This window comes from Lissotriton helveticus, chromosome 2_1, assembly GCF_964261635.1.
Source record: "Lissotriton helveticus chromosome 2_1, aLisHel1.1, whole genome shotgun sequence".
NCBI lineage: Eukaryota > Metazoa > Chordata > Amphibia > Caudata > Salamandridae > Lissotriton > Lissotriton helveticus.
In genome coordinates this window covers 1,995,863,962-1,995,936,050 of record NC_136059.1, presented here as the reverse complement: position 1 = coordinate 1,995,936,050, position 72,089 = coordinate 1,995,863,962, and the positions used below count along the sequence as shown (strand labels likewise).

At 45.2% G+C, this 72,089-nt stretch overlaps 1 protein-coding gene across 1 annotated transcript; it reads right to left on the bottom strand.

Moving 5' to 3' along the window:
- Positions 1–22,887: 22,887 nt before the first annotated feature.
- On the bottom strand, positions 22,888–44,566 carry FGB (fibrinogen beta chain). Its single transcript, XM_078676959.1, has 10 exons — positions 44,423–44,566; positions 44,144–44,164; positions 43,586–43,600; positions 42,484–42,684; positions 40,116–40,299; positions 35,282–35,509; positions 27,639–27,752; positions 26,828–26,950; positions 23,963–24,248; positions 22,888–23,383 (listed from the first exon to the last, which is right to left on the bottom strand). The coding sequence occupies exons 1-10, from the start codon at positions 44,495–44,497 to the stop codon at positions 23,155–23,157; spliced, it is 1,476 nt and encodes a 491-aa protein (XP_078533085.1). The 5' UTR covers positions 44,498–44,566; the 3' UTR covers positions 22,888–23,154.
- Between the last annotated feature and the right edge of the window lie 27,523 nt (positions 44,567–72,089).

The window sequence follows — 72,089 nt, the reverse complement described above, 5'->3', positions numbered from 1 at the left end:
ACCTCCTCGACACCACAGCCCCTGACGTTGCCTTCCTCACGGAGACCTGGATGAACACCTCCTCAGCTCCCGACATCGCCATCGCTATCCCAGAGGGCTACAAGATCGTCCGGAGGGACCGAAACGCCAACCGGATGGGAGGAGGCATCGCCATCATCCACAGGAACACCATCCGTCTCACGACCAGCACCGACAACACCCTGACCAGCGCCGAACACCTGCATTTCCAGATCCACGCCAACCCGAACACCACCCTCAGAGGCACCCTGATCTACCGACCCCCTGGACCACGCACACAATTCAGCGAGGACATCGCCGACTTCGTCAGCCCGCATGCCCTCCCCTCCGCTGACTACATCCTCCTGGGAGACCTCAACTTCCATCTGGAGAACAACAACGACCGCAACACCAGCACCCTGCTCGACAACCTCGCCAACCTGGGACTCAAGCAACTGGTGTCCACCCCCACCCACCTCGCCGGACACACACTCGACGCCGTCTTCTCCTCCAGCACAGACATCGACTTCAGCCACGCCACAGAGCTTCAATGGACGGACCACAGCTGCGTCCACTTCACCTTCAAGAGAACGACGACCCACCACCACCAACAACAGGCCGCCCGCAGAAGCTGGAACACGATCACAGCAGACCAGCTCGCCACCTCCCTGAGCCAGCACCCTCCTGCCAGCTCAGCGAACCCCAGCCAGGCCGCCGACTACCTCACGAAGTGGATCAGCAACTGCGCGGACGAACTCGCCCCACTGAGGACCCCGCCCAGCAGACCCGGCAGCAAGAAGGCCCCTTGGTTCACCGACGAACTCAAGAGCTCCAAGAAGAACTGCCGAGCCCTCGAGAAAGTCTGGAGAAAGGATCCGACACCGGACAACAGGACCTCCTTCAAGCTTGCCACCCGGAAACACCACCAGCTGATCCGCGCCGCCAAGAAAACAGCATTCAAGGACAGGCTGGACAACAACGCACACAACAGCAAGGAACTCTTCAACATCGTGAAAGAGCTCTCCAACCCCAGCGCAGGAAACAACGACATCACCCCATCGCAAGACCTCTGCAACTCCCTCGCCTCATACTTCCACAACAAGATCGCGGACATACACAACAGCTTCAACAACCAACCAACGCACACCATGACCAAACAACCACCCCCCACCACCACCCTCCACGCCTGGACCCCGATCAGCACCGAAGACACCATCCGCACGATGAACTCCATCCACTCCGGATCGCCGACCGACCCCTGCCCTCACCACGTCTTCAACAAGGCCGACGCTGTCATCGCACCCCATCTGCGAGACATCATCAACACATCCTTCGACACCACCATCTTCCCTGAGAGCTGGAAACACGCCGAACTCAGCGCTCTACTCAAGAAACCAACAGCGGACCCCACCGACCTCAAGAACTACCGCCCCATCTCGCTCCTCCCGTTTCCAGCCAAAGTCATCGAGAAGACCGTCAACAAGCAGATGGCCGCCTTCCTCGAGACGAACGGATCCCTCGACCCCTCACAGTCCGGCTTCCGAGCCAACCACAGCACCGAGACCGCCCTCATCGCCGCCACCGATGACATCCGAGCCCTGATGGACAATGGAGAAACAGCGGCCCTCATCCTCCTAGACCTCTCCGCGGCATTCGACACGGTCTGCCACCGCACCCTAGTGCAGCGCCTCAGCAACGTCGGAATCCAGGACAAGGCGCTGGAATGGATCATCTCCTTCCTCGACGGAAGAACACAGAGAGTCCGCCTACCACCGTACAAGTCAGAGGCCTCCGAAGTCATCTGCGGCGTCCCTCAAGGATCATCTCTGAGCCCCACCCTCTTCAACGTCTACATGAGCCCCCTCGCGGCCATCGTACGCAAACACAACCTCAGCATAATCTCCTACGCCGACGACACCCAGCTGATCCTCTCCCTGACCAACGACCCCGCCGCCGCCAGAGCCAACCTGCACGAAGGGATGAAGGAGGTAGCCGAGTGGATGACGACCAGCCGCCTGAAACTGAACTCGGACAAGACGGAGGTCCTCATCCTGGGCTCTTCACCCTCCGCCTGGGACGACTCCTGGTGGCCTCCCGCCCTGGGCACCGCACCCAAACCGACAGACCATGCACGCAACCTGGGCTTCATCCTGGACTCCTCCCTCTCCATGACCAGGCAAGTCAACAACGTCTCCTCGGCGTGCTTCAACACCCTACGCATGCTACGGAAGATCTTCTGGTGGATCCCCACCGAGACCAGGAGGACCGTCACCCAGGCCCTCGTCACCAGCCGACTGGACTACGGCAACGCCCTCTACGCCGGTACCACCGCCAAGCTCCAGAAGAGACTCCAGCGGATCCAGAACGCCTCAGCCAGACTCATCCTCGACATCCCACGAACCAGTCACATCTCCGGACATCTCAGAGACCTTCACTGGCTCCCCGTCAGCAAAAGAATCACCTTCCGCCTCCTCACCCACGCACACAAAGCCCTACACGACCAAGGCCCGAGCTACCTCAACAGCCGAGTCAACTTCTACGCTCCCAAACGCCACCTTCGATCAGCCAACCACGCCCTCGCCGCCGTCCCCCGCATCCGAAGAGCGACTACAGGAGGAAGGTCCTTCTCCTACCTGGCTGCCAAGACCTGGAACTCCCTCCCGACCGACCTGCGCCTGACCCAAGACCACCTCTCCTTCAGGAGGAAGCTGAAGACCTGGCTGTTCGAGCAGTAGCGGCACCCCCCCCCCCCCAGCGCCTTAAGACCCTACGGGTATGTAGCGCGCTTTACAAGTGTCATTGATTGATTGATTGATAGTTGGCCCCTAAGGACCCTTAGGAGTGAAGGTGACTTCATCCCCCAACCAAGAGCGTGAAAGGAGGCTCATTTGCAGAGTAGTGGAGAAAGGGGACGGGCCTCTGGTGAGTTGCCGGCTTCTTTTATTTTTTGTTATTTTAGGAAGGGGGCTTGTATGGCCCCCTTCCCTTTCCCCTTTTGGGCCGCAGGGACCCTATCCCCAGGGGCTTCACCTGTTAAATTTTTTTTTAGTTAAAATAAAATGGCTGGTATATGCCCTGTGAACCCCACCCCCTGGGGCTGGGTCTTTGTCTATATTTAGTAATGGGTAGGGGGCCATGCTGCCCCCCTCCCCAGGCTGATTTCAGCCCCGTTGACCTCGTCCCCTGGGGCCTGGACATTTTTTATTTTGGGGGTTCTAAAAGGAGGGGGGCCAAGGGCATGGCCATCTCCTTTGGGACTGTAAAGGAGCCTGAATCCCCCACGGTACCGGTCTGCTCCCACCTCCTGCGGGAGCCTGAATTGCTTTTAACCCCCTGGGAGATGCTTAGATGCAGCTCCCTGGGGGGGGGGGTAAAAAGCAAAGTGCTCTACTTTAACCAATTGAGAGCAAAATGCTCTCATCTGTTCAAAGTAGACCACTTGTTTGCTATGGAATGGCGGGAGCAGTGCTCTCCCCATTCCATAGAAAACTGCAATGTCCTGGGGGTAGGCACTCCGGGGCATTGCTGGAGCTGGCCCTGGGGGTGGTGGTTCCCAGGGTAATTTTCGGTTCCAGGAGGGGGGCCTCCCACCAACAGTATTTAAGCCCCTGAGAAGTGGTGCCCCCCATGGCTGCGTGGGGGGCTGGTGCCGCCCCACACGTTATTTTAAAAATAGCCCCGGGGAGGTGGCGGTCCCCGGGCTCCGTGGGGGGCTAGAGACCCCTCACACATCTTTCTAAATATAGCCCCGGGAGGTGGCAGTCCCGGAGGCTGCGGGAGGTGCAGCCACGTAGCCCCCACACATTCAATGTATAAGCCCAGGTGAGATGGCGGTCCCTAGGTCATGCGAGGCCCTACGCAGGCCCCTGCATCTCTTTTTAAATTGCCCCTGGGACCTGGCCCACCCGGGGGCCTACAGGAAACGAAGCGTGGGAGACCGCGCTTTGTTTTTTTTATTTTCGACAAGATTTGCGGATCCACTGCGACTCCCACCAAACTCTTTTTTAAAAATGTTTTTTTTAACCCTGGGGGACCCCCTGAGCTTTCCTAAAGGGTCAGGGTGTTTCTACCTTGACCCCTTTCCTTGTTATTTCTGTTTTTCTAACCTTTTGTTTCGTGACTCTGTCGGCTTTTCGCTAAGTCCTAGCTATGCCTGTCTGGTAAATGGGCTGGTGTGAGCAGAAATTGGCTTGGCAACCAGAAAATGATACATTTGTAAACAAAATGATCATGTGGCTAAGGTTCATTGATGACCTTTATATTATCTGGGATGGTTCAGAGGAGGATTTTAGTGAGTATTTTAATATCTTAAACACCACACCAGAAAATTTCAAATTTACTTACAACATCAGCCAAACAAGAGTGACATTTCTGGATACTGAAATCTACGTACAAGACAACAAACTATACACAACTTTACATTGGAATAAAAAGGCAACAAATGCGACCTTACACGCAGAGAGCTTCCATCTGAAGACTTTAATTCAAAACATTCTATATGGCGAGTTCTTAAGGATTCGAAGAATTTGGGCGGAAAGGATGAATGGTACAAACATAGTAAAATAACAGCACAAATATTTAAATGAAGAGAATACCCTGATGGTTCGATAAAAAGAGGATGGGAAAGGTCAAATCGAAAAGTATGAGAAGAAATCCTAAAAGCAAAAGTTCCGGTGACTAGTGAAGATCCTGAAACAATCTGGTTGATCACCACATATTCGTGGGAATCTAAAACGATTAAGGGAACCCTAAAGAAGAATTGGAAAACACTCCAACTGGATCCAACCACAGCTCGAATAATGTGAAAACATCCCAATGTGACGTTTAGAAGACCAAAGAACTTAAAAGATCGATGAGTTCACAGTCATTTTCATAAGAAGAACCGTAAACCAACTCAGTGGCTTAACACAAAGGGCTTTGTAAAATGCTACAATTGCAAAGTGTGTCAAATTGCGAAAAATACAAAGGAAATCAAACTGGCGAATAATAAAATCTGGAAAATTCAAGAACTAATCACATGTAAAAGTCAATACATAGTATACATAATTGAATGTCCTTGCGCTCTCAAATATGTTGGAAGCACCATCTGCTATTTTTAAAAAACATATAACATATGGAGTCACATCAAGGTGGAGATTGGAAATTACTAAAATTATTTGCAATTGAAAGTGTAGACCGCCATGAGCGAGGCGGAGACAGGGAAAGGAGACTGAGACAAAGAGATTTGGATTTGCGGACCTTTACACCGTATGGGTTGAATCAGAGTTTAGAATTATATGTACATTTGTAAAAATGATGGAACTAGTTTTTGCTTCGAAATTATATAATTTTCTTAACTTAACTCACATCACTGCACATTAATTATCAAGCCCTGTCAAACAACTGTATAGAAATGAATGAACAGGATGATAAGTATTTTAAAGGTTTTGGATATAGGATGAGAGTTAACACTAGAAAAGCATACGCAAATACGTTAAACACTCGATTGGATATTTTTTTAAGCTCAATCAATAATAATAAGAAAAGGGCTTTTTGGCATTACTAAATTATTTCGACATAACCCACTGGAGGGTTAGAGTAGGATGTTGATGATTATTATTAGTCAAACTCTCAACTAACTCACCGAAGGGTATTATTTTGAAACATTGAGTAATCCTGAATCGCTATTATCAGGTGTAAATGAGCTAGAATGTTTAACAGTGACATCATAACCTTATACATGAAATAAGTTATAATGTGGAATATTGAGATAACGGCTTGATTAGAACATAATGTTTGTCTCACAATATCACTTTAATCACTTTAGTTAGCTGGAGTTTGCTTTATGAAACTACATCTCCCAGGATGCCAAGCGATGCTAGACAGGAAATGACCACTAAGTGTGTAATGAACAACAAGGTATTTAATTGGTCAAAATGCATAGCTGGTGTTACCGTGAACATATATACATACATATAAACATATTTGATACATACATGTGGAATTAAAATAGTAAGTCTATACTTACCTATTTGAACTTTTTTCTTGCTCATTTGCTTTTTCCACTTCCAAGCCATTCATCTGCTGTTAGGAGTAAATTAAACCTGGAGTCTGGTCTGGAGCTGCTTCTAGAAGCAGCAGGCATTACCTCTACTCAAGAAAGACCATTAAATTGTTATCCAGAAAAATTAATTTTGACAGTGCCAGAGTACTATTGTTTTGTGTTTCTCATATGGCCCATTGACATTTCCCCTATTTTAGCCTACTCAGGCATGTTTTCACACATTACTAAATACTAAAATAGCTTACCTTTGTGCCACATTATATTTTCACACGAAATCAGCGCATGGTTTTGTATTTTATGATTTTCCTGGGATATAGTTTGAACAATCTAGGCACTGTAAAACAACATTGCCCCTTGTTATTCTCTTTGGTCAGACATTAACACCAAGACATAATAAAGGAATGCAGCTGCTGTTTTTGAATACACATGTCTTATCATATATCTGAGGACAGGGGTTCTGAATAAATCCCACACTGAGCGAAGGTCCTGAAGCAAGAGTGCTGCGTCAGCTCAGATGTAGAACATCCACCTATGTGTGCTAAGGTACGGGTCCCCCACTAATCCCAGACATTTTTAATACATAATCATTTTACTTCAGTAAAAAGGGGGGGTTAGGCTAATATGTCTTATAACATGACAGTGCTTTTTATGGTATATGGTTTGTTAACCATGCTAATTATATTTTTGATATGTTCTTGTTTTCTGATTGTGCCGCAAATACTGAATGTATAGTTTAAATAAATATTATAAACTATCTTTGTGTCTCTTGTTTATCTTATTGTGGACAAGTACGAGTGATAGAGTGAAAGGGTGTGTCCTTTTATCGTGTTCTCTCAGAGGATCGAGAATGTTGTGTTCCGGGGTGCCAAATCGCTTGTTTCTCTGGAAAGGTTGATAGGGCAAGTGGGTCACTATAGCTAGTCGTACTCAGGAACATAGATACTGAGGTGGTATGGTGACTCAGTCCCTAAATGCTTGTGTTCTATGGTCCCAAGCATAGTTCTGTTCCTGAGCAGAATCCCTGCAACACTATGGGGCTGATTACTACGAGGGGAAAGGAATGTGTAAGAGACAGACTTGTATATTGGGCGTGTTTGCTGTAGCTGATGATGAAGATAGGTTGAGGAAGATTATTGAGGTTTGTAGGGAAGGTGTGCTCTGTGACTGTGTCTGGGAAGACAGAGGGGTAACCCTGAGAGCTATTAGCCTGCTCTGTTAGAAGGAAGGGCCAATAACTAGAAGCCACCTCTAATGGGTAGGGAGGAATACTAAGAAACAGCTCCCGCTAACTTGTTGTTCAGTGTATAGGTTTATCTGTTGTTGTCTGAGGACCTTTCCAGGGCTTAACATGGCAAAATAAGCTATACTCTTATTATGTCACCTGTAGGTTAAATATGCAAAAAGTCTACTGATCAGATGACCTAGTTCCAGATTGGAACAGTAGCCCTATTAGTCAGATAACAAGTGCTCAAAAAGAGCCCAACCCCAAGTGCGTAGAAAAACAGGGTCCAATGGAATTCCCTAAACCTAAATGGTGAGGGGTGCTCAATGGGAACCTAAACCTTAGTGGTCAGGTAATCAGGACCCAATGGAAATCCCTAGCTGTAACTGTTAATTGATGTGCCCAATTACAGTCCAAAACAATTGGTCAGGGGATCAAGGTCCAATGGCCCAGTCAATCAACTAATCGGTGTCTTGTAATGCATGACTACTCACCCATAAGGGTCTCCAGGTGCTGAGGTGGGGGTCAGTGGCATAGCAAGGTCAGGTGGTACCCGGTGCGGAAACTTTCTTGTCACCCCTGGCTTGACGAAATGGCAAAAATATGTGTTTAAAACACATATTTTTACCTTTTTGTCACACCCCTCCCCCCCTTAGTGATGGCACTTGTCACCCTCGGCTTGAAAAAATGGCAAAAATATGTGTTTAAACACATATTTTTGCCATTTTGTCACCCCCTCAGTGATGACACCCGGGGCGGCCTGCACCCACCGCACCCACCCACCATTCCTCTGAAGTAATAGTTTCCTTCAAAGTCATTTACGTAGCTTTTTAACATTATACAAATTAGGGGTACTTCATCTGGAGGAGGAGTCTTACAGACTTAAACTTGTACCTTCCATGAATAATCAAAGAGAAGCCCAATTGCAGTCACAAGCAGTCTGCTGCTGTGAATGTATGCTTGGGATGCCATATGCAATCAAATGTGTAGAAGAGGCTGAAGTTGTCCAATAAACAGTATCCATTAAAGCAGTATCTACTAAAGTATGTGCCATTCTGTGAATCTGTTATCATGGGGACTTGGAGGACCACTCCAGGGACGTCTGAGAAGCCCAGTGTTTCCGGGCCCAGCATTGTTGAGTCTGAAAATACATAGGACATGGTAGTCCATGGCCTGGTAACACCAGAACAAAACCTGTATGTTGACCTGTGGGGATTTCGAGCAGCTGCAGAACCCGGTCCATGCCTGCCCTACCATGGCACAACAAGCAAATGCTTTCCTCAGATCTCCCTCGCCTCCTCTGTCTCCGCTCTTCCCGCTTCACTGGCAACTTGGGCCAAAAGTAAGACCTTGCACCCATTTGTCACCTCTTGCTAGCAAATCCATTCCCTGAAAAGGGCAAAACCACATGAGTTTCGACTTAGTATTTCCAGGTGAACGTTATTCCCTAATTTGATGAAATACCTTGTAATCACAGAGCCTATGTGTGTGTATTTTATCATTATTATGTTTGATGTGCTTGTTAAATGTTGAAAAATGCCTATAGATTACCACAGGTTTCTTGCTAATTAATGCTTATGGAAACTAGGCACTGAGGAAGAGAGCAAACCACCATATTAAATTATTTAAAAATATCTCTTGAACAGTTCTGTATTTTTAAACTGCAGACATGAGCATTTAGCAATAAAAATAGGTGTGAAGCTCAAATTTGGTCATATTTTCAATATATTTTCCAGCTGTTATCCAGTCATCTGGCTGATTTACCTATAATTGTTGTTTTTTCCTATCATTTTTAACATATCTATGAAGAATAAGTCGATGGGTAGCAGTGGTAGATACCTCCAGTGGACAGTATGAAAGATCTCCAGTAGTGTAAAATGCGAAGAAAAGACAATAGTGTAATAAACACAGTCAGCAAAGAGGCTGGAATATGGATTAGTGGTATTGCATGCATTGACAATTGTTAGAACTGGGGGTCTCTAGTTGGCAGGGGTAGGTACCACTGTCCAAATAGGGACCCTTGCTTCTAGTCAGGGTAAGGAGGAAACTCTCTGAGATAACCCCTGCTCACCCTCTAGGTAGCTTGGCACGAGCAGTCAAGGCTAATCAAAGGCAAGGTGTAAAGTATTTGTACCCAAACTCACAGTAACACAGTGAAAACACCACAAACTGACTCCACAACAATTTAGAAAAATAAAGGTATTTAATCTAAACTACACAAGACCAAAACTTCAAAAATCCAACATACACAGTTCAAGAATATGGTTGCAAAAGAGTTCTTAAGGTTGCGATAAAATAATCCACAGTTGCGTGAAAAGTTCACAGTTGTGTCAGGTTTAGCCAACAGTACCTTTAGTTGCGACAAAGTTTCAAGAGCAGAAGCTGGTGCGGTGGAAAACAAGCAATGCGTTGCTTCGGAGATCTTGGGGAGGCGTTTGCGACAGCCCCGCTGCAGCAGCGGGTGTGTTGAGACAAATCCGGTCTGAATAGGGAGGAAGGCCACTTGTATGGATTCCGGTGCGTAGGTTCCGTAGGAAGTTTGTTCACGCAAAGGCACGATGCAACGATCTCGTAGGGGCTGCGGCGATCTCCGGGGCGACGATGTGCAATCCAGCGGCGATCTCTCTCTGCAGCACCTCGATGTGATGGCTCTGCGACGATGTTCACAGCGACGTGATGCGGTCCTCAAGCAAGCGGTGCGGCGATCTCACCCAGCGATGACACGCTCTGTGACGATACTCGCAGCGATGGCGATCTTCCCGCAAGTGAAGGATGCGACGTCTTTGGCAGCAGACCTCCGTAGCGGCGGGAATTTACTCGCACTGTCGGGGATGCACTCGGCAGCGAGCAATGCGATAACTTTTCTGTAGCAAAGTCTTTAAAGCTTGGTTTCCAGCTTCCCAACACAGGTACCACTTCCAGAGGCACCACACATGGGCCACGCACTCCAGGAAGGACTGAACTCTCTCAGTAGAGCTCAGGGGAAGCTGGGGGTGAAGTCCTTTTGTTCCTGGGACTTCAAAACAGGGAGCCAGCTCTTCTCAGGCCCTTGGAGATTCCTTCAAGCAAGGGGACACAGCACAAAGCAAAGTCCTTCCCCTCTCCTTGGCAGCAAAGGAACAGCAGGGCAATCCAGCATAGCAACAGCAGGACAATCTTCCTTCTTCAGTTTCAGCTTTCTCCTTGACAGAAGTTCCTTCTTGATTCCAGGATGATCTAATTTTCTGTAGTCAGGGGTCCTGTACCTGTACCCCTAAAAGTCTTTGTTCCCTTTGTGCAGGAGGGCTCTGAGCCCGGTCTGAACCAGTTCTGGGTGTTCCTTGAGCACTTTGTTTTCCTGGCCTCTCCTTTCCATTCAGAGAGAGGGGCAGGGTCGTCAGCCGCCCAGCAGGAGGTGGAGCCAGCATTGTGGAGGGAAAGCACAGCCCTGGAGCACTTTGTTGACATGATTCCTTCTCTCCTTTCACAGTGCAGGGCAGAGACATCAGACGCACCACAGGGGGTGGAGCCAGCACTGTGGGGGGCAGGCACAGTCCTATTCAGGTCCCAGGTGCTATCTCCTCCCACCACTCAAGTTGCAAATGCAGTCATTCAGCCTACGGCTGACTCAGCCAGCCTCCTGGGGAATCCCCAGCCCCTGTCACTCTCAAACCAGACAGTCAATTCACAAACAGGCCAAGGCACACAGAAAGGTCAGACAAGAGAACAGCATCTTTCTAAAAGTTCTGTTCTCAAACACAGGAGTTAAAAACCACCTTTCCTAAAAGATGTGGTATTAAATTCTGAGTTCAGGGATACCAGACTTTTATGTCCTACCTTGCTCATATGGGAAGATATGCTGGTAGCCACTGTAGCCAGCATCCCCCATGATAGCCTATGGAGCAAGATAGCCTTGCAGCAGTGAAAAACGAAAATGGCTGTAATTCACTACCAGAGCATGCCACCTGCACAAGTACATGCTCTACCTTTCACATGCACTGCTCCCTGCCCAAGGGGGTCCCTTGGGCCTTCCATAGGGGTGACCAATGTGCACAGAAAGGGAAGGGTTAGGCCTGGTCAGTGGGGACACTGACCAGGAGGACATGTCAGTTCACAGACTGCACACAGGCACTGCGGTGGCAGGCCTGAGACACCATTTTAGGGCTACTCAATTGGAAGGCACAATCAGTGCTGCAGGCCCACTAGTAGCATTTGTCTTCACCAGCCCTGGCACACCCAGTGCACTTTACTAGGGACTTCTTGGTGATACAAATATGCCAATCATGTATATCCAATTACAATAACAATTTACACAGGGAGCACTTACACTCTGGCACTGATCAGCAGTGGCAGAGTGTCCAAAGCATCTAAACCAGCAAAAATGAAACCCAGTACAGCATCAAAACTACAGGCGGTAGAGGCCAAAAAGACAGGGGAAACCACGTCAAAGATGCCAGGTCTAACATGTGTCCTCTCCAGCTGAAAGTGGGGAGAACTGCCCCCCCTCTTGGGAGTTCTCTTCACTAAGGCGGAAAAATCTGGAAAGACCATCAGCGTTGACGTGTTCTGTACCAGGGCGGTGTTCCACCGTAAAGTCCATTCCCTGTAGGGAGATGGACAACCTCAACAGTTTTGGGTTCTCACCCCTGATCTGCATCAACTATCTAAGGGGCTGGTGGGCTGTCTGAACACGGAATTGAGTCCCAAACAGGTAGGGCCTCAGCTTCTTCGGGGCCCAGACCACAGCAAAAACTTCCCTTTCAATTGCACTCCACCTCTGTTCCCTGGGGAGTAGCCTTCTACTAATGAAAGCTACAGGCTGATCCCAGCCCTCGTCATTGATCCGTGAGAGTACTGCTCCCACACCATGCTCTGAAGTGTCTGTCTACACTATGAACTCACTGGATAAGTCAGGTGCCTTGAGCACCAGTGCTGTGCACATGGCAGTCTTCAGGGCATCAAAAGCAGCCTGGCAGGCTTTGGTCCAGCTCACTTTCTTGGGCTGCCTCTTGGAGGTCAGCTCTGTCAAGGGGGCAACGATGGTGCCATATCCCTTGACAAACCATCGTATTACCTGGTGAGTCCTAAGAAGGCTCTCACCCCTGTCTGGGTCTTGGGGGGCCTCCCAAGCCAGAATGGTATCAATCTTCGCCTGTAGGGGCGCCACCTGGCCGCTTTCCACCTGGTGTCACAAATACACCACAGATCCCTGCCCTATCTGGCACTTGCTGACCTTGATAGTGAGGCCTGTCCTTTGCAGAGCCTTCAACACTTCACAGAGTTGTTGCAAGTGTTCCTCCCATGTGGAGCTGAACACTGCAATGTCATCCAGGTATGCAGCGCTGAATTCCTCCAGCCCGGTCAGTACCTGTTTAACCAGTCTCTGGAATGTGTCAGGGGCATTCTTCAACCCAAAGGGCATGACTCGGAACTGGAAGTGCCCCTCTGGCGTTGAGAATGCTGACCTCTCTTTGGCCCCATCAGTTAAGGCAATCTGCCAGTACCCAGAGGTTAAATCAAATGTACTAAGGTACTGGGCAGCACCTAACCGATCCACAAGCTCATCAGCTCTGGGGATGGGTGTGCGTCAGTCTTTGTGACCGCATTGAGCCCACGGTAGTCCACACAAAACCTGAGTTCTGGAGTGGCACCGGGCGCAGCAGCTTTTGGTACCAAGACCACTGGGCTAGCCCAGGGGCTGCTAGAGGGCTCAATCACCCCTAGCGCCAACATCTTGGAAACCTCTTCCTTGATGCTGGAGCTACCCAGTAAAATTTCTGTTGCACAGGTAAACTCTCTCCAGTGTCCACATCATGGACGCACCAATTGGTGATACCTGGGGTCAGGGAGAACAGGGAGGCAAACTGACCAAACACTTGGCAACAGTCCCTCTGCTGTTCTGGGGTCAGGGTGGGCGAGGGGACCACACCATCCACTGACCAGTCTTGCTCCTTAGCTGCCAGGAGGTCAGGGAGAGGATCACTGCCCTCTTCCCCTCTAGCATCTGTGGCCATGAGCATTGTCACTTCAGACCTCTCAAATTGTGGTTTGAGGCGGTTCACATGCAAGACTCTCAGGGGCTGCCTGGGAGTCTTCAAGTTGAACAGGTAGGTTACTTCGCTCTTGAGCTCCACCACCTCGTATGGCCCAGTCCACTTGTCTTGGAGCGCACAAGGCTCCACTGGTGCAATCACCCACACTTTCTGCCCAGGTTGAAATTCGACCAGAGTGGTATCCTGGTCGTACCATCTTTTCATTTCTTCCTGGTTAGCTTCCAGGTTCTCCTGAGCGAGCTTCCTGAAGCGTTGTCAGGTTGCGGATGGCCAGCACATAGCTGAACACATACTGGGGGGTCTTCCCACAGGATTTCTCCCACCCCTCCTTCACCAGTGTGAGAGGTCCTCTAACAGGTTGGTCATACAGGAGTTCAAAGGGACTAAACCCTAAGGACTTCTGAGGCACTTCCCTGTAGGCAAACAACAGGCATGGTAGAAAGACGTCCCACTTCCGTCTCATGGGCTCCGCTAGGCCCATAATCATACCTTTTAGGGTGCGGTTGAACCTTTCAACCAACCCATTTCCTTGAGGGTGGTAAGGAGTGGTGAACTTAGAAGTTACCCCACACTCCTCCCACAGAGACTCCATGTACCTAGAGATGAAGTTGGTACCCCGGTCGGAGACCACCTCTCTGGGGAACCCCACAAGGGAAAAGATCCCCATCAATGCACGGCCCACCACGGGTGCTGTGATTGTCTTGAGAGGGACTGCTTCCGGGTACCGGGTGGCATGGTCCACCAAGACCAGGCTGAACCTGTTGCCTAAGGCTGTCTTGGGGTCCAGGGGCCCCACAATGTCGATGCCCACCTGCTCGAAAGGGGTGCTCACCACAGGAAAGGGTTGGAGGGGTGCCTTGCACTTCAGTCCAGTCTTGCCACTGGCCTGACATGTTTGACAAGATCTACAAAAGGTACTGACGCGCTTCTTCATCTGGGGCCAGTAGAAGTGGGCGACAAGCCTGTGGTAGGTCTTGTCTTGCCCCAGATGTCCTGCGAGAGGCACGTCATGAGCCAGACCCATTAGGAAGTCCCTGAAGCGTGCGGGTACCATCAGCACACGGGCTGCACCGGGCTCAGCAAACATAGGCTTCCAAACAACAACTCATCTTCCCAGTAGATGAAGTGATCTCTGGACCCTGGGCCTGCTGCCTGGTCTGCAGCCTGTTGCCGCATACCTCTTTTTGCTCCTGGCAGAATTCCTCCCTGGAGGGCCCACCTTCTTGCTGCCAATGGATCAGCTCAGGCAGGTCGCCCAGTTCGGCCACCTGTTCCCTTGTAGGTTCCAGGGCATCCCCCTCAGGTTCTGCTCCTTCCTGGGCCGTGGGAACGGCTGGGGCTGGTTTCCCGCACCCTCTGCCCTTTCCTCTCCTGGCAGGTCTCTGGGCCACTGTTTCAGGCTCCAGTTCTGCTGAATCACCCCTACTGGCTGCCATAGCACGCCTGGTCACATAGATCCACGCAGGCAACCCCAACATCTCCATATGAGTTCTTTGTTCTACATCCTTCCATGGAGAACTCTCCAGGTCATTATCTAGCAGACAGTCTACAGGCAAGGCATCACTGACAACAACTTCCAAAAGACCAGAGACTCCCCCCCGCACTCAAAGGGAACACGTGCCACTTTGCAGAGGCGCACTGAGCTGTCAGCTGCAACTATGGGGCGGAGTACATTAGGAATGACCTGCTTTTCAGACACCCACTGACACCTCACGGATGTCACACTGGCTACTGTGTCTCTCAGAGCCTCTATCTCCCTCCCATTGACGGCCACCTTCTGCCCATATTTCTTAGTGTTCAGGGGCAGTAAGGTTTCCTGGACCATCTCTTGGTCTCCTAAAGAGACAAGGGACATAACTGCTAGCCCCTTCTCCCCACTAGAAATCAAATCCCCCCCCAAAGTTACACTTGCTAACCCTGGGGCTGGAGCACCAGTGATTGCTGGGGGTCTCTTGGGGCACCGGTTGATAACATGTCCCACCTCATTGCAGTGAAAGCAGGTAGGGGGACCTCTGTTGTCCCTAGGGTCTCGGTTGTCACGCCTGCCCTAGGGGGCCATGGCTGTCTAGGTTTGGGGGGTTGGGATTCCTGTCCCTGGGAACTATTTTGGGGCCCTTCAGAGAACTCCTTTTGGTTACCCTTGTCTCCCCCACTCTTCAGCTGGGGACCCTGCCCACCTTTGGCCGTGGTACCCACAATTCCTCTGTGGACCCTGGTACTGGTTTAGCGGTCCGCCTCCTTAGCAAGCTCAATGGGGTCTGTCGCTTGCTGTCTAAAAGATGCTGGCATAGCTCTGGAACACAAAGACTACTCAAAAGCTCCCAACTAATTAAATGCAACAACCCCTTGTAATCACTTACTTTGCTGCCCTTCATCCAACCTTCCAGTGCATGCGAGTACAAATTCACACACTCCATCCAAGTCTCAGATTCTTTCTTCTTGGAGTTTCTAAACTGCAGTCTGTACTGCTCTGGAGTAAGTCCATACCTGAGGGCCTCCTTCATATTGGGGTAGGTCATGGCACCTCCTAATTCTAAGGGCTCTAGAGCACTCCTCCAAGAAGCCTCAAAATGTTTCCACAGGCCCGCCTCCCAATGCTGTTCAGGCACACCATTCATTCTCAATGCAATCTCATAAGAAGTAAACCAGGCATAAATATCCTCAATCCTATTGTAATTCTGTACCAGATCCTTGGGAATATATACTTTAACCCCATGCACTGGCTGTGCGCTGCCACCATTTGTACTGGCATCCACCTCCTTGGTTTTAAGATCCAGTTCTCTCATGCTCAACTCATGAGCCAGACGCAATTTCTTTTCCTCCAAGGCGCGGGCACTTTTGCTCTCTTCCGCCGCCTTTACTCTCTCCTTTTCCATTTCCAATTGCTTCATTTTTAACTTCAGGACTCTCAAGTCATATTCTCTCACTCTTTGGTTCTCCTCTAACTCTTCTTGAGTGAAACCCCTACTGGAATGGGTGTTGCCAGGCCTTGAGCCTACTCTGCTCACAGGCAGATCTGTGATTTGAAAACCATTCCCTGTACTTGCATCATTTCCCTCTTGTGCCTCCCAATGGGCCTTCAAGATTCTCTGCAACTCCTCTTTCCTGGTGTTGCTCTTTATGGGGCACTCAAACTTTCTGCAGAATTGCTTAAGCTCCTCAACTTTGTAGGAATATAAATCCTCAATGACAAATTCCAATTGTACTTCTGCCGTCTTACTGAGTGCCTTTCCATTCACAGACATGATGCTTTGAAGAGTTACTCAAAAATAGAACCAACCAAAAAAAAATAGTAGTACGCAGTGGCGTAGTGGTCTGCACTCACTAGTGATGTACACCAATTACTGTGGGTTTAGTACAAATACAAGTTCAATTCCCACCGCTGACCAACAATGTTAGAACTGGGGGTCTCTAGTTGGCAGGGGTAGGTACCACTGTCCAAATAGGGACCCTTGCTTCTAGTCAGGGTAAGGAGGAAACCCTCTGAGATAACCCCTGCTCACCCTCTAGGTAGCTTGGCACGAGCAGTCAAGGCTAATCAAAGGCAAGGTGTACAGTATTTGTACCCAAACTCACAGTAACACAGTGAAAACACCACAAACTGACTCCACAATAATTTAGAAAAATAAAGGTATTTAATCTAAACTACACAAGACCAAAACAACAAAAATCCAACATTCACAGTTCAAGAATATGGTTGCAAAAGAGTTCTTAAGGTTGCGATAAAATAATCCACAGTTGCGTGAAAAGTTTACAGTTGCATCACGTTTAGCCAACAGTACCTTTAGTTGCGACAAAGTTCCAAGAGCAGAAGCTTGTGCGGTGGAAAACAAGCGATGCGTTGCTCCTGAGACCTTGGGGAGGCGTTTGCGACAGCCCTGCTGCAGCAGCGGGTGTGTTGCGACGAATCCGGTCTGTATGAGGAGGAAGGCCACTGGTACGGATTCTGGTGCGTAGGTTCCATAGGAAGTGTGTTCACGCAAAGGCACGATGCGACGATCTCGTAGGGGCTGCGGTGATCTCCGGGGCGACGATGCGCAATCCAGCGGCGATCTCTCTCTCGCAGCACCTCGATGCGAAGGCTCTGCAACGATGTTCGCAGCGACGTGATGCGGTTCGCAAGCAAGAGGTGCGGTGATCTCACCCAGCGATGACAGGCTCTGCGAGGATACTCGCAGCAATGGCGATCTTCTCGCAAGTGAAGGATGCAACATCTTTGGCAGCAGCAACAGGCGCTGCAACGATCTCGACATCCGTAGCCGCGGGAATTTCCTTGCACTGTCGGGGATGCGCTCCGCAGCGAGCGATGCAATAACTTTTCTGTAGCAAAGTCTTTAAAGCTTGGTTTCCAGCTTCCCAACACAAGTACCACTTCCAGAGGCACCACACATGGGCCTCGCACTCCAGGAAGGACAGAACTCTCTCAGTAGAGCTCAGGGGAAGCTGGGGGTGAAGCCCTTTTGTTCCTGGGACTTCGAAACAGGGAGCCAGCTCTTCTGAGGCCCTTGGAGATTCCTTCATGGAAGGGGACGCAGCACAAAGCAAAGTCCTTCCCCTCTCCTTGGCAGCAAAGCAACAGCAGGACAATCCAGCATAGCAACTGCAGGATAATCTTCCTTCTTCAGTTTCAGCTTTCTCCTTGGCAGAGGTTCCTTCTGATTCCAGGATGATCTAATGTTCTGTACTTATACCCCTAAAAGTCTTTGTTCCCTTTATGCAGGAGGGCTCTGAGCCCGGTCTGAACCAGTTCTGGGTGTTCCTTGAGCACTTTGTTTTCCTGGCCTCTCCTTTCCATTCAGAGAGAGGGGCAGGGTCGTCAGCCGTCCAGCAGGAGGTGGAGCCAGCATTGTGAAGGGAAAGCACAGCCCTGGAGCACTTTGTTGATATGATTCCTTCTCTCCTTTCACAGTGCAGGGCAGAGACATCAGACGCACCACAGGGGGTGGAGCCAGCACTGTGAGGGGGCAGGCACAGTCCTATTCAGGTTCCAGGTGCTATCTCCTCCCACCACTCAAGTTGCAAATGCAGTCATTCAGCCTAGGGCTGACTCAGCCAGCCTCCTGGGGAATCCCCAGCCCCTGTCACTCTCAAACCAGACAGTCAATTCACAAACAGGCCAAGGCACACAGTAAGGTCAGACAAGAGAACAGCAACTTTCTAAAAGTACTGTTCTCAAACACAGGAGTTAAAAACCACCTTTCCTAAAAGATGTGTTATTAAATTCTGAGTTCAGGGATACCAGACTGTTATGTCCTACCTTGCTTCTATGGGAAGATATGCTGGTAGCCACTGTAGCCACCATCCCCCATGATAGCCTACGGACCAAGATAGCCTTGCAGCAGTGAAAAACGAAAATGGCTGTAATTCACTACCAGAGCATGTCACCTGCACAAGTACATGCTCTACCTTTCACATACACTGCTCCCTGCCCAAGGGGGTACCTTGGGCCTTCCATAGGGGTGACCAATGTGCACAGAAAGGGAAGGGTTAGGCCTGGTCAGTGGGGACACTGACCAGGAGGACATGGCAGTTCACAGACTGCACACAGGCACTGCGGTGGCAGGCCTGAGACACCATTTTAGGGCTACTCATGTTGGTGGCACAATCAGTTCTGCAGGCCCACTAGTAGCATTTGTCATCACCAGCCCTGGCACACCCAGTGCACTTTACTAGGGACTTCTTGGTTATACAAATATGCCAATCATGTATATCCAATTACAATAACAATTTTCCCAGGGAGCACTTACACTCTGGCACTGATCAGCAGTGGCAGAGTGTCCAAAGCACCTAAACCAGCAAAAATCCAGTACAGCATCAAAAATACAGGAGGTAGAGGCCAAAAAGACTGGGGAAACCACGCCAATAATTCCAGGTCTAACAATAATGCTCTTAGTTGTGTATTACAAGGAAGGTTGTCCATAAACTTGTGTTTCACAAAGTGAAAAACATTCAGTAGAAAGGAAATTAATTCATGGTATGGTCAGAACACGTATTTGTAGATGGCAGTCAGAGGCTAGCTTTTGTTCTTCAAAAATGAATTATAGGGCGCGTTAGTTAAACTTGGATGCTATGGCATGTTCATGGGGTCAATGTAAATTCCATTGAAATCAATGGAAACTCCATGACGAGTTACCCTTGTCATTAGCATCCAAGTGGTTAACCACTTGGATGCTAATGACAAGGGTAACTCGTCATGGAGTTTCCATTGATTTCAATGGAATTTACATTGACCCCATGAACATGCCATAGCATCCAAATTAATATGCTAGTGTGATGCTCGGGGAAAGACATGGTTTGGTGCATGTGGGCTAACTAAAGTGGGCTAACTAAAGTTTAAAGTTACTAAGAATCACCATCAGAGTGAATGCTAACATTAGGATAGGTCTGCCAAGTCTTCTAGATAGGCCACCATTGGCCAAGAAGGTTTGTTGCTCACATAAAAAGAATTCTATGTGTTGGACCTGGCCCTTTTTGGACGGTTATCGCCAAACTTTTTGCCTTCCTCCTGTACTTTTTCTGACCTGTTTTTTGTGGCTTTAGGTCTCCTGGCACTTTACCACCACTGATCAGTGCTAAAGTGCATGTGTTCTCTCCTTTAAACTTGGTATGATTGGTCTACACCTGTTTGACATATTTAATTTACCGTTAAGTCCCTTGTACAATGGAATCCTCCATATCCAAGGCCTGTAAATGCTGCTAGTGGGCCTGCAGTGCTGCTTGGGCAACCCACAGAAGTAGCCTCTCAAACCTGTCTCAAGTCTCTGCCACTGCAGGGCCTACGTACTCAATTTACTGCCACAGTGAATTGGCATTTAAATTTACTTGCCAAGCCTGAAACTTCCCTTTTACTACATATAGGTCACCCTTAAGATAGGTCCTAGGTAGCCCTATGGGCAGGGTGCTGTGTAGGTAAAAGATAGGACATGTGCCTTTGTTGTGTGGCATGGCCTGGTAGTGAAAAATAGCGTATTTGGTTTCTCACTGCTGTGAGTGGTGATTCTCTCATAGGTTTCCATTGTAAATTCCCTGGTAATTTCTTATCTGAAAGGAGTAGTATTGCTATGTTTGGAATAGTCCTGCTTATTGGTAAGGTGAGTTTCATTACTATTTTAGAAATGCCACTTTTAGAAAGTGCGCATTTCTATGTGCTTATGACTCTTTGTGCTTTGCAGCCTGACTACAATCAACGTCTGGTTTAGACTGACATAGGCTGTTTGTGCATTCGCTCTGGACAGTCAAACAAAGGGAGCTGAGGTGTGCCCCACATATCCTGATGGCCCATCACCAGGCAGATAGGTCTTCCTGAGCTAGAGTGGTGGGAGGAGTTGTCACTGACACCTGAATAGGGCTCTGCCTGTACTCTCACATTGCTGTCTCCACCCCCTGTAGTGTGTCTGGAGTCAAGGCTGGGATTGAATGGGGGTGTTGAGCACTTCTAAAGTTTATTTGAAGTTATCTCCACGTCAAAGACATTTGGAGTAAAAGTACAGGGGCCGGACCCCATGATTTCAAACACTGCGTGGGCCGTGTAACCAGAAGCTGCTGGCACTACATGCTGCACCTTGACAGGGGACTGTTGGCTGCTAGGGGAAGCCACCATTTGGATTACCTGCTTTGCGGTGTAGCCTGCTACCTGCTAGGTTGCTGAAGGGACTGCCATTCTGTCAAGGGACCCTGTGTGCTGGCCTGCCTGCCTACTGCCCCAGAGTGCTTCCCATTGTTCTCCTGTTGGTGGCTGACTGCTTCCCATCACTCCTGTTTGTGTGGACGCCTGGGGTTTATGGTGATCCAGAGAGATGAACTCCTTCTTGATCACATCTTGCTCAAAACTAGGGTGTGGGGAGTACTTTATGCTTTTTCCTACACCAAAGTGTGATGAGCGCTTCCTTTTCCATGCTTTGGGCCGAGGTAGCACATGGTAAGCGATTCCTTTTACAATAATTTGTTTCCAGCGTGTTTTTGGAACTTCCTTATCCAGTGTGCGGTGAGCGCTTCAGGTTTGACTTTCTAACCAGCGTAGGTTACGCGCTTTTGTTCCACTGAGATCTGAGGTGCAGACTTTTTTTCTGCTGAAGCAGCACGTGGAGAGCGCTTCCCCCTTCAAAACAGCGCATGGAGAGCACTTTTTTGTTGAAGAGGTGCAGATGGAGCACTTTGTATGGTGGAGAGCCGCGAGTGATTTCTACTGCGGTTCTCTCCCCCTCAGTGCCGCCTCTCCAGTCGGAAGGAGATGCTGTGCCATGGGTGAGGTTATTCCCTGTAGTCCCAGGGAATTGCACAGGGGGAGCAGAAGAACTGTGCTTGCGTACCACTGTGGGCGGGACCCAGTGAGGGAAGCCGCACCTGCCCTTTCCTTCACTAATCCTGGTCTATGAGCCACACAGCAGAGAAGGCCGCCCTCGATTGCCTCTTGTGAGCTGAGGAGCCCCCCCTTCCTCAGGTATTGTCAGTCTGAGGCACTACAACATGCTTGCATGAGGCTACATGCTATATTTGGACTGTGGGGGACCAAACAAGGTCTCCCCATGTGGTTCTACTGTTGGTGCCTTCCTTCCCCTCCTTTGGGATGGACCGTGGGGTACTGTTCCTGTAGCCTACATTTGGGAGCAACATTACCATATAGTTTGTATTAGAAGCACAGAAGCGCTGTGCTCTATGAATTTATGGTGATACTGGTGGTTACCTAGTGACACATGGTGATTTATGTCCTACAGAGAAGTTTCTCTCCACTAACCTACTTGCTGCATTTTATGCCCTGATTTATGTTGTTCTATGCCTTGCATTGACAGGATAACAAGTATTATTTCATGATGTACAATATATGTGCAGTGATTATGTTTTCATGACGTGTGCAACATATAAGGCTTTATCTTATTGCACTAACTGTGATGTTTTGACAATTGCCTAGTTGGCAAAGGGATTACTGGTTTACGTTGCTGTCTATGTTTATATGCAATACAGATACATATTTATATGTAATACTGTGTGCAGTGGCATAGCAATGGAGGGCGGGGGGCTCCCCCCATGCTTACCTGCCTGCCATTGCGGGGGCAGTGGCGGCTGCTGCAGAAATTGCCAGCACCCCGCTTCTCAGATGGCCACATGGGGCGGCAAACTCAGGAGCCGCCATGGGTGGCCGCAGGTCCAGCTACACCTTTGACTGTGTGAAGTCTCTTTTGTGGTGTATTTATTGTGTCACTGATGTATGTGCATGCTGTGCAAACGCTTTACACATTGCCTCTGGTATAACCCTGACAGCTCTGGCAAAGCTACCAAGGGGGTGAGCAGGGGTTATCTTTGGTTTGTAACACCCTTACCCTGACAACAGTGGTGGGTTCTGCCTGGCTTAGGTGCAAACCCTAGCCTAAGAGAAACCCCATTTCTAACACTATGGAGTTCAATGGCCAGAAGATTCACTGGAGGAGAGTGTAGTGCACACCTACAGCTGAGGATTTCTTCACACAGTGGTTTATTGTGAACCATAAAGTAAAGAAACACTGAAGAGAAATTCATTGTTTAAAATCAGATTCTGAACAATCGGGCAGGCCAAATATAAAGACAACCTCCTAGTACAAAATTCAAATTGTACACCATTTCATTGATCACAGTTCACGCCCTGTTGTTTTTATTCAATAACACTTCATCTTGTCAACCCATGCAGTGGGTTGGTTTCTTATACTGTTTCCATACCAAAAGATATCTGTCAGTCTCACTTTTTTGAAGAGTGAAGATTTCTAAGACTGAAGTTCACTTTTCTTGCAAGCGTTCATGGCATGGAAGAGATTGCATTGAGATGCATCTGCTGGTATGAGTTTGAAGCATGTGTTTGTGGTGATCTGGTTTTATGTGGAAGGTTCATATTATTGCTGGAAGAATGGACGGATCTTCATGCTCATCTTCTTCATCGAGTACCACGACCCTTTCCAGTTCATCCACACAACACCGTCATCAGTGCCGTGCTTTGTCATGTCGTGGCTGTACGCACCACCCCAGTAATATCTGCCATTCGGATTGGCTGCGTGGCATCTATTGTACCACCAGCCACCACCATCTTCCCGAGAACACTGTTTGCTGGGATCTGGATGTTGCCTAAAAACGAAGACATTGAAATTTAGCAAGCACACTGTGTTCATCGTCCTGCCTCTGCATTTCCAAGACTCAAAGCAATCATGTGTACGCATGTGTGCTTGCACGTGTGATCATGCACAAAATAGCAAAGCATAACATATCATAACTTATAATATTGATTCCTGTTGTACAGTATAATTTAACGTAGTAAATAATAAAATAGTTTACTTCAGTACAGTAAAGTATAAGGTGGGAACGTGTGACGGTTTTCTGTAATGGTCTGCTTTATGTCTCGGAACTGGGTTTTTAAAAAAATGTATAACTCAGTTGTATCTGAGGTCCTTTCCAGAAAACGAGCACCAGCAGTGGAATTATGTGGAAAGGCACACTAGACTGATGTGTCTGTCTTGAAGTGCCTATCAGTCTAAAAGAATGCCACAACTCAAAAGAAATGCTGAGAAGCAAGAATCTATGTCTGATCAAACATGGAAGTGGAATGTCAGTGCTGCCAATGCTCTCATTCTTTGCTGTTTAATCTGCCTTCCCTGGCTGCTCCTTGCATTAAACCAATAAACTGATGAGGGCTGGAGCACTACATACCATCCATCGTTGTCTCTGTCCGAGGTGCTGAAGAACATGCCGTTGTGTATGGTCATGGTTCGGTTCTCGCCTTGTAACTGTGAAGCACCTTCCAGGAGAGCGTTGCCGGCGTTGCCTTTGTAGCCACTCACTGAGATCTGGTACCTGTTGGCCTCGTTCTGTACGGTGAATCCTGTGTGGTGAGCATAGACGCCATTGTGGTCCCAGTCCTCCATTTCAAACAAGATTTCTGTGGGCCCAAGTTTGGAGAGCTGGCTAATTTTTTCATTGCCAAGCCAGAATTCACCTGTGAATGAAAAGACATTGATTGGGAAGGTGCTCTACTTGATTATGCCCCTGGGTTGATCAGATGTATTATTTTGTAAGTTGCTTTGAATGATTTCATTTCAATGCAAATTCAGATAGACATATAAATGTTCCTGAAACAATATAATTAGCATGTCAGCTTCAACCTAAGATTCAATCTCGTTTTATGAATCAAGTGCAAAATAAAAATTGGACCTCATGGCTGAATATATTTAATTTCATACCAGTATTCACACGTCACTATTTATGGAAACGTCAGAGTGGTTAACATCAACCAGAACCAACACAGGGAGACTCCCTTAAAATTACCTGAAGAAGGCTTGTTTGAGGAGACAGGATCTAAGGAGGTGACTGAAAACAGCAACCTAATCACCAATAAAATGTAATCTGGAAGCTTATTTTCTTTTGGTGAAAGAAACAATACCTTATAAATACCTACACCAATCCTCCTGTCTCCTAGAATCAAACCTACTTCTCAATAGGGTTATGTTTCAGTCAGTTCCCTTCTCAAATATGCTCACAATAGAGTAATTTTTGGCGACTGACAGGTTTCCCACAAGTTTGATCTGCCCCTTTTTGTTAGACAAATTAGACAAAAAGGACCTGATTATAAGTTTGGCAGCGTGGGACCAGACTGCTATGCAGGAGGCTCGCTCCCGCACCATCAAACCCATGTAGGGACCGCCCGCCACATTATGAGTTTCCTTGTGTCTGGCAGGCTGTTTTGCAGTTCCACCATGGTGCCTCTGAAAATGGGTACTGCAATGGAAATGCTAAAAACAATTCCTGCATGGCATGGAATGTAATGTCCATGCTGTGCACGAACTGGGTTGCATGCACACAGGGGAGCACATGTTGTGCCCCCCTGCATGCACCCCATGGCCTCTTGGCCCCGGTTTTCATGGAGGAGGAACCGCCAGGAAAACTATGGAGGAGAGGAAAATCGTAATATTCTTGTCGGGATCATGGTGGTCCCGCCAAGCATAGTGCTGCTTCTACACCTCGATGCAACTACCAGGCAAGCGCTGTTCCCCGGTGGCATCTGCACTGCAATGGCGGTCCGATAGCTCTAGTTGAAATCGGGCAGTCGGAGCGCCTGTGCAGCAGTGGCTGGACCTCCACCGCAGTGCCCCTGCGAATCTGGTGGTCCTCGGACCGCCAGACTCGTAATTAGGCCCTAAGTAGTTAGACAAATGAGCATTTAGACAAATTAAACAGGAAAACCAGAACTAGCACTGCCAATATCCACCAATGCTCCTTAATATTTACTCACCATCGTGCCTCTATCTTCCACCACTCTATATTTCCCGAGTTTTTATCTTACTCTTGCAGGTGCTTTTTCATCATTACTATCTCCCATTGTCACTTTTGTCTTATTCCTCTCTTTTGATTTCTCATTCTTTTGTCCTTCCAATCTTGCTCTGGGTCAAAGTTTAACAATGAAATATAAGACCTGGGGCCCAATGTAGGTCGGTCGGTAACGGCCGAAAATCGGTATTTTCGGCCGTTACCGACCGGTATTACAGAAATGGAATGTAGTGGCATGTGTAACTGATTCGGTAAAATTACCGATCGGTAAATTTACCTATCGGTATTTCTACCGAATCGGTAAATTTGAGATGTAGGTGGGACTCTACTGAGTCCCACAAGCCTTACAGAATCGGTATTTTACCATCAAATCAATTTGATGGTAAAATACTGATTCCGGTGTGCATGCACATGTGTGCATGCACACCTATGCCATATGACAGGCAGACCTGCCCTTAGGGCAGGTATGCCTGCCACATGGCACCTGAGCCTCTTTTGGGGGTGCCAGAGGCCCCCTGCACCCTTGTGTAATTCGGTATTTACCGATTCGGTAAATACCGACTCGGTAATGCCCATTCATTCCTATGGGCTTCAAAGCCCATAGGAATGAATGGGCATTACCGGTCGGTATTTACCGAATCGGTAAATACAGATTTTTACCGATTCGGTAAATGAAACATCTGGATGCTCCTACATGTCCCCCCTTCTTATTTACCGATTCTTAATTACCGAATCGGTAAAATTCGGTAATTAAGAATCGGTAAATAAGTCCTACCTACATCTGGCCCCTGGTTCCCAAAAATGAGTGACAGCGCCCACCACCTGCAAAATGTAAACACTGTGAACCGTGCTCCTAAAGGGCCGTAAATAATTAAACTTAAATTTGCGCATTGAGATAAAATTGATAACATAGTTGACACTGAAATCACCACATGGAGCATAAAAGCTTCCAATTCAGTGTTTTAGTAGAGGAGCACACACAAAACACCTACAAATATTGGCTCTGTGTACATAATATACCTGGTCCCAAAGTGCAGTCTGTCTGCACTCCTGCTATTTCATCACATCTACTCTTGCAGAGTCAGCTTAGGTGTCTTCCATGAATGAACATTTTTTAAATTAAATAATGACTGGTAGGGGGTGATGGGAACAAGCAGTGCTCGGGGACTCCTCCATCGAGTCCCGCCCTAACATTTGATTAAAACATAGAATATAGCAGTACCTCCCACATTCCCAGGATCCGAGGGTTACCTGGCATGTCACAGAAGCCTTTGCCTCCATCCACAGCGATGTTCCCAAACCCGCTCTTGTACATGTCCCACTTCCTTCCAAAGTCCACGCTGCCATCCCGCCGACTCTGGATCAAGGTCCAGCCTGAAATGAAAGCATAATGAATAGTCACACGGCGCATCCCTCAGAAATCTGCATCTTCTGCAGAATAAAAGCCCACTCAGGTTTAAGCAAATATTGTGCTTCTAGACTCACGTCTTCTATTCATCCACAGAACAGGTGTAAAACTAGCGGTACAAAACATAAAAAGGCAATTTACTTCAGTAAAGAAAGCAGCAAGAAAAAGAAAAGTAAGCTGCATAAAAGGCATTTAAATGGTACTAGAGAACCTAAAAGCTGACAATAAATCACTCTCATCAGTTGACCCACTAACATCCTAAAAACATACAGTTACATCCTCCTCATACTTCCAATCAGATGAAAATCTTTAGACAAACCTCTTAATTACATGAACCCGTAGATCTCAATATTATTCAAATTAGCAACAATGTTCCTGATGTATCATGCTGCATTCCCGTAGACCTGGAATAGGTCAAATCCTTTGACATGTCAGGCCCAATATGGTCTATTAAATGGTACATATGTCATCATAAGAAGGAAGGCACCGTTGCCAAACACAAGAAGAACTTTCAGTCGTCCCTGTTACCTTATCAAGGACAAACAGCCTTTCTCAGAACAATCATACTTGTATGTTTCTCCCACTAGCGTTAATCCGCTGCCAGAGAACCCCTGGGAAACGCAGTAGAGTCCCGATAGCTGCTCTTGCACCCACCTCCGTTATGTGAGGCCATGTCGCAGTAGACTCTGTAGGGCTTGAAGAAGTCATCGGGCTGGATAATGTACATCTCAGAGGTGTCACCTCCTTTCCTGAAGATCTCTTCGCATTCTGTAGAAAAGGGCAGCGGAGCACATTGGGTTAAAGTGAACAATAGTACAATTTTAAGGGGGTGGGGGTAGGCTCTGCTTTATGCATGGGTTAAAAGATGAATCTTACCCAACAGAGATTAAAGTTTAAAATTATGCAACAGAGCACTTGCAGCACCAGTATTAGCCCCACACCAAACCTGCACTGTTTTTTTCATTCTCTCTGCAAAATGACCATAGGTTGAGGGGCAGGTGTTAGGAAGAATAAACATGGAAAATGCGGAATATGAGTCTCTGTTCTCGCAGGCAGATGTTCATTTGGTTTACCAGTGGGTCATATGTTCCAAAGTCCATTTTACATTTAAGTTACCCTTTTTTTTTTTTTTTTTAAAGGCACAATGGAATGAATAAGACATGCACAATAGGTCTTGTTTGTGCCCATGGGTCTTATTTGTAGTTGAATGCTGCTGCATTTGAATGAATACATGAATGAATACTACAACCGTTCACCTTAGAAGGATACATTGGTGCTAGCAAAAGTCTTAAACATAACTTGAATCCACCGGTGTAGGCCATAGCAGTGTCAGCAGACTGGTCAGTTTTTTAAAGCTTTCCCGAAGCAGAAGTGACAATATGGACTTAAAATAGATTGACAGAGAATTCCACAATTGAGGTCCAAACGCAGCCAAGGATCTTCCACTTACCCTTGACTTACCTACTGGGGGGAGACAGAAAAGATGGAGTGACACGATCGAAGATTCCTCACAGAGGAATACACCTGGAAACATTAAGCCAGAAGGGGTTTTTCTAATCGATAAAAACTCCCTGTGCACCGGGCAGAGAGGCTTAAAGGGGATTCCCGGTTTCCACTGGCAGCCAGGGAAGGCTTATTTGAGCATTTGTTTCATGACTTTCTTTTCAGCTTACAGGCAACTCTGATGGCTAGGTTTAGAACTTGTGTTAAGGCAATATGGAGAAGAATGCAATAATCTCATCTAGCCAAGGCACATGAGGCAATCACTTGGTAAACACTAACAGGTAAACATTTCAGTTTTTTTTTTTTTACAAAACTTTGAATTAATAGAAGCTGTTGGTTCCAACTGCTTTTATGAGTGTTGTCATAGACAAATGTGAGTCTACAATAACAACAAGGAGTTTAACCACCTCAAGTGTTTTGATCACCCCAGATTGGGTGGAAGGAGGGGCCAAATGAGAAGAGTAAAGATTGTTGGGCCATCTAACAGTTAGTTTTTTCCAATCAACAGTCATTCTGATTTGTTGGTAATTAAATGAAGGAAATTAAGAGACATCCAGTCCTGTACAACTAAATGACGCTGGGGGAAATTTCTGCTACAATTTTTAGAATGTTGATGAAGGTGAAAAATAACTGGCGTGTCGTCAGTAAGGAATAGGCGAGCAGCCATAAGGTTCAGTAAGAGGAGGTAGAGGAGGACCATAGATGTTAATTATTAGTGGAGATAATGAGAAGCCCTGTGAGCCCCACGTGAGATCTGATGGAAAAGGGGGTAAGATCAGTGCTTGAGGACAACTTTAGGAAGGGAGATAAATCAGAACAGCACTGGACCCTGAATTCAGATGGGTTGCAAGCTACCATGATCAACCATACTGACTGCAGCGGGCATGGCAAGTAATATAAGGGATGCCAAATCTCCAAGGTCTGTGATTGCATGGATCTCCTGTAATGCTGGCCTAAGTGCTATTCCTGTCCCTCTACCTGCTCTGAATCTCATTTGACATTTGATGAGTATTTTGTCCACAGATCCCACGTAACTTGGACTGGTCCTCTGACCAGTCTAAGGCGCCTTTTGGACCTGGTTGCTTTGCCCAAGCCACCACCTCTCTTCACTGTTCCATTCGTCCCTGTCTGTCCTTGTGCTCGGTGCCCCGTGCGTGCCTTCTTTGCTTCCTAATCATTTTGCCTTTTTTTACCCTTCTGTTTGTACACGTTTTTGCCTCATTTTGTCTCTTCCTCTTTTGTACTCATTTCTGCCTCAGTGCCCCTTCAACCTCTTTACTTTTGCACTTGTCTTTGCCCCTGGGCCCATTTTACAGTTTCTATTTTTTACTCTGTTAGACCTAAACTCTCATGGTAGCATTTCCCTAAATGTTTAGCTTTTTCCTCCAGGTTTTGCTGATTCTCTTGTAGTGGCCTTTAGGCTCTGGGCACTTTCCCACTGTAAATGCAGGGTGAAAGTGCGTGTCCTTCCCATACACATTAGGAGGTGGTGTTTGCCTGATGATTTTTACACGTGTGTCCAGTCTGCCATTGCACTTGTACCAATAGTCTTTCGAAACATGGGTCCAACCTGCCATTGCAGGTCTATGTGTGCACCATTGCGTGTCTACTCAGGTCAGCCTGTTTAAATCCCTAGCCATCATGAGAGGCCAATTCACTACCACCAGAGCACCCCATAGGGAACACCTTAGGGGGTGAGGGAGTGGTATGTGAAAGGCAGGGTGGGGTCACACGTGTGTTCCTTGCCCAGGTAGTGTAGAATACGCATGTATGTTTTCACCACCTATGAGGTACGCTCTTCCCATAGGCTAACATGGGGAACGAGGTGAAATTATTTCAGGCTGCAATATTGGATTGCAGAGGAGCAGTCTCATAATGTTTCCTATCATTGGATTCACAGTAACAAACCCTTGCAAGTGGTAAAGGTGGTTTCGTCATGACTAGCGTTGAAATGCCACTCCTGGAAAGTGTGCCTTTCAATGCTCTAGCACTCTTTGTGTGCCCTTGTGTTTGGCTCCAGTCCACACTGGAAGTTGATGGAGCACATCTGGGCATTCCCCAGTCACAGCGATAAAACACTGGGCATGCAACTTAAATGATAAACCTGTGCCCTTTACAGGCCTAGCTGAATAGACTGGAGAAAGAGGTTTTGACACTAGGCCTTTGGAGCTAGATAATGGTCGCACCCAAGATGAGGATCTGCGTTCCATGGCCTCATGGCAGACAGGACTGCAATTTAAGGGAGACATCTGTGGTTCAAAGGGAGACCCTTTAAACTGCCCCAACTTCAAAAGCATACTACAGTATAACTACTGGTGCCATAGTTCAGCAGTACAGAGAAACCATTGTGCGGACGTGCATCCAGAGAACCTGGAACTGCACAATGCACAGTGCCAGAGGAAGCTGTTGTGCTCAAGAAGGATTACTGCCATTGAAAGGGACTGTGTGCCCTTACTGAATAGTGGCTGACCTGGGCTGACTACCTACTGCTGTGTGACATCCAGACGTGTGTTCTCCAAGGGCTTGTTGACTTCCCTCCTGTTCTTTTAAAGGTGTCAGGGATATAAAACATCTCCTACTATGGACACACCCTGTCTACATGTGATACCTGGAGAGAGGTGCCCTCTTAACTGCCCACATCTTTTGCTGGATCCCAACTGGTAGTGCGGCGTAAGCTAGGGTCTAAGATTCATGCCAGGAGGCGAGATTGCCTGGGGCGAGCCTCAGAAGTCTTGCCCACATCTAAGCATCTGACCCCCGCCTCACGAGGACACCCTCATGCATTAAGCATCTTGATGGTAGTGAGCATATTAACCGGTTGCAGGGTCCAGCATGTCCTGCCAAGTAAATTGTGCTGCATCTCTCTCGGTTGACACGCCAACTGCATTCTCATTGCATGTGGTGCCTAATTCACAGGTTGCAACCCTCGGCAGTGGAGGCATAACCAAGTGAAGTACCTCATTCGACCTCGTGAGGCATTGCTGAACTTGCATCTGTGTGTGTGACCAGAAGTGCTGGTGTGACCAATATCAACGTGTATGGGACGTTGTGCCTCATGTCCAGGGAGGTGCAGAATTTGCAACTCTTTGTTGTGTGTGACCGTTATTGTCTGGTGCCACCAATATCAAATGTCACTGGATGTCATGCCTCATTTCTAGGGAGACGCGGAATTTCCAACTCTTCATTATGTGGCTGGAATGGTCTGGTGAGACCTGTGTCAATGCGCACCAGATGTTGTGCCTGGATTGCCTGGGTGTGATTCTGATCGATGTGTACCTGACGGGCACCTCCTCCTACCGAGTGGCACCCCTGCATCATTTTCCATCTATTGATTGTTCCCTTGTTTGCCCTCAAAGCGGCGGACACACCGCCCTCTCCTTGCCTGCCCCTCCCCCGACGACATTGTGTTGCAAGGTAGTATTGCCCGGCTCAGGTCTGGGTGGTGACCGTGATTGACTGGGGTGAAGGAACTCTTCCGAGCTTGAACGGAAGCGGGTCAAGAGACTGTGTGACACCCCTGGGCTGGTGCCGGAAGGCCCTTGTGGAAACCTTTTGTGTGACTGACTGTTGCCCCCAGGCCATTTCTGTTCCGCATCCTGTGGGTGAACTTCTCGAGTGGCTGCCAAACCCGCTTTGATGACTACCTCCTAATTAGTCCTGCTACCTACCACCACCTGCTTCCCTAAGATCCTGGCTAAGAGGGACTTCAGGCGCATGCGGCCTAGTATCTGGGGGGCGGGGGGACTAGGAATCTCCAATCTACGGGTATAGAGTAGTCGGGGGTAGTTGGGGAGTCAAGGGAGGCTTAGGCCACGGGTCTGCAGTGTGTTATCAATTGACCTGCTAGGTATCAGTTGCACCACATTTGGGTGCTGAGTGCGTATGTGTATGAACACGTTCTGCATGGACCTTTTTGATACCGTTGCACTGCGTATCAGTGAGGAGTGAGTGTGTGTGGGTTGGAGTGATCATCTGCGGACTGCCTTTGATTCTCTAAACTGGCTGGCGGTGTTGCCTTACAAGTTGATTTTTTGCCAAAAGAGCATCACGTTTGAGATTGGTTCTACCCATGTGACCTCGACCTGTGGTACTACTAAAAAGTGCTATAATTCTTTGTATGTACATGTTCCTAATATCACTGTCACCTGGGGGTGCACCCTCTAACTGTGTGGTATTGAATTATATGAATTGTTGGGGTGGGCCTGAGGTGGACAACGTGTTTCACAGCATAAAGGTGGTGGGGGGAGGGGGAGTATATTACTGATGTCATTTTAACAGGGTTGGGCCTAGTATTGCTAGTAATAATTCCAAGTGTGATGTATATCCAGAAATAGATTATGTTCATGTTGTGTTGATTATTGTGTGTGTTAAATACAAACGTTATTTACATACATCAATTGTGAAGTTTCTTTCGCTACACTTAGTTTATTTATTGTGAGTGAGTGCTGTGCAATGCTTTACACATTGCCGCTGTAGTAAGCTTGACTGCTCAGTGGCAAGCTTACCAAGGGTGAGCGCAGGTTATACGGTGTGTATAATCACCCTCCGCTGATGGAAGTGGTACACCACACTACCAGCCACACACTCTACCCAATCTTCATGTCCAGTAACAAGAACACACTCTGCCACACCTCCCCACTCACATGAGCAGACCACTCCATCATTCACTTATACATCAGTGCCCCATTCCAATGTACCCAAACTGACCATCAAAATCAGCCGCAACTGGAGCAACATAACGGAACCAGACTGGAACAATTCCCTCACACCCAACCATCCAACCCTCACTGGCAACCTACTAAAGGACCTAACCACATTCAACAACTGGATTGCAGATTGCACCAACAGCCCGACGCCCATGAAAAAAAATCAGACATTCCAGATCCTACGCTCAAGCATGCAGGTACACGAGAACCTTAGAGACTTCAAATGCCACAACATGCAGCCGGAAAGAAAATGGAGGACCAGCTGAAGCAACACTTCCAGAGACACCTACAAATCTGCCCTCTGAATACACCATGCACAGATCAAAGAAGCCAAGAACGCAGTCCTCGTGATCAGACTTAAACTGCTCAAACACAAAGAACTCTTCAACATCATCAAGGAATTCATGAACCCAGTGGCCACCCCAACACCATCACCGCCTCACAAATCCTGAGTGACAGCCTCTTGGACTTCTTCCACAACAAAATCCTCTAGATATACTCCAACTGTGCACCCCATTGAGGATATCACCACTCAACCCCCCCCCCCACACCAGGAGCACTTACCTTCTTACAATCTAGAGCCCACTCACCACAGAGGACATCACAAGAATCATACAATCTATTCACTCAGGATCCCCCTCAGACCCCTGCCATTTCCATTTTATGCCCAGAACATATGTCCAATACTCCCTTAAGCCCACTAATCTAATGAACCAACGACTGCCAATGGCTCAATGATTCCCAACAGTTGAAGATGCATCAGTAAAATGTGCTTTGAGAGAAACTAAGTAATACACGGACAAGCACCATACACCGCAGAAATTGAATGAGCATCTCCTGGGTTCTCATGAAGGATGGGCTACTTCTAGAGATATTTTATCAACTATTTTAAGTTATTTACTCTTTGCCAGTTATTCCTTATTTCTTTTTTAAACACTACGACATTTATTCCTTTTGCTGGCGGATGGACTGATCCATGTTGGTCCTACGGCTCATTAGATCTTTTCTCTATGGAAAGATAGTAATACCTTGGTGGCCTGGGTGCTTAATTATTATACATATGATTTATGGTTTTCTGATGTTCATTTATATATGGTGGTTTCTGAATACAGTATTAAATTGATTTTGATAACCAGACAAGAAGGACTGCCTGTTCAGAGTATCCTGACCATGCCAAAGCTCAGCTTTATCTCAGACGATATCCACTACTGGCTTTCCACTGTTTTCTTGTATGCAATGCCATGTTACTGTTGGATAACTGACAGGGTATTCCTCTATGCAAGATCTGGAACTAAAATCTGGAATTCATGCTCTGTATTCTTTTTTGAGTACTAACAAATATTGATCAAGATTGAAATGTGTGTCCCACAAGGTGAGGGGCCTTTGCAAACATTGACTAGTCTGGTCAGCTGCAAAATGATGAAGCAGGGATCTTTGCAAACAGTACTTTTTCAGTGGAACCAGCTGCAAAGTGATGAAGCAGGGATCTTTGCAAACTGTAATTTTTCAGTGGAGCCAATCAGAACTGAAATGTCAGGAAATCAAACAATCAATGACGTATAAAACATGAATCACTAAACGGTCCATGTTGTTGAGTAAATTCTTGTATCAGTTTTGATGACACTGAACATTGACACTGAATATGAATATTGATTATGTGTTCACGCACTTGATTTAGAGCTGATGCTTTTCAAATTGCGTGTCATGCAGTCTGGAATTTTTGGGTGGAAGATTCAGCCGTTCGAAACAACTCACTGTATTAATGCTGAACGAATCTTAGAGCAAACTCTAGATCCAACGTTCTAATCCAATCAAGGCTTCTACCCTCTTTCATTCTTCGGAACATTATACATTGTGTAAGAAAAGCATATGTATTCGTAGTGCATGTGCAGAATTGAAGCTTTCAAGCGCTACCTCTCATGGGCCAGTTCATTGAGAAATAAGTTATTGCCAAAGATGAACTTGATCCACTTTTGTAAGATAAGACTGTATAAAATACATAAACACCTTGATGTGAGATCGCACAGCTAGACTATAGAGACACCAGTCTGGAGTCGTTGTGAGAAAACAGATCGTGTGAAGACCTACCTCGGCCAGACACCACTGGGATGAAACAGGAGGAAGTGCATGGGGTGTGGCAGTATTCCGACTGAGTTGATATTGCGCTCTCCAGTTTCTGGATCTTGGCGCGCAGGTTTTCCAGGATGGAGCGCAGAACTCTGATGCTGGACGGGATGTTGGTGTCCAAATTCTGCTGGATGAAGGTATACTGCTGATCCACTTCTGAGGTATATGTGGAAGCAACGTCTGCATTTTCTGCAAGAACAGGAATAAGCATCATTGTAAACAGTGGAGAAGGTGCTGAACACATGATAAAAATTAAAGCTTTAGTGCAGTTGGTCCTCATCTAGTGCTTCTACCTCAGATAAGGTTAAAGGGATGTGGTATTGATGGTACCTGCTCTTCAGATCACACAGCATTTAATCGAGAGGCTTAGAAGACCATGTGGATATATGTTCTACTACAGCGCCTGGATGCTATCTGCTGCAAGGAGGTGCCACAGCTGGTGCTCAGCTGGACATTAACTGCACAAGGATTACTGATTTTTACACATCAAACAGAGTGGCCATGATCTTTCCTACTAAGGTATGCCAGTGAATAATGTCACAGCAGGTCTCAAACCCAAGCAGACATCAACAAACAAAATACGATCTTGGGATGCCTATGTTGGTGATTATAATTAATTTACAACAAAGGGTGGTGATGGACAGAGTCTCTGAATTAAGCAGAGTACTCTCACCCAGTCAAGAGATCAGGGCTAGATCCAACACCGTTTTTTAGCTCATTGCACCATCCCAGTTTCAGAACCCGGCTTTATGCAAATTAGTCTGTCCCTGGCCCAGTGCATCATGGGAACAGGGCAGACCAGACTACAAAAGCCAATTCTTACACTGGGAAGGAAACAAGCTTCCGGGGACCGGTCTCTGTCATTCCAGGCGTCCTCGGCCCGGCCTGCTTGAATCCCGATGGTGCAATGAGCAAGGGACTCACATCTGAGTATACCCTTCCACGCTTAGGGTGGACAAAATTATTTACAACAAGGGGTGGTGATGGACAGAGTCTCTGAATTAAGCAGAGTACTCTCACCCAGACAAGAGATCAGGGCTAGATCCAACACCGTTTTTTAGCTCATTGCACCATCCCAGTTTCAGAACCCGGCTTTATGCAAATTAGTCTGTCCCTGGCCCAGTGCATCATGGGAACAGGGCAGACCAGACTACAAAAGCCAATTCTTACACTGGGAAGGAAACAAGCTTCCGGGGACCAGTCTCTGCCATTCCAGGCGTCCTCGGCCCGGCCTGCTTGAATCCCGATGGTGCAATGAGCAAGGGACTCACATCTGAGTATACCCTTCCACGCTTAGGGTGGACAAAATTATTTACAACAAGGGGTGGTGATGGACAGAGTCTCTGAATTAAGCAGAGTACTCTCACCCAGTCAAGAGATCAGGGCTAGATCCAACACCGTTTTTTAGCTCATTGCACCATCCCAGTTTCAGAACCTGGCTTTATGCAAATTAGTCTGTCCCTGGCCCAGTGCATCATGGGAACAGGGCAGACCAGCCTACAAAAGCCAATTCTTACACTGGGAAGGAAACAAGCTTCCGGGGACCGGTCTCTGCCATTCCAGGCGTCCTCGGCCCGGCCTGCTTGAATCCCGATGGTGCAATGAGCAAGGGACTCACATCTGAGTATACCCTTCCACGCTTAGGGTGGACAAAATTATTTACAACAAGGGGTGGTGATGGACAGAGTCTCTGAATTAAGCAGAGTACTCTCACCCAGTCAAGAGATCAGGGCTAGATCCAACACCGTTTTTTAGTTCATTGCACCATCCCAGTTTCAGAACCCGGCTTTATGCAAATTAGTCTGTCCCTGGCCCAGTGCATCATGGGAACAGGGCAGACCAGACTACAAAAGCCAATTCTTACACTGTAGTTTGGTTTGCCCTGTTCCCATCATGCACTGGGACAGGAACAGACTAATTTGCATACAGCCAGGTTCTGAAACTGGGATGGTGCAGTGAGCTAAAAAACGGTGTTGGATCTAGCCCTGATCTCTTGACTGGGTGAGAGTATTCTGCTTAATTCAGAGACTCTGTACCTCACCACCCCTTGTTGTAAATAAAGGTGATTATAATTAAGGCTCCCTGTTTTTCGTTTTTACTCATTTTTACACAGAGAGGCAGAAAACATTTATTTTCTTGTCTGTGTTTATTTTTAAATGTGGTTAAAAACGGAAATTGGGTTGTTTTTTAGTAATTCTAAATGCTGTCTGCCATGACTGCCAGGCCAATAGCTGTTTGGATTGATAGATAATAGGATTAGAAAAGAAATTAATATTAATAAAGAGGCTTTAACAGCAGTAGATATGGACAAGGTTGATACTGAAAATCGCATCATTCCATATAAGTGCATTGATTTATCTTCTGCGGGTGTTTACAGCATTGAAAACTAGTAGGCATTCAAGCATGAGTGCATATTTACCAGCTAAATAAATGTGAAAATATACTAACTTCAGCTTAATTTTTCCATAAAACACAAAATAAATATGGATAAATACAGATAAAATTAGGAAAAAATAAATATGGATAAATACAGACGGAAATGTAAAAAAATAAATACCATAAGATCGGGAGCTCTATTTATAAATGAGACAAGAGTGGGTAAACTGAACTGTTTTCTCTATACACTCGATATCCCATTTACCACTTCATTAATGTTCGCCAGTGTCATGGCAAACAATGATTCGGCCCCTAAAGAATGTGAATGAACACCATGCTAGTTTCAGGAGCAGTTAGAAGTGGTTAGAGCGATACAGTGATCTGAGAAATGATGTGGGCTCAGTCACTCATTCGGCCGATTCCCTCCCATGGTATCAATTATTTAGAGTCAGTGGCTCTGGTAAATTGAGTTTTATGCATAATTACAGATTTTCTGCATTTGCCTCATAATCCATCATCTGGTGCATAATCTGCGGATGTTATTAAAAAAATGTAGATTCTAGCTCAAATGGATCAAAAGTTACTAAACAAGCAAGCAACGCGTGTTGCAGTGTAGCTGAAGGCCCTTAGCAAAGGTTGACTGGTCATCTTTCTATTGCTAATTGCTGCATTTGTGCGTCACAATGGTACTGATGAGGTGAGATTTTTGCATAGATAGTACTAGAATGTCTAAAAATGACAAAATTGAATGATGTAATACAATCACAAAATCTGCCACAATATCCTGCATAATTTGCCTTTTCTTGGTGCATAATTTAGTAAACCCTGCTGCATGATCCCAGTGGCTCTCCTTATGGTGACTTTCGTCATGTTCCTTGTCAGGGTCATAATAGACTGACTCCGAAGGATTGATATTTATTTACCTATTTATTTACATGGTTTTCTATAGTGCGGATCACTTTTCTTGGCTTGGAGAGGTGTACGAAAAGCCATCTCCAAAATTCTGTTAACTGAGAGACAATCGAATAGGGAAAAGAGGAAGCATCTGAGCAAGTGTCATTGTTTTTCAATATATCTGCAGTTTGCAGAGGAAGAGAAAGAAGCCTGCCAAAACCATCACAAAGGGAGAAAGCAGGCAACGGCGACAAAAAGAGGCAGCAGTGTATGTAGGTGAATTAAAGGCTACTACCCTTGATGTTTGGCGTGCTGATGTTTAATTGCACTGGCTGCCTGCTTCTGAGCAGAGCTTCGGCACTGGCACTCTCTCTTTCACAAATTAAGCTTTGGGTGGTTCAGGTACAAAAGTACCAACATTAAGATAGTATCTCACGATAATGTGTGAGGCAGTCTGGCCTTTTAAACATAAAAGATGTGACAGCGTAGGTGAATTCACGAAAGTGGAGGACCATCCACAGAGAGTGGTTAGGTCCTAGTTCACTGTCAGTGGCGGCTGCCTCTGGACAGAGGTGGTGAGTGGGGGGTGGCTGCGGCAGGTGAAAAAAAAGAAAAAAGAAATTATAATACCTTCTACGCCGCCACAAGCCACTCGTCCGTCTGCTGGCAACACCGGAAGCACCCAGGCTTCTGGACTCTCCCAGCCAATCACGATGCTGCCTGAGCAGCATTGTTATTGGTTTGAGCGGCCTGTTTGCCCGCTCAGGCAGTGCCTGCGGAGGCTGGGCATGTTCTCCACGGGGCTGTGCAACACAGCCCAATGGAAAACATGCCAAGTGCGCATGCTTGTTTGACCAGCACTAGAGGGCTGGTCAAGCCGTCATGTGCACATAGGGAGGGAGTGCAAACCACTACTGCTCCCTTTGCAGGGAGCCATCCCCGCCTCGCCCGACCTCGCTGGAGCAAACAAGAATAAAATGATAAGTTATTGATTTTATCATTTTATTTTGCACTACTCAAGGAGCAGTTGGGCGATGCTCCTCTGCCTTAGCATTGTGGATATAAGGAGGGGACAGGGGCCAGATGTAATGTGTGCACTTAATAGTTTTCACTTGCTTACAGAACTGCAAGTTTTAACGAGTTGTGTGTCCATATATCGTCTCATTTTGAAGATTTTGGAGTGAAATATTCAAGAAAATGTGTTGCATTTGCCAATTGAAGGTTCGAGATTTTCAGGGGGCTCTGAGGGACCACCTTTAGCAATCAGAACATTTTTTCAGTACATTTCTGGCGTTGCTGCTTTGGTCACTGGAAAGACTCTGCTTTGTAGATGTTTTTATCAAATCTCCTTCCTTACCCAAGAAGGCGTGTGGAAGAAGGGATCTACTCTCCAGATGTCTATGGCGACACAACTGGGCACCCCAGGCCACCTGACTAATAAAGCTAGCTGCTCCAACTTCAGTAGAGATCTGTCACTCAATATACACGTCATGCTGTGCCTCTCACTGAGTACAGCTGTGCCTACCTTGTATTTGCTTCTGCCTGTCAGCTACTGTCTTTTGCAGCACAGTCACGTAGTCGTAAATCATGTTGGATGAGTGGGAGAGCTTCCCTACGTTGCCTTTGAGATCTCGGATGGAGTTCCGCACGTTATTCTCCTGCTTCAAGACCATAGTTCGTAGCTGGCAGCCAGTTGGACACAGTACACCCTGAGAAAAAAAATATATGTTGACATGGTTGGACAATAAAAGAGCACATGAGGACTTTAACATCACAGGTGGAGGAAGATGCCACCTCACCCAGATGTATAACAGAGTTTTATTGCATGTAGTCTAGGACTATGGAGCTTCAAGCTGAAGGTCGACATAGTTTTTAGACCCACAATAAAAGAGTATGGTTCACATTTTCATTTAACTTAGTTGAATGGTGCCATGTGCAAGGCCGTGTGATCAATAACCAGAAAAAAAGATTGGCCTTCAGAGTCAACTTTTCTGCTGTGGAGGCAGGAGACCGTAGTCCTAGTCCTAGCTTCTCCACTTGGCTTAATTGTATGATGCAAGATAAATGGCACTACCTGCCAGTGCCAATACCCCATTACTGAAAGTGCTTAAGAACAGCCTAACCCCAATACGAAAAGCCCTTTAACGAAATATCAAACTGAATTGGAAATGACATTTAGGGTCATCTAACATCCACAATCCATGCATTGAGTAGACTGAAACAACAAGAGAGTGGCCGAGATAATACCTTTATCAATTCTTAGGCCCTGGATTCTTCATGGAACAATTTTTAGTTCTGTTTTGTTTTAACAAAATATTAACAGATGAAGAATAAATGTCCTGGTTGTTATTTTTTGTTTATAGCTTTCCTGTGAATTCCTGCACTGACCAAAGGGGCTTAGTAGACCGGGCTAGTAACAAACGTTTCTCATCTATTGATGTTGCTGGGCCAGCATACCCGCTACTTTAAAGAAACCCAAAGGCAAACTCTCTCACATGGGAGGGCCACATCTGACACAAGCAAGTGCAATTTCTACACTGTTTTCAGGTGTTGGAAAAAGTAGACTGTCCCTTCGAGATTGAGCCAGGTCTATCTTAGGTCATAAAAACCAGAGTTGTAGACAGATGACAGTAGGTCAGCCCTCCTTTAGTTAGAGCCAGCAGCTGGTGGGTTTTAGGCCATCCACAAGGAGCTCTTTGAGTGTGACCTCAGGAGAGCAACTTCTTGATCGTCTTAGCGCGAAGGGTTGTTGCATCAAAGGGAGCAGAACACTAGTTGCAATCGATGCAGCATGATTGACTATTACTGATTTTTCTTCTCTGTTGAATTCAAGGGGCCCAGTATCATGAACAGGATTGTCTTTCCCAGCCTGATCACACCATTCAGCTACTGGATTCCCGCCTCACTTCCTCTTCAAATGCTCTTCCTCCTTTATCTAGAACCACAAATTAAGGGATTTCTTTCTTTATCACTGGGGTTTTGGATTGAAGTTACTTTCTGGCTGCCATTTCCTGTTTAAAAATATAGATGTCCACTTCCTTATCGCCCTGGTCGTCCTGCTTCTAACTTTAAAGCAATAGGAGCTTTTGCGTCCAGGGTCTGGCAAGGCATCAACCACAGAAGCCCTACATGAATGAACCTTCTCCTCTGCTTCGGATGCTGAGTGATATGCCATCCTACTGTGAATTGCTGGTGATGGTAGGTATATATTACCCAGTTATCCGCACCACCCTTCACAAGTCAACACCCCCCTAGTAGCAGACCAGCACAGGATTAAGATGGCTGCCTCCTCAGCAGATCACATCCTTACAGATTCACCAGACAACAGATATGGAGTGGGGTGGGGTTGTTTTCAGGGCACCATACAGAACGCCCCGTTATGTAAATGTGGGATACTTGTAAAGCGCACTGTTAATCTACCCGAGTGTCCTGGCGCTGTAGACCGCTGGGGAACCCGTCCTGGTTTTCCCTGTGAGATGGTCCCTTTCTGAGTATCTCCAGGGTGAAACCAGGCATCCCCGGCGTCTGTGGGGGGCCATTGTAGAGATGAGTCAAGCTTAATGCCCAGAGTTACCGAGTGTGTTCCCTGGTTAGAGTAGGCACTGACGGCGAGAATTATCGAGTCCGTTGACCCTGGTCCAAGACCCTGCGCGTCAGGAATTGAACCCTGGTCCTGGGCCATTCTCTGCTTACAGGTCTGCCGCCTCTAACCAGTGAGCCACACCTCTCCGGTAATCTTCATTACTCCAAGTGCTGGGCCGAGTATCTCATGCATAAGAACTGCATCCTGGAAGATGGACGAGGAGGTAATGGGAAGAGCGCTGCATGGTAAGCCTTGAACAGTTCACCTAGCAACACGAAAGCAGAGTACAGCTACATGGTACAGTACTTACCAGCTGCTCATCGGCATGCTTGCAGCCTCCCTCATCCGGATACACAACGGGCTCCTTCTTCAGCTGACTTCTGGATGGGGCAACGGTTGGACGGCTCCGGTAGCCGCCGCCACTGATTACAGGAGGCGCAGGCCTGACTGTTGGGCGAGGCTCATTTTTCCTGGAGACTGGTCTGTGACCACGAGCATCTTTTTCCACTACCTGCAGAGAAACAACAAAAGTCAACAATCTGCAAATCTTTACTTACAAAAAAAGGCTTTACTTTATTCATTTACTCTATTTGTCATTTGCTACAGTAAAGGATACACAGCTCAGAAGCAGAATGTGACTTTCATTGTATTTGAAAAACAGAAGAAAATATGTATTCCTGATGCAAAGCAGGCAGAGAACCATGATGCCCTAAAGTTATGGCTAATTATGGCACTTATCAAACAGAATTGCCTCGAAGGAGACCCGAGGTTTACATTTGGGTCAGTAACATTCTGGCTTCTAAACTGAAGGTGGGCTACCAACCAGACATGAGTGTAGGGGTAGAAATCTTGATCTACTTAGTATGAGTATAAATACATGAAGAGAGAATGAAATGTATAGATAGGGTTGGAAACAGTGAAAGAGAGAAAGAAAGCAGGCGCGAGCAATGGCGGAAAAAGTAAGGGGAACACAGAGTGAGAAACAAACAACGAGAAATAGAAAGTGAAAGATAGTCTAAGAGAGAAAGAGAGAGGGATATGATTTGGGACTTGGGAGAGGTGTACAAAGAGAGGGTGGGTGCGGGAGGGAAAAATAAAGGGAGAGAAGAGATGAGTGCAAAGAGAGAGAAGGGCTCAGAGAGAGAAAAGTTACACGAGTGCTGACAAAAGATGAGACAGTGGAAGGTAGTGGGAGCGCAAGAGAAAGAGAGAGAAAGGGAGCTTTGTAACACTCATGTATGCCAATAAAAATCTCGGTTCATTTTGCTGTAAGTACATTTCATGATTTGACCAGTTATGTTTGTTCACAATTTCATTTTCATCGGGACTTTATTAATCTTAAGGCAGTGCGAGCATGCACACCTCTCTCCTCTAATATGCACTGTCAGCAAATGGTAAATAAGTGTCCTTACCTCGCCTCCAGCGTCCTGTGGGAAAAGAAGAGACACGAGTCACAAAAAAGAAGGCCCACTTCTAGCAGCACACTTTTTTAGGGCGAAGCTCGTTCCTCTATTATACACCACATTGACTTACAATGCTCACTCTTCTCTACTTTAAGCCGTCTCCTTTTCACACATTTTCAGTTATAACGTGTTGTTAAAAACCACCAAATGGGCGTCTCTGAACCACAACCAGAACCAGAAAGCAATGGGGAAACGTACGTGCAAAGAGGCTCAGAGAAATCGCGGGAGACGGAGGTGACAAGGGAAGGAGGTGGGGGAAGGGGGGGGTTCTAAGTACCTACAGCGTGACATCGAAAGAAATGGAGAGAAGGAACATGAGACCACAAGAGAGAGGGAGAGGAAGACACAGAATGGAAACGAGTTTGGATCGAGTGCGCATTTTGCTTCTTTAATGTTGTGGCGTTATCTGCAGAGCCCCTTCATGGACTATGCGTTCTCCAGCAGCACTGACTCTCTAAATACCACCGTGTAGCGGGGATAAGAAGTACTTTACAGGAAATAACTTACCACCACGGTGTCGTCTTCCTCCTGTGGGGAAAAGAAAGGGTCAGTGAGAAGTGGTAGAGATTGGAGACTCTTGCCATTGAGCAGGTAGGGCTTCAACATGCTGCGAGAGGTCCCACTTGAGGTGGCACAATGTGGCATAACCAACAGGCTGCACTGCTCTGGAGTCACCCATGTTACTGCTCCAGCCTCATCACCTCGATAGAAGGAGCACTGTGTGGCAGAGCCTGTGGTTCCCCACCGCAGTCAGGTTAAGATGGCGGTGGCGGGCTGTCTCCTTACCTGGTCGTAGTCTGCGTCAGCGCAGTAACTGTGGTGGGTAACCACAAAGAGCAGCAGCAGAAGAGGCAGCTTCATGGCGACGGACCTCAGTGTGACCGTGCTCTCCTCAACTCAGTGACCAGGGAGAGCTTATCTGCTGTTTTATTTGTGGAGAGAAGGCAGGAAGATTTGGCAAAGCACAGAATAGCTAAACATTACCCAAACCACATCCCTCGGTTAATAGGTAACTTCTTCTGTCCAAAACGTGCACACCGTCATTTCCTGTAAACCAGAGCATAAGGACCTCAATGCAATGACTTCACAAACTTCCAAATATCTGGTACTCAGGGTCAATGACGCCATCGATTTCAATATAAAATTAAAACAAGAAGTCCTGCTAAGACAGCCTCCTCCTCCATCCCACGCACTCTGTCCCCACCAAGCGAAAAAAAACTTTATTCTTATCACTTATTTACTGTAGGTCAAGATAATCCGGTCAATACCACATACAGAGCACGAGTTTGGAGTATATTACAGCACTGTATTCTACTTGATTGGTACAGCACTTTATTTAATCATTTATTTAAAATAATGTATTTGAGTTTTGTTTTGTATAGCACAAGAACCATCCTGCTGCTCTTCATGGTGCTGCCCAGCGCATCAAAGGACACAGAGTCAGAAAAGAATGCGTTAGAATAGTGTGGTGAAACATGACTTCACTTCTCACAAAGCAATGAATGTAGCCATAATCCAGGCTAGGCCGATCCATAGGTTGTACCAAATCAAGAAATATAACATACTTCTAGGCATATTTAAAAGTGGATTACGACAGGACAAGGCCTAAACGTGAAGATGGAGTGGAAGACATTGAGCACAGAAGCTGAGCTGGTGCAACAATGGGCTTGTTCTAGGCAAAATACTTTTTATCAACCCCTCTCCAGCACAGAGGAAATACCTTTCACCACAGGTAGGGGTAAACAGGTACTCACTTGATGCAACTGCCTGCAATTGCCTTCCTTGTACCGGAGAGCCTAAATGACGTGGTAAATTCACATGCCATGTGTGTGCACTCACCAGAAGGTAAGTATAGTTAGGACCTAGTTTCTCCCTCTCTTTTAACCTCTTCATGGAACCCCTCACCCTCAATCTCAAACAAGCCGGGATTAACTATCACCTCTACGCTGACGATACACAACTCTACCATAAAATAAAAACCCATGCTGACATCCTCCACCTCAACAACACCCTCATCAAAATTCAAGCCTGGTTCCACTCGAACCATCTCAAACTCAACCCAAAAAAACCTGAAATTATTCTTTTCTCCCCAAAAAACAACCAGCTCCTGTAGTGTAGCTCCTATTTTCCCAATAGGCTCTGCGCATTGGAATAATACCTACAGCAGTAAAGGCCTAGACCAGACGTTAACTAGGTCTACTACTGTCGATACTAGACTTAATTTTGGGGTTTGCCAGCGTAGCTCAGAGTTCGCTAGAAACTTTCTCGAATGTTCAAGGAGGAATTAACTTCCCTGATTAGACAAGAAGGGATTTAGTTTCTGACAACCATAGAACATGACAACTTTGCTCTCCCCTAATCAAGAGTCAATCTCGAGAGTCGTGTGAGCACAAGGCAATTATTTTACTCAGTCAGTACGTGCATTCTTAGTCTCATCAGAATGTAGAGAAAAGGAAGAGACGGGCGTGTTCAATAAGAAGGTGTTATTTATTGATCAGTCTCTTTTCTCATACATGAGAAATGGATCGATATTATTGCAATACTTATAGTTAAGTAAAGTGCATACATTAAAAGCAATAGTATAAAATAATACTGTAAAAACATTGATATGGTTTCTGAGCCATATGATGTTTGAAATGATTAAAATATATTTACATACACATATACATTTGACTAAACGTACTCAACTGGTGTTTCTAAATACGCCTACCCCGTGTACCTGACCTAAGTCTAATGCGTGGGCGGGAATAGAAAGTTACAGTTTAAGTTAAGTTTGTTTTTGCCAAGTGAATAACTAAAGAATTCTCTGTGAGGGGTTATTCAGTTCTGTACCTGGAATTTAGGATGAATGAGGAATGGTATCTCGTTCTCTGGTCTCGATATTCCAGGCTGCCTGCGAGGGCTACCCGGAAGCGCCGGTGCTGGGTCTCTCGGCTTGAGATAGCAGCACGTCTCTCAGCGCGTCAGGAAGGCGGGGCTGCGCCAGCGGGGTCTGCTTCTGCTCTCGGCTTCGGCAAGTGTGGCTGCTCCGTCTTGTCACCACGCGTGTGTTTGCATAGGGCAAGATCGGTAATATTTATACCTTAAAGGTGCCGAGATTGACGTAAGGATGGACATAGATACGTCAATAAAGATGTCATACGACTTGCTCGTTAGCACATTCTTTACTAAAGTTCTCTGTGAAATCAAAACAATGGCCGCAGGGTTTTTCCCAGGTTGTCATAGGTTTGATTTGTTATGAGAATGTCGTATGCCTTATCAGGGGCTGGAGGAATGTCGCTTGTCTAATTAGATCTCAAGCGTTATGACCTAATCAGATAACACGTTCCTGTGCCGTAGTGTGACTGCGTCAGATAACGGTATCTGCATCATGGGGGCTTGTCTTGCCTCATGGGCTGACTGTTAGTTAACTTGATAGTTAGTTTAACCAGAATAGGGTCAGGAATAGGGGGATCGATTCAGAACCTATAGGAATACACGACACTCCCCATTCAAAAGTGGTTCACAGACCTTAACGCCCTCAACTGCTCCTTGTCCCTAGCCACCTCAGTCAAATCCTTGGTCATCTCCCTTGACAACAGCCTAACTCTCAACGTACACATCAACAACTCTGCCAAAGGAGCCCTCTTTACCCTCCGTAACCTTAAGAAAATTAAGCCCTGCATCCCAATTGATGACTTTAAACTGGCAGTCCAATCTCTTGCTCTATCGCGCATTGATTACGGCAATGCCATCCTCACCGGAATTCCCAAAACCCACCTGGCACCTCTTAAATCAGTGCTCAACCTCACGGCTAGGCTTATCATGGAATGCAAATGATTTGACCACATCTCTCCCGCCCTCAAATCCCTCAAATGGCTCCCCATTGAAGGCAGATCCACATATAAAACCGCCTGCATTACGCACAAAATCCTCCACCAAAACACACCGACATACCTCTCCAACAAACTGACCAAAGCAGGCTGCACGCGATCACTGAGAAGCTCCAACACCCTCCTACTTATCCCCCCCCTTCAGAAAAAAAATTCCACTCAGTCACGCTCCTTTTCAGGCAATGCCCCACCCATTTGGAATGCCCTCCCAAAAGACCTCCGTTGTAACCAGTCCTACCCCAGCTTCAAAAAAGAACTGAAACTTCTTCTCCTTAATAAATACAAGGGTTTCTAATCCCTCCCTGGTAGCCTCGCCCCTCTGCATCACCCCACCTAGCTGCTCCGCATATGACTAGTGACCACCAGCCTGCCCAACTCCCTTTCCTTCAATCTGATCACCTTACCTTCCCTCCTTATGACCCTCAGTTTTTCTTGCATGTTTCTGTATACTTAAGTGAGGCTTCCCACCAAACTGTGACCGCTATATTGTATTTCTCATAGTGTCTAGCAATTGTTTTTACTTTTTTATCTAGATGTCATGTATCCTATGTGGACTTGCTCTTTTATTAATCCATTGTCCGTGCTTATACACACTGTACCTGTATTGAAACACATTGTAAAGCGCTCTGATACTCCTGGGTCCAGCCAGCGCTATATAAAACCTCTTAAATAAAAATAAAAAAAAATAAAAAAAATAAAACATAGGAAAAGCATATTTTGACTTGGCCCTAACTTTGGCGTAGGTTAACCAATCCGCATGAAATTTTGCCAAAAAAGTATCACAGTGGGCACTCTTGATTGGGAACGCTTGGGGTGATCAGTGCTGCGGGGAACTGGAATTTGGGGCACAAAATAAGGTTGTATTTGTAATGTTAATTCCCATAGGAACCTTTAGCCACCTCTACAGCCTGAACCACTGAACGGAGTTACCCCAAATTTGGCAGGGAGGTAGATGTCTGTTCAAAGCAGTGCCTTTTGATTATTAGGTGTAAATCCGTTCAGTAATTTTTGGGAAATGTAAGGTATAAATTATATAGATATCTCTGGCCGTGGATATTTTGCAGTGGTTTTGCAATAAATCGCGAATGCACCCGCCAACGGGAATGCTCTAATTGGCTGGACGCAACCTGAATAGAAAGTTGTGGCCGCCATTTTATCTATCGGGAACGTTTCCCGGGGCCTAAAATCTGTGTGAAAGCCCACATGAGTGGTTAGGTTGGAGATACTCTGATTCCATGGTTGAGAAACGGAGGTGTTAGTGACAGAAGTGATATGTTCAACATTGTTGTTTTTTGATGGCACAAGATATTCGCGACACCGCCGCGACCTTCAGCGCGGCTCCCATGTACCATCGCGAGGTCATTGCAACTATCAACGTCTTCGCGAATATTGGTGAAAATATAAAAAAATCAATGAATCATTAGTATTCATTGTCATAGAGATATTTATAAATAATTTTAAAGAGTTTTTATTTATATAGTGAGTTATACACTGTGATGGTTAGAATTAATTATATAGTTAAAAAAAAATTATGTAGTGGTGGCTATTAAATTCCTGCTTTTGCTTTCTGCGTTTGCGACGTACCCGCGGAAATCGCAATGACCAACATCATCGCAATCTCCGGTCTCACCGTGAAAACAGAAAACAGGTTTTAGAGATGGTTGTTCTAGAAATACACTAGAACAACATGAGTTTGAAGTGTACAGTGATAAACCTCTAGTGTGTAAAATACTGTAATGCGTGTGCATATATGTGTTTTCACTGTATGGAAAAGGTGAGATCGTCACGGTTTACGACGTCATCGCGACATCCCAAATAACTGCAAAAACTGAAAATAGGTCTGAAAGATGGTTTTTAAAGAAACTTAGTACAATAATTAGTTTAAACAGGCTTTGAAACAAGTATGTATACAGTAATGTCTAAAGGGGAATGTTCAGAATGGATTTTTTTACAAATTATTTTTGGATGTGTTTGCAGTCAGTGAATGTCTGCTTTTGTTTTCCTCTTTCATGATGTATCCCGGGGAATTACGATTATTGACGTCATAGTGATCTCCGGAGTCACTGCGAAAAAATAAAATAGGTTTTACAGATGGTTTTTATAGAAACTCTTAACAAAAACATGACTTTGGAGAATACTGTAAGAAAGCCCTAGTGTGTAAAATAGTGTAGTATATGTGCATATATGTGTTTTCACTTCATGGAAAAGGCGCGATCGTTGCGGTTAATGACATCATCATGATGTTACGAATACCCGCAAAAACGGAAACTAGGCCTGAAAGATGATTTTTGAAGAAACTACAAAAATATGAGTTTCAACATGCTTTGAAACAAGTATGAATATAGTAATATGTGTTTGGCAATGTTCAGAATGGATTTTTTCACATATTATTTTTGGATGTGTTAGTGGCCATTGAATGTCTGCTTTTGTTTTCCGGTTTCACATCGTGTCTGCAGGGTTCGTGATTACCAATGTCATCATGATTTCAGTTATCTTTGCTGGAAATGGAAAATAGTGTTTGAAGGCTATTATTTTGTAAACTCACCACAAAAATATGAGTTTGAAAAGTACACTAATTAAGCTCTACTGTTAAATATACTGTAGAATATGTCTATATATATGTTTTACACTTTGTATAACCCACATGCTCTTCGCAAATACCGAGGTCATCATGTTGACGTTGGAAGAAAAGTTAAAAGAATATTTTACTAAATATTTAGAGTTAAACTTTAGTTAGAAAATGTCTTTAAGTTTATTTTTCATTATGTGAAATATATTTACTGATGACAGAATCTCCGAAGTAAATGCAACAATGTTATTAAACCATTTAATAATGTGTTTTCTGATAAACACATATGAAATCAAAAAATGAGTGGTATACTATATAAGTATAATATAAAATATCCAGTTATAGAAAGAAGGTACGAAAATCTTAGAGATTCACTTACAAAAAATGGATGTTACAATTAAGATATAGAATTTAAAAAAACCTTAGAAACTGAAAAAACCAAAGGTTACACGGACGTTATAGTTAACAATCAGCATTTAAAATCCTTAGAAATTCACTGAAAAAAACAAAGATTACAGGGACTTTATAATTAGGAAATAGGATTTTTAAAAACCATAGAAATTCACTTAGAAAGCCAAAGGTTACAGGGACATTATAATTACCCTGGGTGGCCAACTACGCTACGCTCGCGAAGTTTGCGTAGTTTGTGCTACTTCGCGCTACGCAAATTGCACGTAGCACAGTGCAAAATCTCGTAGCGTCGTTAGCATTTTTTGCTCGCTAGTGGTCCTCAATGTCAAGTTGGCGACTGCGAGCGAGCATAATGACATCCTGGCAAGACTTTTTCCTCATTTGTGATCAGCAACATCAAGTTGGCGATCACGAACAAGGAAAATAAACCTACCGGCGGGATTCTCAACGCGGGGAGGTCAGGTTTCTCATTGTGAGTGGTTGCGTATGCTCGCGACCGCTCGCGATGAGAAACTACCAGTCCACGTTGAGAAAGCTGCTGCTCGAATAAAAATCTACTCGAGCGGCAGAAAACGAAAACTCGCACTGTGCGAGATGCTGTTTTCAATGATTGCACAGTGCGGACAGGCATCCGGTACTGTGCAATCATCGCGAACAGCGCACTACGCAGTTCGCATAGCGCTATGCGTATCTCGCGTATTGCGAAGTGCACTTTGCGTAGCTACGCGTAGCGCAACTACGCGAACTAGGCCCAGGGTAAATTATAATTGGGAAATAGGATTTAAAAAACCTTTAGAAATTCACTGAAAAACCAAAGGTTACAGGGACGTTGTAGTTAGGCTGATATTTCACTCGTACAAAACCAGAGAAATTCAACAGTTATAGTTAGCTTAGCTATCTATAACCCAAGCCCCCACAATGCACTCCTTATGGCCTCACATATTACATCAGTCATGACATGGTCAGTCACATAATTCATGAAATCTCCAATGACATCACTGATGACATCATCCTCAGAATCTCTGACTTAGCAACTCACACCAGCATGTAAACTTTCATATACCCACTCCAACTTTCACACTACCATTCTCAAAACCATTGACACACCCATACAAGTACTTACATACCCACTCACAGATTCATAGGTCTACACACACATCCACTCAATCACCTCTACAGCCAGTCCTACACCAACACACTCACTAATAAATACACTGATATATTTACTCATACAGCCACACAACCACTCACACACTCTCAGTCACCCATAGAGCTACTCACACACCTACTCACTCACCCATAGAGTCAATCACACAGCCATGTACTCACCTATACAGTTATGCACACACACCTACTCACTTATTCGTACAGATACTAACACATACTTACTCACATATACAGTCACTGACCCCAGCAAACACCCACCCGTACAGCCACTCTCACAATCACTCACTCACTCACTCACATATACAGTCACTTACATAAGCCAACACTCACCATTACTGCCTTTCACATATGCTATAACTCACACATATATACCACTGATTCATCCATTCACTCACAGACATAGCCATATGCACACTCACTTACCGATTCAGACACTCTCAGATGCACTCATGAACCCATAGAGCCAGTGAGTCACCCACTCACTCATCCATGCAGGAAGTCAGACACCCCTCATCCACCTGCACAGACACTCATACACCCATACAGGTATTCAGACAACCAACCAATAACCCATATAGCCAATTATGTACCAACTCATATAGCCACTTATGTACCTATTCACTAACCCATGTAGCCACTTACACACCAACTGACAGACTGATACAGACATTCACACAAATTAGTCTCTCACCCCTACATTCACTGAAACACGTATAATCACTCACTTATACAGTCAGTCACGTACGTACTAAATCATCCATACAGACACTCATACAACCACTGATTCATCAGTACACCTTGGTGTATTTAGCTATTTAACACTCATAAACGTTTTAGAAACACCCACAGTCACCAGATGATGTAATCAGTGATGTCACTGACCATGTCATGAGTGATGTAAAATGTGAGGTCATAAGCAGTGTATTGCGGGGGCGCAAGTTATAGTTAACTCCACTAACTATAACTGCTCAATTTCTCTGGTTTTGTACTAGTGAAATATCAGTCTAACTATAACGTTCCTGTTCCTGTAACCTTTGTTTTTTTCAGTGAATATTAACGTTTTTTCATTCCATTTCCTAACTATAACGTCCCTGTAACTTATGCTTTTTTTCAATGAATGAATATATATGTATATATATTTATATATTACCTACTGGCGGTCGCCAGTAGGTATATGTAGTTAGGATTTTTTCTCTATGGGTTTTTTGAAAATTCTATGTCTAATAACTTTGGCGTTTGTGGACGGAATTGGCTGAAATTTTCAGGAAAATGGCACATTTTGTTTCTGAGCAGCCCCTGAAAATTTTGGGGGGGTTCGTCAAGGGGGGGCCGAGAAAAAAGGGGGGTCCCAAAACGCGTTTTTCCCATGTTAATTTCCATAGGGCGGTTGGCCTCACTTTTAGCCCGAACGGCTGAATGGATTTGCACGAAACTTGGCAAAATTGTAGGGACTGGTAGCCCGATGTGCCTTTTGTAGGTCTCAATATATGTGCTTCAGTGGATTTTGAGAAATTAATGTTCAAAAAAAGATATATATCTGTAACAGCGGACTGGGCAGCGCTCCGCTACGCGTACTTTTCGCGCAACGGAGCTTTGTGAAGCGAAGCTGATTGGTTCTCCGGCGTCTGTCAACATTCCAAACAGTCCGTAGCGGCCGCCATCTTGTCTCTCGGTAGGATCGAGAGACAAGAGGAGGCCAAAGCGAAGGGGCAAATGACCATAAGGGGGCATAGTACATTGTCGCTCACCCCCTAGGTTTGATGTGGAGGTTTTAAAAGGGCCCCGCGGGGCAAAAAAAAATAAAAATAATAATAATCGAACAGCTGAATGGATTTGCACGAAACTTGGCAAAATTGTAGGGACTGGTAGCCCGATGTGCCTTTGCTAGATCTCAATATATGTGCTCCAGTGGATTTTGAGAAATTAACGTTCAAAAAAAGGTATATATCTGTAACAGCGCACCGCTTCGCGTACTTTTCGCGTTACGGAGCTTTGCGAAGCGAAGCTGATTGGCTCTCCGGTGTCTGTAAACATTCCAAACAGTCCGTAGCGGCCGCCATCTTGTCTCTCGGTAGGATCGAACAGCTGAATGGATTTGCACGAAACTTGGCAAAATTGTAGGGACTGGTAGCCCGATGTGCCTTTGCTAGGTCTCAATATATGTGCTTCAGTGCATTTTGAGAAATTAACGTTCAGAAACAAGATATATATCTGTAACAGCGCTCCGCTTCGCGGAGATAAAATTATATGTGTATTACCTAGCTGTTGCTAACACCAGTTAGCGACGGCTAGTAGAAGATAGCGACCATCTTGGGCCCCACTTTGCATGTGAGTGATATTTATCACTAATGACATGCAAAGTGGGCATGCCAAGATGTTAGCGACTGGAAACAGTCGCTAACATCGCTATCTCCTATTATCAACTTTTGGAAATATTCGAGATAAGGGCGAATATCTCCAAAAGCTACCACCTGCCCTGAGCAGTTCTTAGCCATGTTATCCAATGGGAGGTGGATAACATGGCTAAGAGCATTAGCTCGGTAATGCATGAATATCGCTGAGTTTACAGCGATATTAATGCATTGCGGTCGTTTTTTATCGTATTTCCGATAAACCTTGATAATAGCAAGGTTTATCTGCGATAATTTCTGACGGTAAAAAAATCGTTGCTAAGCATCGTTAGGGATAAATATCGCTTAACTTTGGTAATATGCCCCAACGTCTGTTAACGTTCGATTCGAAGGAAATCAGGAAGTGTTGAAAAACATTGTCTGCGCCATCTTGTCTTTTTTCAAATGCCACACTTTTGTCGTGCACGGCAGCCATTTTAGATGCCTTGACCAGACCCACTCTGTGCACGCTGTCGATCCTTAGCATGGCTCCCCACCCTCGCAAGCATCTCCCCCAGGCAGTGGTCACCCCCGCTCTCTGTCTTATGCATGGGTAATAAACCTCCCCCATCTGCGCTGCTGTTCCCTGAGAATCACACCCTGTGCCCGCCCGACACCTCCCTTTCGCCCTATTCACTACCGCACCCTCTGACACTCCTTTTCCTCTGTGTCCGATTGTCCAGGCTGGTCCTAGGGTATCAGCTAGCCCTGCAGATGTAGTTTATGGCCACAGCTGTAAAGAATCACCCCTCTTCAAAGGAGTTATAGTAGATCAAGGCCCACACTCGATGAGATCCGTCACAGCAGAAGCGTTGCTATTATCTGAAAACCATCCTGTATTGTGATTGGGGAGGGGACCGAGCCTGAAGCGGAAGATTCCAGGGATGACTGTTTGTACATCAAAGTTTTTACAATTATGTGTCACATTAAAAATATATAGCACTCCGACAAAGTAGTAAGATTATAAAACTTTAATAATTTATAAATATATACAAGAAAACAAAAATAGTAATAACATATAAACATTTTTAGGGAAAAACAACGAAGTAGCGGTCGGCTGTGCGAATAGTCCCAACGCAGCACAACGTCCAGATTTCCGGCGTGCGGCGTCGCGGGGGGTGGGTCATCAGTAGCAAACTGTTGTGCGAATAGTTCCAAGGCAGCAGAACGCGCCGAAATCTAGATGACACGAAAGTGATGTCTAGTAAGTTGCCACCCAGCAAATAACGGCATGGGGCGTCGCGGGGGGTGGGTCATCAGTAGCAAACTGTTGCGCGAATAGTTCCAAGGCAGCAGAACGATGGCACCAAGGTGATGTCCAGTAAGTTGCCGCACTGGTTTTGGTATCCTACAATGCTGCTCCGAATAACGGCGTGGAGCGCCCCGGGGGAGGCGGCGTGAACGGGCCTCTCCAGGTGGAGTGTCATCTGTTGTAGTGGGGCGCCCCTTTACCGTTTCAGTTGCCATTCCGTCCGTTTTTGGTCCACTGTGTCAAAAGCCGCAATTCAGCTGAGTTGCGCCCACTCTTGCGGTGCAGCGATAGGCGGCTTTCACAGGACTCTCAAAATGGCGGCAGGCTGTTTCCTTTTTGGGCCTGGTCCACTGAAATGGCCCTGGGACACCTTGGAAATCGGACGCTTGTCTGCTAGGTCTTGGACCCCATTCTCGAAAGCGTCCCCTCCGCCTTGAGAATTCATCAAAAGTTTTGGGGGCTCCGACTCCTGCAGGCTTCTGGTGGGGAGCGGCTGCCATGATTGCTCGCGGAATGACCACGACTGAGCTACGAGATGGTGGTGCTTTCATGCTGACGCCAGCTTCAGTCTGAAACATCCAGAAACAAGGTGGGGCTTTCATCGTTTGGGAAAAAAAAAAAGTTTTCATCCTATGAAAAGTGTTGTTTTTAGGTCGCATGATCAAGCCTTCCATCATTAGGAAACCAAAAGTAAAATGAACCAATGAAAAGTTTTATAAACAAGTCACATGACCTGTTATGCGGCATAGGGTGTAAAATGCTGAGAAAATACGTTGGCACGTGAGGCGGCGTCAGTAGCGGACCGATGTGCGAATAGGCCGAAGGCAACACAACGCGCCAAGATCCGGATGGCACCGAGGTGGTGTCCAGCAAGTTGCAGCACTGGTGTGGCCATCCTACAATGCTGAAAGTCGGCGTGGGGCGCCCCGTTGGCCTGTGAGTTTGCGTCAGTAGCGGACCGATGTGCGAATAGGCCGAAGGCAGCACAACGCGCCAAGATCCGGATGGCACCGAGGTGGTGTCTAGTAAGTTGCCGCACTGGTGTGGCTATCCAACAATGCTGAAAGTCGGCGTGGGGCGCCCCGTTGGCCTGTGAGTTTGCGTCAGTAGCGGACCGATGTGCGAATAGGCCGAAGGCAGCACAACGCGCCAAGATCCGGATGGCACCGAGGTGGTGTCTAGTAAGTTGCCGCACTGGTGTGGCCATCCAACAATGCTGAAAGTCGGCGTGGGGCGCCCCATTGGCCTGTGAGTTTGCGTCAGTAGCGGACCGATGTGCGAATAGGCCGAAGGCAGCACAACGCGCCAAGATCCGGATGGCACCGAGGTGGTGTCTAGTAAGTTGCCGCACTGGTGTGGCCATCCTACAATGCTGAAAGTCGGCGTGGGGCGCCCCGTTGGCCTGTGAGTTTGCGTCAGTAGCGGACCGATGTGCGAATAGGCCGAAGGCAGCACAACGCGCCAAGATCCGGATGGCACCGAGGTGGTGTCTAGTAAGTTGCCGCACTGGTGTGGCCATCCTACAATGCTGAAAGTCGGCGTGGGGCGCCCCGTTGGCCTGTGAGATGGCGTCAGTAGCGGACCGATGTGCGAATGGGGCCAAAGGCAGCGCAACAATATTTTCTGATTTGAAGACACCACAAGGCGCTGAGATGCCAAGATCCGGATGGCACCGAGGTGGTGTCTAGCAAGTTGTGGCACTGGTGTGGCCATCGTACAATGGTAAAAGTCGGCGTGGGGCGCCCTGTTGGCCTGTGAGATGGTGTCAGTAGCGGACTGATGTGTGAATGGGGCCAAAGGCAGCGCAACAATATTTTCTACTATATTTTCGGAGTAGAAGACACCACAAGGCGCTGAGATGCCAAGATCCGGATGGCACCGAGGTGATGTGTAAGTTGCGGACCGATGTGCGAATGGGGCCAAAGGCAGCTCAACAATATTTTCTGAAGAGAATACACCACAAGGCGCTGAGATGCCAAGATCCGGATGGCATCGAGGTGATGTCTAAGTTGCGGACCGATGTGCGAATGGGGCCAAAGGTAGCGTAACAAGATTTTCTGTATGGAAGATACCACTAGGCGTTGAGATGCCAAGATTCGGATGGCACCGAGGTGATGTCTAGCAAGTTGTGCCACTGGTGTGGCCATCGTACAATGGTAAAAGTCGGCGTGGGGCGCCCTATTGGCCTGTGAGATGGTGTCAGTAGCGGACTGATGTGCGAATGGGGCCAAAGGCAGCGCAACAATATTTTCTGACTGACACCACAAGGCGCTGAGATGCCAAGATCCGGATGGCATCGAGGTGATGTCTAAGTTGCGGACTGATGTGCGAATGGGGCCAAAGGCAGCGTAACAATATTTTCTGTATGGAAGATACCACTAGGCGTTGAGATGCCAAGATTCGGATGGCACCGAGGTGATGTCTAGCAAGTTGGTGTGGTCATCCTACAATGCTGAAACTCGGCGTGGGTCACCCCATTAGCCTGTGAGATGGCGTCAGTAGCGGACCGATGTGCGAATAGGCCGAAGGCAGCACAACGCGCCAAGATCCGGATGTCACCGTGGTGGTTTCATAGTTGAGAGGCACTTCATCTGCAGTGGGGCGCCGAGATCCGGATGGCACCGAGGTGATGTCTAGCAAGTTGCTGTACTGGTGTGGTCATCCTACAATGCTGAAATGTAGTGGGGCGCCCATTTACCGTTTCAGTTGCCATTCAGCTGAGTTTCGGCTGCTCTTGATGCTACAGCGACAGGCGGCTGCAAGAGGACTCTCAAAATGGCGGCCTGTTCTTTGGATTTGGGCCTGGTCCACTAAAATGGCCCTGGGACACCTTAGAACTCGGACGCTCAATTTTTTTTTCCTTTCCTGTACATGCAAAAAAAGGTAAATGCCCGGTATGTTACACGCTTCATCTGCCACGATGAACTCTCCAGAGGAACCGAAATAAAATATAGTTGTGGTAACTATACCATGCATCGTCATATGGAGAGGTGGCACCAATTAATTATAGTGCTGCATAAAAGAGAGATTTGGAGGAGAACCCCTGACCTGCTAGTACATTCATCAAAGAAGTGGCACTGAGAGCTTCAGAGGCAAGGGAAACGGTCCCAAATATTTAGAAGAACTTTGGAAAGATTAAAATGACATGTTTAGATTGTGGTAAATTAATTTCATGTGGGCAGATGAGTGTTACTCTAATAAATGTCATTTGAGATGTCATCAGTGATGTCATCAGTGATGTCACTGACCATGTCATGAATGATGTAATATGTGACATGATCAGCAGTGGATTGCGGGTGCGCGATATATAGTTAGTGCAACTAACTATATATGGAATTTCAATGGTTTTGTGTGAGTAAAATAAGGTTTTTTAAATGCTAATTCCTAACTATATATGGTCTATAACCTATGGTTTTTTCAGTGAATTTTCAAGGTTTTGTAAATGCTAATTCCTAACTATATATGGTCTATAACCTATGGTTTTTTCAGTGAATATATATATATACACACACACACACACACATTATATAGCTTTATTGACCATTTTCTGGTGTTTGACACCAGCCACGAAAGTGAGGGGACATTTGCAAGCTCAGAAGCGAAGTATTTCTACTAAGGTGTTTCCTTCCTGAAAGAGACACAAAGCAAAAGAAGATTTCGATGTAAAATGTTGTCAAAAGGTTTCATGAAGTGCACTAAAACAGTCCACAATAACATAAACGTCTTCCAAAAATCCCCAATTATTACAAACAGTTCCGTTGTGGTAGATGGAATATTAAACAAATATCAATTCTGAAGCACTGCTGCTTTCTGATGCAGAAAATAAAATACCAAAGGCTGCTTTCGAAGCAGTAAATATATTTGAAATAGCATGAACGCAAGCACAGTCACATTTACACTTGCATTTTGCTTTGAGGTAATACGTGTTCTGTTGTTTTATTAGGTGCATTTCATCCTCGAGAAGGTTTCTTGTTGCTATTGACTGCAAGTAAATGCGCAAACTTGGGCAGGTCGGTGGCTGATTGGAAGACATGGGGAAGAGCTGAGTTGTGATGTTTAACTACATCTTAAGTGGTTCTTTCAGAAATAAAAAGTGACTGGTAGATTATTCAGGAGCGTGGAAGCTAGTATGGAAACAACCTTCCATCAAACCTGGTTTCTTTATTCACTGCATAAATAAAAATACAACTATATGTAAATAAGGATGACATCAACTACCTTAATGACCAGGCTCGGGGCGCCTATTGGTGAGTGAAACAGTGAAATACATAACCATTTAAACAGAGAAATTCAAAGAATGACCATGAAGGGACTGACAGTGATTCCTAATCTTATGAGCTGTACAGGGTGTTTAAGTAAACAAAACATACACATTGAATTACTTCTGCTACAAAAGAAATAATGGGAAAAGGGACACTCTTAGACTACTTATAAGGTGCTAAACAGCACCTTGTTGAAAACTAGGTCTATGTTATCAGGCCCATCATAGTTTGTAAATTGTACATCAATGAGGAACCTGTTCATCTAAACATTAATTCTGATTCCGACTTTTTGGAACATCAGTATAGAATTTAGGTATACAAAAATGTAATGATGGCTCTCAATTCCACTTATCATTGTAAATGTAAATGTAAATTGATACTTGTATAGCGCACTACTCACCCACAAAGGTGTCAAGGCGCTTGTACAAATACCACTGTGGAACCCATCCTGGCTTTCCCTGTGAGGTGTCCACTCCTGGACACCCCCAAGGTGGAGGCAAGGCATCCTTAGCATTGTGGGGAGCCTTGTGGAGATTAAGCAAGCTATTGCCCAATGTTGCAGAGTGGGACTTCATGATTGGAATAGGCACCGAGGCGAGAATTATCAGGTCCATGGAATTTTTGAGCCCAAGACCCGCAGAGGCGGGGAATTGAACCCCGGTCCCAGGCTAGACCTCTGCATCAGGGTCTGCCGCTCTAACCATTGAGACATTGAGCCACACTTCTCCATTGTACAATGAATCAAGATAGTGGAGTCTTGGGATCATAAATAATGACCGCAGTGGAATATCTGCCAGTACAATGGACTTGGTGCCATCATACATTTACATTGGCGGGTTGCGGGAGGTGGATCTTGGAGGTGAACTACACAAAATGCATAACATTTATGGGGATTCATAAACATTGTGTGCTTCCATTCCCCCTCCCTGCAAACTCTTGTTAAGTTACTCTCATAAACGTTAGTGTTATTGTGTTTCTTTCTAAATTCAGATTTGGAAGACAGTCCCCATATTCCATGAGGTGTTCCAGAAGTAGTAGCCTCACAGAGAACATATTTTCCATGAGGAGAATAGCAAGAAAAAGAGAAAAATTTACAAACACATACATATCCTTGCCACATTTAGTGAAATGGATTTTTCACCGAGTGGATAAAACAATCTGCCTGAGACAGCATAAAGAGGTTGGAGGAATAATCAACAGGCATAGATTTAAAGAGTTCTCACACATTTTTAAAACCCATAGAAATCATAAATCTACTCCAACATAGGCGGAAATGATATATTTCGTTTTTTTTTTTTAAATGGGTGTGTCAATCAAGTCCATTGAGAATACCTCTTGCAGTGTCTTGCTTCCCTTTTAATTCTCAAAGGGAAGCCCCCTTCCATTCACAATATTGTAATGATCTCACATTGTTATAGAAACATCATCTGCAAATTTAAATATTTATGCTTATATATTTCTCTCAATCTATATATTTGTCAGAGATGCTGGAGGATGCGCAGGAAGAATTGAATGTGAACACAAACACAATACATGCTTATTAATATATATATAAATGTTAAATATTTTATACACATTCTAAGCTGCAATTTAAAAAACCTTTTCTGCATCTTTATAGACCATCTGACAGAGCAGAACTACCAATATGACAAGCTTTAGAATGCATCCCAAATCAGGATCAAGAGCGATTTAAAGGCAACATGTGGAGGAAGCCATGATGGACAGGGCACAAGTCAGGAGTATGCGCAGGTAGACGATGTCAATTCACTATTTTCACACGGTGAAGTAAAGTCCACATTTGTAAAGCGCACAATCACCCGTAAGGGTCTCTAGGCGCTGGGGGGCCGTCGGGAAGTTTAAGCGAGCTATTGCCCAGAGTCACATGGTGCTGGGCTGACCTGCCACCGGAGCCGGGGATCGAACCGTGGTCCCCAGATTCCAGCGTCAGTCGCCCTGGCCGCGGCGCCACACCTCTTCCACGGTGGAGACTGTACAACTTTCCAAGAAGTTGGACCTCATTAAAATATGCTCTAAAATATGCTGAATTCGTCCAGGTGTTGGTTTCAGACACCGGGACACTTTCAGTGGGACCTGCGCGTTGTCTGCTTTCCTTCAATGCAGCAGGGCGCTGGCAGGGAGGATCTTTCTCGTGTTAACCCCTTCGGGGCTGATGACGAGCTCGGTCGTCATGAGCGTAACCTGCCGTGCGCTGATGACGAGCTGAGCTCATCATGTAACGCGGTATTTTGCAAAACGCAGCGCGCAGCGCGAAAACCGCTAGCGCGCATGCGATTAAATCCCTGCTGGCTGAGGAGAAAGGCTGATGTTTTGTTCAAGTATCCTGGCTGGGAGCTGTCTGGAGCATCACACCTAAATGTACTGGAGGGTAAACAAAGGCACACAGTTTATCAATTCACAGGTTCTTAAAAAATACATGCTTTTGACTTTATTCAGTTCCTGTATATAAGAGTTATGCATGCATTGCAAGAATGTCAAATGTGTTGGTCTGTTCAAGTCCTTAAGCAAATAACAATTTAAATACCACTCGTTTGTTTTATTTCTTTTATAGCGCTAGTCATCCCATTGCAGGGTGTCAGAGAGCTTTAGATCAAATGTAAATATTATACTTTGACAATAAATTATATGTGTGTAAATCCATGTACAGGGTGTGTTACATACAACAGACAGGGCTACAAGGTGTAGGAGTCACATGCCCTTCATAGCTCACTGTGCTATATTAGAAGGATTTGACCTGTAAGTAACAAAAGGATATTAGTGTTACCAGCAATAACCCACTTACCTAGCTACATAAAATAAAAATCTGTCATTCGCATATTACATGATATGCTTTGCAGGAGACCCATTAACCATATATGCTGCTTTGATTCAAATCTGAGGCTAGACAAATTACAGATCTCTCCAGCAAACGTGTAAACCTCTAGAGTTATCTTAGCATTAGTAATATTCCTTGAGATTTACTGGGCACACAAAGATCTCAGCAACATGTCCCTTTGCTCCATACAATATTTTTAAAAGCTTACTTTGCAATCAATTAAGCAGAAGAGATTTACTGCCACATTCATCATTGCTGCCAATTTCTTGGTGGCAAACGTCTAAAAAAGATATATGTATATGTTGAGGCCCAGATTTTGTGCTGGGGTTGCTTCACTTTTTGGTAAACCACAACTCAAAATACCACTTGTTAAATCTTGTAATGAGCTCAAATGTACTTGTATTAGAACTGCTAAACATATGTCTGAGGTGTTAAGATCTGATTTCACTTCTTGTGATGCCACTTCTTATGAGGTTGTGGGTTGCGATGCCACTTCCTGTGATGTCACTACCTGTGATGTCTCGTGTAATGTCACACATCATGATGTCATGCACCATGATGTGACTTGCTTCCTGCCTAACTTCGGTAGTTCCCAATTTCCTTTTTTAGGACTTGTGCACTGAAGATGGGTGTTGAAAACACCATATGATAATAATTAACAAGTCGTCTTGTTTAAACAAGTGTATTTTCACATGTCTGTGAAGAGTAGGCAGCTGTTGGAAGGTCTGGCGCGCTAGAGAATGGTGTGAATACCGCACAAGTCTTACCACAGGAAGTGGGCAGCCTCCCTCGTAGAACATGCATTTGCAATGCAATCAGTCTCACATTTGTGAAAGCTAGAGCTATTGGCGTTGTAAATTATACTGTTTTTGTTGTTGTAGTGGAGTAGATGTATGTTGTTTGTAGTATAATTATGTGGTTTGAATTGGTATTGTTGGTTGTGGAATTGTGTGGGGTGAAATTGTGTGTTGTATAGTAGATTTATGTGGTATGGTGAATCGATGGCGGTGAGATTTGTAAAAAATAGATAGAAAGTAGAATTGAGAGGGATAGGTAGTTTGTGTATGAAGTGTTCAAGGAAGTCTAGAGAGAGTACCAGAAAAAGTGTGTAGGAAAGAGGGAAAGAAGGGGAGATAAGGTTATAGATGTATAAAGTGGCTTAGATTGTGTACGCAGAAGAGTCCAAAAGAAGAGGAGGACAGTGTGTGTTTGTGGTCTGGAAGTAAAAAAAAGTTATGCTAAAGAAACTGTGGTGAAAGACCTGAAGTGAACTAATATGAGAAATGCTGGATTTGTGCATGAGAGAGCAAGACAGTGGTGTGGAAGAGAGTACAAGAGAGAGAGAGGTATTAATGGGAGGGATATTTGGGGGTGAGGAGACTTCCCTTTAAAGGGTAGTCTCATAGATCTTGCCAGTATTACTAGTGCCCCGTTCATTTATTCGTAGGTTTGTTTACAAGCACAGGTGAGTAGCATTGAAAACATGAAACGTCAATAAATGACAGTAATTGTGCCTCTCCACTACATAATGCAGTTGGATGTACAAAAATCATTTACATGTAATTAAGCAACAGTTCTAATGTCAGAACAAATAACTGTTTGCTAGTGAAGTGTTGTTTAGGTTATTACATTGTAGAACAGTTAGGCAAGAACAGAAATGGGTGATGCACAGTTATATCTCATATTTTCAGAGGCAGACTGGTCACTGTGCCATTTTGTTGCAGGAGCAGCTGCAATTATAGGTCCAGCTCAGGCTGGATTACAACTACTGTTATCATCCCTCACAACCCATGAATTACTGTGTTGGAATAATTGGCGCTTCCAGTTGGGGCGCCGCGCAGATGAAATACTGAGTGCGCTCACCTGACTTTCCAGCTCTCAGAGCGTGCCCATGCAAACAGAAAACAAAGTTTTATGGAAAGGGGTGGAGGCAAAGACATGTTCCCGGAGAAGAGGTAAGAGGTCATTATTGCCAAACATTAACGTGACCAGAATTTTGAAGCCAAAAAATGGGACATTTGTCAAAAATAGAAGGACTACAATTTTATTTCAACCCAGAGTGCAGAAGGACAGTGTTCCTTAGCAGAGAGTTACAGAAATTGCAGTAAGAACATACATAAAATGCCATTTTTAAAGCCAATAGCATGCGTGTTAATTAAATTGCTTTCTTGTAACAGCTGTTAACTATCCCTGCTTTCCAAAACATAAAAAGACACCTCCACTGTTTTCAGCCGACCTCTCTAAAAACCGAGACATCAGCTTAATTTGCTAAAATCTGCTGGTCAGCTGGTGAAAAACTGTGACTGGCCGGGAAAATCCAGGACGCCTGATCACTCTACCAAACACGCGTCCGCATGTGGAATCCCTTCATGAAATATTTCCTTGTTTGAAGAAAGGCGGCGATAAAAGTGCCCATAGTGTTAATTTACTGCACCCTTATAACACGAACGGGCTGCTGTTCTTTCTACAACTCAACAAAGTCCTCACCCTGGGAATAGGCAATGACAGTGGCCCCAATATTGCGTAAACAACTTTCCCTACATATTATGGACAATAATCTCCTTGACTTTTTCCAGTCTGACTTCATTCAAAATTGCAGCACTGAAACAGCCCTGCTGCAAGTGATTGATGATGCGCTGCATATACTCAACTCTGGGGAATCGTGTCTTCTGATTATTCTAGACCTCTCTGCAGCCTTTGCCACTATTCATCATAACACCCTCCTTAACACTCTTCAACAAAGAATGGGCTAGGAAGGCTGAGTGCTTAAATGGTTTGCCTCATTCCTTTTGGACAGATCCCAAATAATCAAGATAGCGAACAGTCTTTCGTCTACATTGGCGGTAGGTCAAGGCATCCCTCAAGGCTCTTTCATTGCGCCCACATTGTTTGATCTCTACCTGGAACCATTAGGGAACCTCCTAAGTAAATCTGGGATCCATTACCATCTCTATGCGAATGACACTCAAATCTACCTCGAGGGGTCTTTCGCACACGATCTCTCACTACTCAACTCTACTCTCAACTCTATTCACAACTGAAAGCTAGCTAACCAACTCATTCTAAATCCCTCCAAAACTGAATTCCTCCTCCTCTCTACCTCTCTCCCCTCCTCCTGTTTAATCTTGAATGGATCAGCTGAAATTACTCAACAATAAACCCATCATTCTCGACAACACTAAATCCCTACGTGTCATGCTTGACAAAAGACTCAACCAAATCTCCCACATCAACTCTATTGCTAAGCACGCACGTTACCAGATGCGCCTTCTGTGGGGGATTCATCTGTTCTTCCTGGACAAAGACCCAAAAACCTTGGTACAATCGCTGGTTCTCTCTAGACTGGATTATTGCAATTCTCTTCTGACGGGACAACCCAAATTCTACCTCTGCCCTCTCAAATCCATCCTCCATTCAGCAGCTCGCTTTATTCTTCCCAACGAAGCAAAATCTATTTACAAAACTACCTGCATCACCCACAAAGCCTTGCATACTTCCACCCCTCGTTACCTGGCGAATAAACTGAAAATGTCTGGAGGCTCTAGACCTTCCTGTAATGCGGAACAGTTTCTGCTTAAGCCCCTCTCCTATAAAAGGGAAAGATCGATGGCACAATCCTTTTCAGGTTATGCGGTGAGAATCTGGAACTCGCTTCCTCCATTGCTCCGTGCCACCTCCTCTACCCAGATCTTCAAAGCTGACCTCAAATCTCTTCTCTTCCAAAGACACTTTCAGAAATAATACTTTCATTCTCAGGCCCCTCTAGGAAGTTTGTTCATCATTGTAAATGTGTAAATGTTTCTTGTACATTCCTCACCCTTGCTTGCTGTGTTCGATATTGAGTTTTGGTACCATAACTTTTCTAGTCTCCTGTTTATTTTTGTAACGTTCTATTGTGTAACACTTTTCTCGTATACATTAACTGGTTCTATTGTACAGAGCTCTGACACCTTCGGGTAATGTCCGCACTATATAAAAATGCATTCAATAAATAAAATAAAATTAATTTAAAAAGTAGACATGCAGAGAATCCTTCCACACCCCAAATGCACATGGATATGGATGCCTGCTTTGACCCCGGGAGCACCAGACAGTGCGCAAAGACGCGGATGTCAGCAAGAAGGCCCGGAACAGTGGAGTGTGCGTTCGATCAGAGCGTGAAACTGGCCCAGGCACACCCGGTCTGAGCAGCGGAATATTACAGAAAACGGACAAAAGCTCAATTTAAAGGGACTCACGCAGAAGCTTCACAATAGGCTAATTGGATTGGTATTATGGTGCATAAGCAGCACGAAGGAAAGCTACATGAAAAATAAATATTTAGAAAAAATATGCACGCTATGGTATGTTAGTCAAAGAAAGCCATCCAAAACATCACATACCAGCTTCACAAAAACAGTGGCATCCTGAAGAAAAAACTTGTAGGCTGCAACCAAAACAAGCTTCATGTAAACAGTGGCAAAGTTCCCCACACATATTGTATATAATATGTATGTGCCATAAAGAACAGGAACATTAAAAAAAAAACGTGCAGGCTGAAAAAAGAGTGCACAAACACAAAGGAAAAAAGTCTTCAGAGAAAGGATACCGGTAATAGGCCAATACTCCAGGGGAGGAGCAGGACACAAGAAGGAGGGACAGATAAGGACAATGAACCATAGAAAAGCAAGCTTTGAGGAGCGCCACACACTTGAACAAATGGGCAACGGGAGCAGAATGAAAGCCCATATACTGAACACAGCATGTCTCAATTAGACAGCGCATGCGCTGCATAGACGAGACCTAAAGAGGAACTTCCGGGGCACGTGGCAGAACATAAATGCAGCTTTGGAGTAGGGGAATTGAATTCTGTCAGGAAGATCGAAGGTGGGTTGAGCAGGAACTCATACCTAAGGCAAATGTAAATTTGCCAAAAACGGTACCATGGATTGTAGTGGGCTAGATTAATCCAATTAATAATCTTTTAAGATTTTAGAGGATGTAGCCTTACAGCTAGAGCAGTGGACCTCGAAGCTGGGGCACCAGGTTCGAGTTTTGGCAAAGATGCTAAAAACGAATCACTGTCAAAATATCGACTTACAAAACATCGACCTACAGGAATATCGATGCAGAAATATCAAAGGCAAGAATATCGACATCCTATCTACAACATGGTAAGTACAAAAATATCGCAAAAAATATATAGATGTTAAAAATATCGTTTTTTTCTGTAAAAAATTAAATGTAAAATAAAGTAAATGACACTAATAAATAAAATAAACATAATTAAAAATATCTAATAATGTTTAAAATTAATAAATAATACATATATAATAATAATACATTAATTAAACATATGCATATAATATATAATATATACATACTTAATAAGTTGTAATAATTATTTTAATAATTTATAAAGTAATAAAAAATATAAATGACAAATACATTTACCAACATAAAACAAAAACATAAATATAAAGTAAAGAATTACGTTTAATAAATTAAAAAAATTAAATATACCTTTAATATTTTTAAAATTAATTATATACTACATTATCTAAATTTATACAAAAAAAATAAATAACTAAATAAATAAAAATACTATTCAAAATCCATAAGTAAAATAAATACAGTAATAAAAATGTTGGATAGCATAGAACTTAAAATTACCATTCCCACTCCAGAGAGCACAACAGTAGAGAAACCGTTGTATAGCGTAGAGGTAAAAATTACTATTCCAACTCCAGAGAGTGCAACAGTAGGGAAAACATTGGATAGCGTAGGGGTAAAAACTACTATTCCAACTACAGAGAGTGCAACAGTAGGGAAAGCGTTGGATAGCGTAGGGGTAAAAATTACTATTCCAACTCCAGAGAGTGCAACAGTAGGGAAATCGTTGGATAGCGTAGGGGTAAAAATTACTATTCCCACTCCAGAGAGTGCAACAGTAGGGAAAGCATTGGATAGCGTAGAAGTTAAATAAAACATACTTATAAATAGTTGTTGTAAATAAAATATTTAAAAATTTAATTTTTAAATAACTCTACATCATTTGCAAATACCCAATAATAATTATAAAAAAACATATTTAAAATGGAATAATTAATTAACACTAAATTAACAATAAATACCAATAAATGTGAATTAATAAATATAAATTACCAAATAATAAATATTGAACACTAAAATATTTTTCAAAACAAAAAACATATTGATAATTAAAAAATGGTAAACAATAAATTTATTTTAAAATAAAAAACATTTTTTGAAAAATGAATTACCAAATAATAAAATAAATTTCCAATTAATAAAAAGTAATTAACAATTAAAAATATCAATTACCAATTGTAAAAAATTAATTAACAATTTAAAAAATTAATTGCCAATTAAAAAACGTAATTTCCAATTAAAAACTTTAATTACCAATTAAATAAATTAATTGCCAAATAAAAAATGTAATTTCCAATTAAAAACCTTAATTACCAATTAAAAAAATTAATTGCCAGTTACAAAATGTAATTACCAATTACAAACATAATTATCAATTAAAAAAATTAATTAGCTATAAAAATAATTATTTACCAATTAATAATTAATTAGAAATAAAAAATTATCAATACCAATAAAAAATAAATAATTACTTAATTACAAATAAAATACTTCCCACCCAATTCCCCTATAAACCCACAACCCGCTACAGAACTTAAACGCAAAAATTAATTAAAATTAAATTACAATTACTAAAAATTAATAATTAATTTACTATAATTAAATTACTTCCCATCCTATTCCCCTATAAACCCACAACCAGCTCCAGTACTAAAACATAAAATTAAATTAAAAATAACATTTTTAATATACAAAAAATAGTACACATATAATTTAAAACAAATAAAATACTTTAAAAAAACACATAACACATACATATAAAATACATAATAAAACACATAACAACAAACAAATATTGATATTAGTAACATCGAAATTAGTAACCTCGATATAATTGATATCGATATTACTAACTTCGATATTACTTACATCGATATAAAAAAAATCGATATTACTTACCTCAGGGTCGATATTCTGTCCAACGATATTCTTGACCTCGATATTCTTCACCTTCAATATTTTAAACTCGATATTAATGTAAGTCGATAATTAGGAATCGATATTTTGACTGTGCACCGCTAAAAACATCCTGTGATCCTAGGCAAATAACTTAGGGGCCCATTACGATGCCTGGCGGGGGCAATCCGCCCGACATCGTTGCACTAAAGACCCCCCGCCATATTAGGATGGCGGGGGGGACCTCAGCGGACGGAAAGACCGTCCGCCGCTTTTCCGCCCCGGTCGCCTTGCGGCCGGGGCGGAAAAGGAATAATATGGTGGCGGTGTCATTCAGACACCGCCAGCCATATTAGGATGCCCTTCCTGACATACATTGCCGCCACGGAAAGGCATGCGGAGACTCCCTGCGGGGACCTGTTGCGGGCCCCCTGGGAATCCGGGGGGTGGGGAGTGCACGTACCCCCCCGCATTTCAAAGTGCAACATGGCAGGCGCGGTGCCTGTCATGTAGTGCTTTGAAATGCACAACGTGCATTTTTACCATTGTGGTGGGTGGCGCTTTCTGCATCGCCCGCCGCAATGGTAAAAATACAGGATGCACCCGCCAGTGTGGCGGGCGCATCCTAATGCTCAAGGCGGGACCGCCGCTCCTATGGCGGGTGGGCCGGTTTTGCACAAGGATGGCGGGCGGGCAAAGTCCGCCCACCATCCTAATGACCCCCTTAATCTCCTCGTGCCTAACAAACATGAATGTCCTGCTGTAACGAAACTGGTGCTCATGCAAAGCGCTCTGATGCCCGATTTCTCGGGTCTAGTTCGCGCTATATAAAACTCGAACCCAAAAAAGAATCTGTGCATTAAGCAAATTTATGTAACAGATAGGCACTGTGTAAGGTGGGTCTGCCCATTCCAGTGTGGCGCGTACTCACAGGAGTGTGACGCCGAGGGATTGTGTCAGCAGATAGTCTGATAGTAGCGCCTCTGTGCACTCTCAAAAAACTGGGAAAGGACACACTTTCACTTAGATGAGGAAGAGGAGCTTCATGACAAATCTGGTAGTACTGAGGAAGCGTTAAATCTGGAAAAGGCACAGTTGAAAATAACAGTAATCGCAGTAGGAGCTTTAAACCTCTGTGGCAGAGAAGAGAAAACACGCATGATGCCTCCAGGAGGTGGCAGATATAGGAAGGACAAATGGAATAGTATTTCGGATCAGGGTCACAAGTCAGCGGAGAAGCACAGTTGGAGAATTCGAGCATGGATTGTGATTTGTGAAAACCATAAACTGTACCTATATACTGCTGGTGTCCATAATAGTGTGAATTCACTGACTTTTTAATTGTACATAAACTAGTATTGGCTCTTCCACTAAGGATGAGGAGGGTTGGCCACTGCTTTTCGCAGTGTAAAAAAATGGAAAACTGAAATTATAATGACAAAATTGTTATAATTTTAAAGTCCCTGCTGTGGCGTTTTGGCGGGGCAGGACTGATCGGCCCTGCTGACAGAGCAGGGGAGGAGGAGTTTGCACTCCCTAAGTGCGCATAAATGTTTGGCCAATCGTCTCGGGCCAGCCAAACATTCATGTGTACTTACCCTGTACTCCACCCAGGCTGCATTACAGCTTGAATGGAGAACATGCCCAGACTCCCATTCCCTGGCTGAGCGTTGAACCAAGGCGCTCAGACCAATCACAATATTGCATTGCAGTATTGTGATTGGCTATGGGGAGCCCAAGTGTTTCCTGTTTCCACAGGAGAAGCCAGGGAGAGGACGGAGGGGAGGTGATGGCCGGCCAGCAGCTAAGTGATTTCTTTTTAACACCCCCCACCCCTCTTTCACCCTCCTCACTGCCCACTGCTGCTTCCCGGGAGTAACCGCCACTTATACCAATTTCTTTTAATTTTTATATCAGTGATCACTGCACGGGTTGCACCTATCATATTGCACTTCATACTGAATTGCCACTGTTTTATCTGAATTTGGTTACTCTACATGAAATTTGCATATCCAAAGAATAAAGTAGGAATCATTCCAGCTACACATAGACAATTTCGGCATTCATTGCATACTTTAATGTTGTGTGCAAACAGTTTATCCTTGATTAATATACACAATTCTTCAAGTCATTTTCGATTGGAATAATGTCTTTAAAGAATATAGATCGGAGGTATCATAATATAGAGACTGGGAAAGTAAGCATAGTGAAGTGAGACCTTTGTTTCCCCTGATGGGCTGCTGAGTCTGGAGGTTGTTGGGAGCCATCCAGAACTGATATAAGGCATTGGGAGCCCGGCTTGCTGGCAAGGGAAAAAAGGATACTCCAGTCTCACAACTGCCTCCATGCAAGCTGCAGCAGATCACACAGTTAATGTACACAGCTGCCACAGCAGCGCTTTCTGCTATATGTTTCGAAGTTTACACATTAATGCACTAGAACATAGTGATAAAGAGTCAGGAAACTCTTGCTAAAATTGGGTTTCTGGCCAAAGAATATCTTCCCAGCCCAGAATCAGGATAGTCCCTTAAGCATTAAGAACAAGAACTATTAGGGTAAGAGTAGGCATAAGAAGCTGCCTAATATGATGAAGGCCAGTGGGTGCGGAAAGGGGTTCAGGCAGTGAATGAGCAGGCGTAGCCTGTTCATG

What these genes read in the sequence shown, in the direction of transcription:
- FGB (XM_078676959.1), bottom strand. Translation starts at nt 44,497, where the DNA reads ATGAAGCTGCCTCTTCTGCTGCTGCTCTTTGTGGTTACCCACCACAGT. An exon ending in CCCAGTGGTGTCTGGCCGAG is followed by an intron (nt 27,753 to 35,281) that starts GTAGGTCTTCAC and finishes CCTTTTCTACAG; the next exon opens with AATGCGAAGAGATCTTCAGG. An exon ending in CATGGCCTCACATAACGGAG is followed by an intron (nt 26,951 to 27,638) that starts GTGGGTGCAAGA and finishes CTTTCATTTCAG; the next exon opens with GCTGGACCTTGATCCAGAGT.